The sequence below is a fragment of the Vicia villosa genome, unplaced genomic scaffold (assembly GCF_029867415.1).
Source record: "Vicia villosa cultivar HV-30 ecotype Madison, WI unplaced genomic scaffold, Vvil1.0 ctg.000218F_1_1, whole genome shotgun sequence".
NCBI lineage: Eukaryota > Viridiplantae > Streptophyta > Magnoliopsida > Fabales > Fabaceae > Vicia > Vicia villosa.
Window position 1 is genome coordinate 418,682 of NW_026705082.1, and position 72,089 is coordinate 490,770.

Below are 72,089 nucleotides of genomic sequence, written 5' to 3' on the forward strand. Positions count from 1 at the left end.
GAGGTTCATTAGGTGCAATTGGGGGTTCTTATGGTGCTGGTGGTGGTCACACACACACACTCTCTCTCTCTACTGCATGTGTAGTATCGTGTAATGAATGCCTCGTCCAGCTTACCCACATGTATAAGATGGTGATGATATGGAATGTTAACACCATGATGTCTACACAATCCCATAATCAAACTAAGGAATCCAAGGGCATGTTTCTTTGTAGAATCCAGAATCTCCCAAATTTTGTTAGAGATTACTCCGACAATGCCCACTTGTTTTCTATTCACTATGTACCATATCAAGTTATAGCAGTCTTCAGGATAGCGGATGAGATGTGACTTAATTGTATAATATTATTGACGAGGAAGGACATTTAAATATGTGCTTGAATAGTCAGGTCTGGTCTTTTGAAACGAACGATACGTCCGTTTTGTCCCAACTAATATGTTTTCCTTATTTCACAAGTATCCACGGCTATTTTATCATATTTCCAATTTTGTTTTGCCAATTTCCTAAAATATATCACGTAATTGTCTTCAATATAATGGATGACATCCAAGGGCGGATCTAGGTTGTGGGGGTTTAGGGGCTCATGCCTCCACAAGAATAATAATCATGAATACTAAATCATGTATATTAATTCAATATTTAATTATTATTTTTCTCAATTTCAAAATAAAAATTTGTTGTTGCTAATTTAAAAAATACAATCAGCTACTTATTTATTTTAATTATATTTTACCACATTCTTCTATAGCATTTTAAAAAATGTCTTTTAATATGAGTTTTAAAACCAATGCATTACATTATCTGTTCCATATTTTATAAATATAGTTGAAAGCGTTAGGTGTCAAATATTTTATTAATTATATATTTTTAATAACTATAAGTTTAAAAATATTTTGTTATGAACTTTGTATTAAATGGAAAATTTGATTAACATTGTAGTTAACATTATTAAAAAGATATATTATTGAAGTTTTGTTAAAAAAAATTCTATTAATATAATAAATAATAATAAAATATTCTGCTATCATCCTAAAATTAAGAATATCCAAATATTTTATTTGCAAAAAATTCTATTATCAATCAAGAGAATGAAAGTTTCTTCAACAAAAAGTCGAATGAATTTCAATTTTTAACTTTGTTTATTTTAAAAAATTTGTGATTAATTGAATTACAAATATATAAAAATTTCATATTTTTTTAATACAAAAGAAGATGTTGTGTTTACTTTTTTTAAAACATTGATAATATAATATAACTCATTCACAAAATAAAAATATACATAAAAAACAATTGTAATTTGTAAAAGTTTAAATTATTTTATCAACATTTAATTTTATCTTAAAAAAACTTTTTGCCCCCACCTACAAAATATAAGGGTTTAATATACTTCACCCCCTGCCAATATAGCGAGATTCTGTTTGGCCCCCTTGAATGTTTTTTTTTACCAAACGCACCTTATAAAATCCAAAACATGGATTTACCACTCCTTGTTACCACACTTGCTGACTGGTCAGTCTGATAGTGGACACGGTGGCGCTTTGTTATGGCTGAGTTGGAAATTTTGAAAAGAATTTAGTGATTAGGTTATGTTAGGGTTTTTGACAAATTTGGGAACGAGAAGGAGAAGACGGACGAACGATGGCTGAAGACAGCGGCGAAACGGTGGAATTTGCTGAGGTAAGTGCTCATTTCTTGTTCTTCACCGGTACTGCGTGTTTTCTTTCTTCTTACATTACGTTTTGTTTGCAGTTGAATGTTAGGTTTGATTGTTTGTTTCACCATGGAGGTGAATTTATGAAGCCTCGCGACGGTGAGATGATTTACAGAGGCGGGGTTACGACGCTTATTACTGGGGTACACATTGAAACCTGGACTCAGAGTCACATTCAAAAGGTAGTAAGTGGGTGGGGTTATGGAGTTGGGTCGTTTAGGTTATGGACGAAAATTCCTGAAATAGATCCTAACTTTTTCGAGATTAAGAGTGATTCTGATGCTTATGATTTAGCTGTGTTTGCCTGTTCGATGAGAGTAGATGGGAAATTGTTTGTTGAACACGATGCAGATAAACACAGTAAGAAACCTAGGTGTGTGAATGAAAGGGTAGAGTTAGAGGTAAGTGATGAAGAGCTTGTAGAAGGGATGAATGACAGTGAGGATGAGAGGGCCACAACTCTTGATGATGGTTTTGGAGAGGTTGATGTTACTTTACCAGTTAGTGAGGGGCCTGTTGTAGCTGGTTTGTTGACTTATCATAGTAAGAGTAAAGGTGAGAGTGAAAATAAAGGTGAGGATGATGAATATCTTAGTGAGGATTTACTAAGTTCTGATCCTGATGCCTCAGAGGAAGAAAAAGAGCCTAGGTTTGATAAGTTTAAGAAGGAGGAGCTTAATAAGGATTTCAAATTTAAATGGGGTATGGAGTTCAATAGCTTAGATGATTTTAGAGAGGCCATCCGTGAGTGGACAGTACTAAATGGAAAGGAAATTACCTTTGTAAAAAATGAGAGTTATAGGTGTAGTAATTCTACTTTGAAACTAGACAAGTGGCCACACAAAGTGATGCTTATTCCCAGGAAAAGATTAGACAATGAGGTAGCTATGAGTGGACATTGGTTGCCAACATGGGCTATGGAAGAGAAATTTCAGGTCACTCATGCTTATAACAGACAAGAGTTCATAGTTGACATTGCTAAAAAGAATTGCACATGTAATTTTTGGGATCTAGTAGGTATTCCATGTAGACATGTTGTTGCTGCATTAGGGTTTAGACAGCAGAACCCAGAGGAATTTGTTCATGAGTATTATACTAGAGACATGTATGCCATGTGCTATGGATTTGCTATTAGTCCAATTAATGGCACTGACATGTGGCCTGAGGTTGAAAGTGAAGAACTGTTACCTCCTAATTACAAAAGGGGACCTGGTAGGCCTAGGAAGCTAAGAATAAGGGAAAGTGGAGAAGAAGGAGCAAGAAGAAGGTTACCTGGTGTATCTTATAGATGCACTAGGTGTGACAAGGTGGGACACAATGTGAAGACATGCAAGAGCAAGAGACAAAATCAAAGTGCAATGAAAAGAAAGGTAATGTCACTAGTACTTGGATGTAACTGGTTTTGTATATAATGTAGTTTATTTGATTATAATCTAACTGGTTTTTTAAATGCAGAAGAAAATGAGACAAAATGTAAGTGAAGAAGGTACTAACAATGCTGGAAGCCAGTCTGCTACAAACAATGAAGAAAATGAAGATACCAAGACTGATTCATTGTTTGGAGATATAACTGATGAAATGATTAGCAGCATACCAGACATCCATTCTCAGGCCTCAACAAGTAACAGTATCAAGGGAAAGGGAAAGATGTTTGACAAGCCAATTATAAGGAGAAGGGTAAGTGAGAGGATAAAGGAGAACTGGTTCAAGAAGCCTAAACCATTCACTGGTCCAGGTTCTGACCCTGAGCAGCCTATTTGTATGGACATTGAAAAAGAGGAACCTTCAAAGAATACTCCAAAGAAGGCATCAAAGATTCCTCCAAAGAAGGCACCAAAGGGTACTCCAAAGAAGACTACTCCAAAGAAGGGAACTCCAAAAAAGAATAATTGAATTTACCTTATGTGTTTAATGTTGTTTTTAGACCTTGTTGTTTATTTTGAGTAGCACATGTGTGGTGCACTTATGTAATACTTATGCTTCCTGCTAAGAAAGTTTTAGTAGTGTTTTGAATTATGCCCATGATTTGGTGCACCTATTTTGTAGTGTGTTTTGAATTATGCCCATGATTTGGTGCACTTGTTATGTAATACTTTCTGCTAAGACATACTTATTTTGTAATGTATTTTGAATTATGCCCATGTTTTGGTGCACTTGTTATGTAACAGTTGAGCTTTAGTTCATTTAATCTTGCAACACCTTTTATATTTCACTTTACTTAACAGAAAGGTTACAATGACAATATTCTTTTCATTGAGATAAAATACACTAGAATAATTGGACATAAACATAACTTATTTTATTGGCATAAAATCAACAAGGTTTTACATCCAAATGCTACCCAAATATACAATGTCAAACAAGGAGATGTTAAACTAAGTAATACAATATGCCAATAACCAAAAAATAGAGAATCAATGCTGTCTTCTTCAGCCTCATATTAGCACTTGTCAGACTTGCAATCTTCTTCTTCAACTTCTCAATTTTGTTTGTTAATGTCTCCAACTTCACTGCTAGTATATCACAACTTTTACATTCTGGTAGATTCATCCTATGCCCATTGATATGGTGTCTGATTTCATCATCCCACAAGAGCAATTCACAGCTATTTCCAGACTACAAAACACAATGAAGAATTGTTTAATAATAAACAAATTTCCAGATAACATGAAATACATGAAATTGAACTTTCTACATGAAATTGAACAATTTTCCAGATAACACAGAAGCATACTTACCCCGACATTGTGGCATTTCCAGAACTTTCTATTGCGATTTTGAACCGTGTTGGTCACCCACATCTTCATTGGTCTGTCACAACCACATCTGGGTAAATCTGAAAACGAATTTACACTGCTACCATACGAGTTGCTTTCGGCCATGAATGAAGAAGATGAATCTGGGTGTGACGAAGAGGAAGGAAGGACGATGATGGATCAAGGGCAATGAGAAAGAGAAGGAGAGGAATGATTCACGGTGGAGAAAGAGAGAAAGATGAACCCTAATTTTATGAGGGTGGAGAAATAGGGATCCCAGTCAGCGCCACCGTGTCCACTATCAGACTGACCAGTCAGCAAGTGTGGTAACAAGGAGTGGTAAATCCATGTGTTGGGTTTTATAAGATGCGTTTGGTCAAAAAAACCATTCAAATGGGTCAAACCGAATCTCGCTATATTGGCAGGAGGTGAAGTATATTAAACCCTATTCTAGAACCGCCACTGATGACATCCCTGTTATATGAAACTTTGTCTTTCCCGAATCCAAGAGACTATTTTCAGTGGTGCGTTCTCGGTGGGTTAATTGAATAACATTTGTAAGTAAATAACATGATTATATTAAATTAGTTAATTGAATAAATAAAACTCTAGGCAGCCTGAGAAGTTAGGATATACATGTATATAATAGTTACTATATCTCGATAAGCTTAATGTAGCATGTAAAACCAAGCTAATATATTGTCTCTTACAAGCACTATGTTCCAAAAAATATTTAGTAGTTACAAAACGGCAGATATATATGCAAGTTTGTCGGGTAGATTTTCAAATACATGCATTCGTGTTAGGAGACATGAAGTGTGAGCTGTTAGTATATTTTAAATGCAAGTAAAACAAAACCTTACACATATAACAAAATAAGCAAATGGTTTTTACTAAACTATGGATTTTAATTGAGACAAAAATTTGTTCCTACCTCATCAATTTCAGATAATACAATAAATAGACGATGTCTGTCGCAACATGGATGCCACAATTCTTTTATATATAATCCACTTGTTACCTTTATGATTGCATATATGTACATATACTTTATAAACTGTAATTTTTGTTTACATAAGGTATAATTTTAATTAGGCTAAATAAAATGCAAACGAACAACAATGAATAGTTGATGCATGCTACAAATATCCCTTTCTTATTCGGCGAACAATAACTGGTACAGTATTTATTTGGTTGGAGGGATTTTTGTTGTGTTAAAAAGCTAGAAGCATTAGTACAACTCCTATGTTAAACCTTAATCCCAATTAAGATGTTTTGATAGTAAAAAAATACTAATTGCTCAAGCTTCTATAATCATGATGGAATTTGGGTTACTTAATCATGTAATTAATTCTTATTGACTAATTAATGTCCTTTAAGCCCAACTTTTGATCGAAACCATTTGGTAAACTAGAAAAAGTTTATAAATAAGATTTAGAGAGCCTTATGAAAAAACTAAATCTTTATTTATTTATTTTTTACATTTTAGAATTTTAAGCCATGAATGGCTTAACTTTAATATTATTTTCAAATCTCTACTTTTATCTTTTTGAAAATTTTCTGTAAGTGTGTTAATGTTGTTGGGATACTTAACACACAAGCTAATGAGCATAAAAAGGATAGGTGAAATTAGAGAGTGTTAGAGTGAGGAAAGAGTTTTGTTTTTATAATTGATCCACTCGAGAGTTATTACAGATATGTGTTATAAGACCATGTTGAGAATAATAAGTGTGAGTTGAAAATATTGTGAATAATAAATGTAGGAAAGTCTCAGATTGATTAAAAAAGTGGAGACTAGAAAAAGTATTAGTGAGAAAATTCACCCACCTATCACTTTAAAGTTTTAGGTGAGTATGTGCTTTGTCTCTCATAAAGAAAAGTCCCAACGAAATTAAAATACTCTATCATGTTGACCCCCAATTGATGACCCTACAGATCATACTACTGACTAACTAACTTATAATTAGTAACCACATACATAGTTAGTAGTAATCATATATATTACTAATAGTAACTACATGTAAAACCATTAGTAACCACATTTGAAGTTAGTTATAATTGTCTAATCACCTTATAACTTCTAAAACCGAATTGAACACAATACTCCTCCTAATTCATATTGTCTAATCTTCTCATTCCCATTAATTCATTTAGACCATCAAATCTTGCATGTTCTCTTCAATGTCTTGGTTAGAATATCTTCAAGTTGCAATTCTGTTTTGCAATATTAAATCTCCAATCTTTCTTTGCTGACTTGATCTTTAAGAAAATGGTAATTTATTTCAATGTGTTTACTTATCCCATAGCTCATTGGATGATTGTCCAAATTTATTGTTGATTTGTTATCTACCAACAACTTGATTGTTATAATATTATTGATGTTCAATTCTTCTAATAGGATCTCCATCCATAATTCTTGGCAAGTTACATATAAGGCTGCAACATACTCTGCTTCACAAGATGATAAAGCTATTATCCCTTGTTTCTTTAAGCTCCTTGAGATTGGGGATTCTCCAATCATGAAAAAGTAACCAGGTATACTTTTCATGTCATCTTGATCTCCTCCCCCAATCTGAGTTAGAATAGTCATACGTGTTAGCTTTGCTTCTAGAATTCTTCTGATTTAACAAGAGTACTTCATAGTCTATAGTGCCTTTAATGTATGTGAGGATGTTATTGGTTTCTCCAAGAATTTACTCACTAAGACAATACTTTGGAAAATATAAGCTTAGTGTTGCATATATATCTTAGTGATCCTATGATATACATGTACAAAGTTGAATTTACAAGTTCATCATTTATATCTTTCTTCATCATTGTATTTGTTTTCATGGGAGTAATTGCATGGTTGCAATTGCTCATCTTGAATTTCTTCAATATTTCACCAGCATATTTCTTATGGTGCAAAAAAAATTATGTTTTGTGTTTACAAACTCCATACCTAGAAAATAGGCCGATTTTCGTACATATGACTTTTCAAATTCATTCTTCATTCTGGATTTAAACTTTGCTAATTCAATCTCATTTAAACATGTGACTAATAGAGCACCCACATAGAGAAAGCTAAAGGAACGGGGAATGTGTTTGTTGGGCTGGTTGACAATGCCATTGATGGTGGAGGTGTTAAGAAATTCAGAAAAGGTAAAGGTGGACTGTAGAACAAGTTCGCTTTGAAGTTGTTTCAAAGGGCCAAAAGAAGAAGAATGGTGTAAAAGAGATTAATGAGACTTTATAGAGGTTTTTTTCCAAGTAAATTACCATCGTTACCCTATTCTCAAAAGAAAACATGTGGTGTGCCCCGACCAAGTGTGACTTTTCTTTTCTGAGACGTAATGGTGAAGTGGGAAGTTAAAGATTTTGTGGGCCATATTTTCCTGGGAAAATGGAGTAATGATGACTCCTGTACACAAATGGTGTTAAAGTGACGTTTTGGAAAAAGTGGTCATGATTACAGTGACATCAGCGCACTACCCTGAACAGTGTCAAAAGTTTTTCGATAAAAAGAATCCATTTTTCTCTTTCACCAAAGGCTTGGTCGAAAATGACATTTTTTGGGGGCAATTTGTAAGTTAATACTTTCAACACATTGGGTTTCGATGTGGAATAGTGTGTTCTGAGAAAGAACATGGCCAAGACCTGAAGTCACTTACCTGTAATCCGCTTATGTTTGTACAGTTGGACAATCTCAGTCGAAGTCAAGACTGTTGTCTCATGATTGGGGACTCAGCATTTTCTTGGCGAATGATTTTGAAGGTTGGATAACTTAAAACTTCGACTGCGACAGTTAAGCCGCTTACAAGAGGATAAGATCAAGTAACTACAATTCAAAATTTTCTGAATATCGAAGACATGTGGAAATCAATAATCAGCCCGAAAACCAAGTAAAAGGATACGTGTCGGACATGCATATCGTAATTGTAAAAAAAACAGTTATGCTTTTACTAGTATATATAGATAGTTCCTGTGTAGGGATCAGGGGTCACAAATTACATACAAAACTCTTTAGAACTAAAACTACCAGTGTCAAATAGAGAAACAAGTTTGTGAGAAAACGTATGATCTTATGCACCATTTTTTACTCATTTAATCAAAGCAATTGACATTATTTTCTTTGCATTTACATTACTTCCGTTTTTTTTTACCTTTACTCCATAACAATTTATGTTTCTGACTCAGTCGGTAATTTCACTTATTAGTTTTGTCTTATACTTAACTCATGAACATTCGAAAACAGGTTGAATAATTTACGCACAATTTGTCCTAGGATTTACTAGCCGATCTGCAAGTAACATTTCTAAAGACTAGCGATTGTTTACCAAAAATACCGGTCAACACATGTTGAGCATAAATGAAAATACAAACAAGATCAATTTCAATTTTCCAGCAAATATGTAATACGGTGGGAGAACTGACTTTTTAAATGTTGCGGATAGCAAGAGTCGCCACCGACTTTTATTTTATCCAATTGGAAAGGCTAAAAGAACAGGAAATACCTTTGAAAGATTTTGAGTTCGGGGGGTAGGTTATACAAAGGGAAGGTATTAGCATCCTTTGTATCCATGGTTGTCCATGGGCTCTTAATTGCTTAGCTCACTTTGTTTGAAATGTTTGAAAAGGAGTGTAGTGTGTGTTTAGAAAATATTTTGAATAAGGACTTTAACTTGTAAATAAGTGTAGCCTTTTGGAAATTGTTTTGAAAAGAGGTATGAAAAGTAATTTGAATTTGAATTGATTATGAGCAAGCAGTTAAGCGCTACCTACCCTAAGTTCGTCTTTCTTGTTCTTTAAGTCTTTCGTTTGAAGGGGCTATCCTACCAATTGTTTGGCAGGTAGTCCTTTCACTGGATGTACGGGTCATCGAGGGTCATCGTTTGCCATAAGGCTATTCATACCATAAGAACGGTGGGAAGTCTTAGGAAAGGATGGGAATAGTCATTTTTAGGCAACCAGTAAAGATACCTTAGCATTCGAAGGGACGGTCATCATTTATCGAGGCAACATCGAGGGACAAGATCATTTTTAATCGTAGGCAACTCGAAGGGACTATGATCTTTTATCGGAGGGACTATGATCATTTGAATCGAAGGCAGCAGGCTAAGGTATCCCTACGCTCGAAGGGACTTGACTATTGAATCGAAAGACAGCATAAGAGGAGTTACCCTAAAGGTGAGTGGGTACAACAATCACGTAAATTAGATTCCGATATTTTATCTTTTATTAGGCGAACTAGATTCAATTAATCGTTATCACTCCCTACTTTACTAACCACGCAGTTAATAGCAGTTATAATGTGCGGAAATTAAAGGTAGAAATTAAAGAGTCCTAAGTTATTACAAAAAAAAAAACCTTTGCGACCTATACACCTTCTAGAATTTTAAATGACAGGAAATTAAATAATTGAATAAAAGGCAAAAAAAAGTAAATAAAGGCAAATTAAATAAAAGCAGAAAATAAGAGGGAAAAATTAAACAGAGGGCATTCGATAATCAAAGGAATATGAGATGAGAAGAGAAATTACGCCTTGAAAGAAAATAAGGGTTAGATGTTTTTATAGTGAACAAACCTAAAAATAAAATTAATGGTTAAAATTAACAAACCTAAAATTAAATTAATTAGCCTAAAAATAAATATTAGCCTAAAAAACCTAACCCTAATTCGTGAGAATAAACAACATCTACCTAAGGGAGAAAACCTAGTGGGTAAAAAACCTAATGGGTAAAATAAACCTACAGGGTTGAAATACCTATACCTACAGTTAACGGGCAACACCTACCTAAAGGTTTTCTATGGTTATCTATGGTTTGTGAAGTTTAAAGGTTAAACCTAAAATTAATTATTGTAATTAAATTAAAACCTAAATATTTATCCTAATCCTAATTAATTAAAAAGCTAACCCTAATTAATTTACTTAAGCTAAAACTAAATTAATTATTTAATTTTAAACCTAAATTAAATTAAATTAACTATCTAATTATCCTAAAATTAAATATTAATCATCTAATTATCTAACCTAATTAAATAATAAAAATTAATCTTAATAGTCCTAATTTTAATGGTTAAGTGGTGAATTTGGTTTGAATAAAATAAAATAATAAAAAAAAGAAAAAACAAATTAAATAAATAATAAAAAACTGAAAAGAAAAGAAAAAGGAGAAAGGAAAAACATGGCTGGGGCGTTGGATGTAATGTTCCAAATCCCTGATGGAGCATGGTAGGACACAACTCTTTAGGCATTAGATCGGTTTGGATGGAGATCATACGGCCCAGGCTGGAGGTGCATCGTGGCGGCATGTGAGAGAGTTGCATCGAATCTGCAAGCAAACTGTAACATACAATTAAAAAAAATCATTCGAATCGCGTGGGGTTCGAACCCTTGTCCCAAGAGTCACTAGCGCTTCGCCTGGCCAATTGTTCTATTTTCGTTCGCAGATAAATAATCCAAACACAATTATTGTTAAGAAATCAATCCGTATTAAAAATTTTTAAAAGTAAACTCGCGCCCAATACTGTTCATCTCCCTCATTGGGCATGAGTTTCTTGCCTACGCTTCAGCTTCAGTTTTTCTACGAACTCAATGGTAGCCAAGTCCCTGCAATCCACCATCTCACACAATACAACACATAAATATCAAACCAAAGCGTGGTTCGATTATAAATTATCCTCTAAGTGCAATGGTATAATTAATTTGGGCCAATTTTGTATTTGAGAATTTTATCTTGATGATATGGCTCCTGGCAAAAAACAGCTTGTTGCGAGCTTCTAGAAGGACATGTAATGTTTTGACTCATATCTCTCAAATGGTGCATTTCTTGGTCTTGAGCCCAACATCAAAGTTGTAGATAATTGAATTTCCTGGAGAATGATTTGATTGGGGAATTTTTGATAAAGTATGAGAGAGATATGATCAATCAAAGTTAGGTTGACTTTCTCCTAGAAACCCTAATTTAGCAACTTCAAGTTTTGATGATTTCTGAGCTTTCCTTGGTGAATCATGATCAAACCTTGATCAAATGATGAATGTGACTTCAAAATATTGATGTTGACCAAAAATCAGGAGTTTTGACTGTATGATGACCATGGTTGACCTTTAGGTCAAACTTGTCGACTGTTGACTTTTTGAGCATTTGACTGAGCAATCTTGTGAATCAGAGCTTGAAAATTAGCATGGTGATGCTTTAAAGCATATGAGAGGCCATGGAATCCATCTGAGGTCTTAGAACTTGATTTGACCTTGAGAGAAGCAAAACCCTAATTGTGGGTTGATTGCTTAGGAGAGGATTAAGTGTGCCCACTCCTTAGTGCTTGAGCATTTGAAAGTCAGGTGGATCAAAATATCTGAAAATATTATGGGCAAATTTTGGGGTATGACAAAATGCCTCTGACTTCAAGTTCTTCTCCAGTTTCCTGATCTTCTTCTTTGGATTTTCATACAACTTCTTCCAAAATTCAACAGTTTCCAAGTCCTTCGTCTTCCTCCCATCTTCATTACAGCTTCTTCAACATCTTTTCCTTCTTCCAAGTCTTCACCCCATATGAATAAATTACAAGTTTCATGACTCGGCAACCATAGTCAAACATGCATGTATCGCTAAGAATAAAGCATGACTCTGCAATCATGAAGAAATCAAAAAACATTGGAGATGGAAAAGATATTAACCTGCCAATGTGGACATCTCCAGAAAAGCCTTCATTTGTTAGCTTCATTTTTGCAATGGAAGGACACCATACGATTATGACGCACACAAAATCTCCTTCGACGATTACTCACAGAAGTGGAGTGAAATGAAACATATTTGATAGGCCTTGAAATGGAAGACGGCATTGAAACGCCTGCGTTTTAATTCGAATGCTTGATTTATAGATTTATAAGGAAGAAGAAGAACGATAATAGGGAGGAAGAAGAATGAAATTGGGGAAGAAAAAGAAGAAGAAATTTAGGTTAACGTGTTTTACAGAATAAGACAAAACAAACTCTTTTAAAAAATAATTCTCAATCTAATTCATCTGTCAGCTTAACCACGTATTACAAAATTATCCTATATGTCAGTTTACATCAATTTTCGTTAGGGACATTTAACAAAAGAGACTAAATTTAAAAATAGAAAAACTTTAAAAGATCATTGTTTAAAATTAAAATTCAATTATAAAATATTGGCTTAAATAGTCCCTTGGTCCCTATAAGTTAGCGCGTTTTTGAATTTAGTCCATGTATCTTTTTTTTTTGTCTGAATCCTTATATCTCATTTTCACGTTGGCGTTAGTCCTTGGGGTTAGAATTCTGTTAAAAAAAGCTGACTGGGCTAACGTTGCTGATGTGGAAATGATTTATATTTATTTTTTAGCTTAATACGTTGCACACGTGTATATCTATTAGTTTCCCACCAAATATGTCAAATATTCAAAAATGTACATTTGCTTTTAGTCCCTGTAAATTAGGGTTATGTATGTTGGATGAAATTAGAATCTCTATGTCTGGGTTGGAGGAGACGGGCGAATGAAGATGGAGAAATGCTTGACTTCATGATCAAGTAACACAATCGCTTCAGTTCTTTGCTCTTCGTTATTTGTTCTTCGTTCTATAGGTGAGTTACTGTTGTTCATTATCTGTTGCTGAAACCTGTAAGTCATGGAGTTCACTGTGATTGTTCATTACGGGGGTAGATTTTTCAGGTTAAAGACTAACATAGGCTTTACAGACAACAAGCAACTTGAATCTCACTACCATTTCTGGTAAACAAGGAACACACACCATGAAAGAGTCAACAAAAGCTTGAGCAATTTGGCCTTCTTCCTTTCGCTTTCCAACTTCAATTTCATCTTCTCTTTTTCCTAGCTTCAATTTCTTTAATGATGCAACCTAGTTCCTGAACTACCTCTGAGAAATTGCATCCAATTAATTTTCTGGGTTCAGTTGATGTGTTGCGTTCAAGTTCATCATCCCATATGAATAGCTTGCAACCTAATCCCAAATTTGAACATTTCCAGAATCTTCTTTTAGGGTTTTCGATTGAATTTGAGATGAACATCCTCATTGATTTATTGCAACCACAAATTGGGATTTGAGACTTAGTGTAATTACCTATGCTCGATGTTGCCATTCAAAATTTGAGAAGATGAGGAAATATGTAAGAAGATAGGAGGAAGATGAGAAAATGAGCCCTTTTTGATTTCGTCCTCCTTATAATGGCCACATCACTAGGCTTCCATGTATTAAGCTAAAAAATAAATATAAATCATTTCCACATCAACAATGTTAGCCCAGTCAGCTTTTTTTTAACACAATTCTAACCCCAGGGACTAACGCAACGCGAAAATGAGATATAAGGATTCAGACCAAAAAAAAGATACAGAGACTAAATTCAAAAACACGCTAACTTACATGGACAAAAGAACTATTTAATTAAACCTAAAATATTTATAGGAACCCTTAATATATTCACTCTTAAATTAAAATAAAGTAATCTGAAACACACTATTAAATAACTTTATTTTGAAGGAGGCATACCTTTTTATTTAATTGCTTCTAAATATCTCAAGACTTTAAACATAAAGTAGGAAACGAGTAATAATTGAAATTTGAAACAAAACTATACAGTTGTTTTCTTGACCGTGCGCTTATTTGACCGTAGACCAAATTGAAAAAATCTGTGGATGTAGGGTTAGTACTCAAAGTTGTGTCATTATTATATCAACCAGTTTTGATTTTTGAACACCTCCCCTATATATCACCAATCATAAATAGCTTGTTCTTCTTTTTTAAAGCTTGGCACCAGCTGTGTAGTACACTATATTCTAGATTACAATAAAATCTTACTAGTACTAACCATTGTCATTGGGTTTCACGACAAATATCAACATGCATATATATTCAGGACTACAATTATTGATGGCATTTAGTATCAATAAATATAGTTTTGGTTTACCTAGTTTTGACTTTCAACAGTAGGTTATTAAATCATTTTAAAATTTAATAATACAAAATATTATAAAATTATTAAATATTTTTTAGAATGTAATAATTATTGTATGAAAAAAATTATAAACAGTTTTACAAAATTATTCTTAATTAATGGTATGAGAACTGACCCCCAAACCAGAATAAATCGATGTTGATAAATAAAAATAATAATAATAATAAATATGTAAGAGTATAATAAAAATAAATAACATTAATACTTAGTATTGTAAAATTAATTATAATATTATTAAAAAATTTAAAATAACTTATAACAAAAAAAGAGGGAGTAAAAAATAAAAAACCAACTCATCGAAATATTAAAGTATCAATCAATATAAATAAAAACAAAAAATTCAGAATTTTTTTCTTTATTTTCTTTTTAATTGAACATAAATCTATAAAAATTCTTGATTATCCTCTCAATTAAATATATCTCTTTTTAAAAACTCAAAAAATTAATTTTGAACATTCATCTATTTTTCTCTTTATCTTTAATTCATTGAAAAGCACAAAAATCTCAAGAACATAAAATCTTTAATTTTCAAAGTACAAAATTCCAACACACGAATTTTGGATAAAAGTGTTTACAAAAACAATTAAGTGTACATATTTATGTTCTTTCTTTCATCCAATTTCTAAACTCAAATTAGAAGTATTTTACTTTTGAAAAAGACCCAAATAATTTTTTTTGCTATTTGAATTCCCAAACTCTAGATTTACCATTTTCATTTTCATATTTTATTTCTTTGATTTTTATACCTTTTTGTTAGTAATAAAGGATATGTTAGTTTTAGGTTTTTCTTGAAACACTGTTGGTTCAATGGTTCAACACTGTTGGTTATGATATAGTTTGATTTTTTCTTTACCCACCTCCCTATGGGGTCACCCCCAGCGAAAATCCCAAAATACCCCTGTTTCGGAAATGAACTTCCGAAGCGCTTTTTTTTAAAAAAAAATTCCTTAATTCGGAAGTGCATCTCCGAAAACACCTCATGGGGGGTGTCTTCGGAGATGAACTTCCGAAAACACCTCATGGGGGGTGTCTTCGGAGATGAACTTCCGAAAACACCTTTGTTCAGATTTTGGGGGGTTTCGGAAGTTCATTTCCGAATTATGCAGAAACTGTGTTTTTTTTTTATGTTTTATCTAAAACAGTCTCGCATTTTAATTAAACGTAAACGCCAAATAAAATAAGCAATAGATAAACTGAAAATACTAATATGATAAATAAACAAAAAAAAATACTAATCCGATGAAAATAATATATACAAACCGAAAAAAATAAAAAAAGTGTGCTAAAGATACAATCCGATAACAAAAAATATATAAACCCGACCACTACTGGGTGTGCCTAAACCTCTCGCCCTGAGACCTCCTCTGCCGCGTGTATGTCGCCGCACGGCCCGCATCAGTGACGATCATCTCCATCACGGCGACTGCCTCTGGACCGCCCCGCTCCACGATACCTCGATCCAACGCGTCCTGCCCAATCATCGATATCCGCTGGCAGATCGACATGAGATCAATGGCGTGATCATCCTCGGCCTGCTGGTTCTCCAGGATCTCCTCGTGTGTTGGCCTAGGAGCGCCGGGAATGTCGGGTCTCAGAAGAGGATGTGACACCCGGTAGAACCATGTGACGTATCCCTCCTCACTGTGCCAGTCCTGGGTGACCCGAGTGAGACGGTACTCCAGCGGTACCACATGATCCTCCTAATGCTCCCATATGGCAGTGAGCTGCACTCGGGTCACAGTGTCGGGAGCAGCCTCAAAGGGTGACCTGGGTATCCGCTGCACGAATCCGAACTGACGCATGCACCGCTCAGGGAGATATCGAACCATGATGCCGGTCCCGCAAGCCAACCAGCCAGAATAAAGTGCAATGCCGTCAAAGGGGACAATCTGAGCGTAGTCGATGAACGGCCTCCAGGTGACGTCGTCGTGCAGAGTGCAGTCCAGGTATCCACGGTATGGTCCCACCGCATCGTTCCCCCTCTGGAGATCGTATCTGGCGGCCCTGGGCAAGGCGTCCACGTACGCAGGATCGAGGTGGTAGCCGTGGATGCGGGAGAAGTAGGAGATGATCCAGCTCTGAAACAGAAACAAGATAATGTATTAAAATTAAATACGAAACATATATAAATAAATAAATACGATAATGTATTAAAATAAAACGTACCATAAGCAGTGTGCAGGATCCGACCAACTGCCTCGTCCTCCAGTTGGAGGCCTCATTCAGCTTCTGGTAGAGATATGCCAGAGTAGCTGACCCCCAGTTCCACTGGTGAACGGTATCCAGGTCCATGAAATAGCGGAGGTAGGCCACGTCGACGTACATGGCACTCTTGTCCACAAAGCATGCAGCGCCTACCACATGCATGTACCAGCACCGGAGAGCGCAGCCGCGGTGGTACTCCCTGAATAGGTCGTTACCCTCCTGCTCGGCCTCGGCCGCCGCGTCCAGGTGGAACTCAAAATAGAGGCTCAGTGTGTTGAACCGGACATGACACCCAGAAGTCGAGACGCACTCCAGGTGAGCAACCTCGTGCGGCATGCCCAAATAGTGCATCATCCACTCAATGGCCTCGACCCTCTGGATCCTGGAGTGGTCTAACAGCCATCCCCTGATGGGCAGGTGGAGAAGACACTGGACGTCATGCAAGGTGATCGTCAACTCCCCCACCGGCAAGTGGAAAGAAGACGTCTCCTTGTGCCAGCGCTCCACAAATGCCCCCTGCATGCCGGTGCTGATGGTGGTGTACCCGGTCATGCAGAGCCCGCTAAGCCCTGAACCTCGCACATGGTCGTTAAACCACTGAGCTGCTGGTTTAAACAGACCGAAAATCTTCCTGGAGTGGTTCACCATTTTCAATGGCTCTCTCTCCTGTTAAAAAAAACAAATAAGCGAGAAATAAACGGTAAAATTATAAAAAATGGTGACAAATAAACGGCTAAGTTAAAAAAAAATACCTCTCCCTCCCAGATCCGCCGAGCGACGTGATCCTGGTAGTGAATCACCAGGGAAGTGTCAAAAGGCCCTCCCGGATAGCTATCCATCTCCTGCTCCTCCTGCTCCTCCTCCTCCCCGACTGGAGGGTCAACATCCGGTATCACCTCCTCCTCATCCTCATCCTCATCCTCCTCCTCTCGCTGGCGGGAAGAAGATACCCGAGCCAGCCTACTCCTAGAGCCTGAAGCAGATGAACTCTCCACCAACTCCTGTGGAACGCGCACACGGTGTCCCCGGCCCCGTCCCTGGGTCGACGCCAGCTGCGTCGCCGCCCGCTCGCGTCTAGCAGACGCAGTCTGGGACTCCCTGCCCTGTCTGATGCGTGCTGGCTGGTTGCCTGACATGTTCCTGTAAACAATCGAAATCGATTAATATGCGAGACAAATGAAAAAACAAAAAAAAATGCACTTCTGATACAGTTCGGAAGTTCATTTCCGAAACTGGGATGGAGGTGTTTTCGGAAATGAACTTCCGAAACACCCTTGCGCAGAGCTTTTCTGCAACCTTCAATGGCAGACCCCAAAATCAAAATTCAAACCTATGTATACACATTCTAAACATCCTAAATATCACTATAAACCTAACCTAATACATTTTTTGCTATTTGTAAACACCCTAATATACATTTTAATCATAGATCTTAAAATCAAAATGCTTACCTATTGAATAGATTGGAGGACTTTAGAATGTAATAGAGCAAGTAGATGGAGCCTTTGAGGTAGCTTGGAACTGGTTTGCACAAAAATCTCTTTGGGGTTGAGTTTGAAGAAGATTAGGGTAAATGATTTGGGGGAGGGGGTTGTTTTGCTTAATCTGCAAAACGCGCAGTATTTCGGAAATGAACTTCCGAAATGCTGTTTTCGGAAATGAACTTCTGAAATAAGTTAAATTTTTCAAAAAAAAAAGGCGCTTTCGGAGATGCATCTCCGAAAACACCTTTTTCTTACATTTCGGAAATGCATTTCCAAAGTCAGGGGTAGTTTGGGTTTTTCACCAGAGGTGGACTAGAAGGTAGGGAGGTGGCCAAAGAAATTTTCTATAGTTTTGGGATCATATTTTAAATGTTTTTGGATTCACCTCCATGTTGAAGTTTCTTATGTACATGAGAGTTTTTTTTTTTATTGTTTCAATTTGATTTGGGATGAAATTGAGAAGAACAAAATTGATAAACTGTTTAGGAAAATTTTCTTCTTGTTGTAACTTTTTAGATTTGAAATTTTGGAAAGAAAAAAAAAACGGTGAAGATGAATAATTCTTTTGAATAACACTTGAAAGAAAACTAAATGCTAAACTGTGTAAGAGTGTTTTCGGAATTGTAGTTAATATAGCAGAATTGACTTTGATAAAATTGATTTTAATATACTTGAGTTTAGTATAATTAATTTATATTTGAATATATTTATGTAAATGTGAGTTGAACAATAAATTTTAGTGTAAAAATTATTTAGATTCAATTCTAAAAATAGAAACTACAAATTTTAATTTCAAGTAGAATCAATTCTAGAGACATAATCAATTCAACTTTTGATATATCTGAAAATCATCCCGAATCAGATATATCACACACATTATTATTATTATTATTATTATTATTATTATTATTATTATTATTATTATTATTATTATTATTATTATTATTATTATTATTATTATCATTTTAATAAGATTAATTTATGACAATTGAATTAAATTTGTAAACAGATTCATTTCGCCATTCAAAAAGAATAGCCCCTCATTTTATTGCTAGCTTGCTTTGCATTTATGTGTAGTATATAGCATTACATGTCAATGTCTCTAGTTGACAAAAGTCTACTATTGCTTTACATGCTCCGCGCGTGATTAGTCTATCTTTTCTTTAATTAATCAAAATTTATTAGACAAGGACATACATATTGAACTTTTGAGTGAATTTTATTTTACAATGTTTATTTCATTAAGTAATCACGTTATCCATTACTTTCAGAAAACAAAATGACAATACATCATTTTCTAATTCAAACATTCATTATAGTAGGTTCCAAAAGAGTAAACGGTGTAAATTAACCCAAATAGAAATTGTTGAGATCTTTTCTATTTAAAATCTAGAGATAACCACATTCTAGATATCAAGTCATCTTCGCTAATTCAACTTGAGATTTAAAAATATTATTTAAATTTTTTATTTTTTTAATAAATTTGTGCTCTCAAAAACATATGTTAAAAAATGTATAAAATATTGTTTTAAAATTATAAATCTGTGCTCTCAAAAACATATATGTTAAAAAATGTATAAAATATTGTTTTAAAAATACCATTTTTAAAATTCAAAAACATAAATACAAATAATGATCTTAATGCCAGATAATTAATCTTTTTTTTTAATAGGCAATGGAATTCATTCAAAGGAGCACTAGGGGTGCTCAAACCCGATACAAGAGTTGCGAAAACATATAGCTTAGTTTAGAGAAAAGTTAACAGTGGCGCTATATACCATTCATAATAGCTACAGCAGTTTGAGATGCTTATTCTACCCGAGTTTATCCACTTCCAAGAGACGAGTTTTATGGAAGATAAACAGTCTTCAAAATTCACCACTTCGTCTTCAAAAATTGCAGCATTCCTTGTATGCCAAAGGGTCCTGACAACAGCCAGCCAAATCATGTACATCATCTCCCTAATCTCCTTCCTTCCTACCTTTTTGATGCTGTTAGGGTAGTCCTCAAAATCTTTCTCTGTTATCCAATGAGGGCTGCCCATCCAATTGAAAACAGCATCCCATATACGACGGCTAAAAGAACATTCGAAAAAAAGATGGTACCTTGTTTCAGTGCTGTTTCCGCATAGTTCACATCCTTTCTTCGTTTCTTCTATTTCAATTCCTCTAGTTGTTAATTTGTCCTTTGTTGGAAGTCTGTTTAGGATTAGTCTCCACCCAAAGAAAAGAATGTTGGTCGGAGCTCTCACCTTCCATAAACTTGCAATCGATTCTTTCATGTTCGTTGTGATCCAATTAGAAGTTTCCTTTTTTGCGAATGCTTTGTAACATGAGTTAACGGTGAAGACACTGTCGTTCTCCTGTGTCCAACTGAATGTGTCGTGACCATTTATCTCCGGTTCTATTTCGTTCAGCAACTCTAACAGCTGTTCCGCTAAATGATTATTTTCTTCTCCTTCATTTCTGATGATTTTCTCCATGTTCCAATGCCATTTGTCTTCCTCCCATGCTCCTGCTGCAGCAACGCTCATAGATGTATCAGTTGCGATGGCGTATAGTTCGGGAAAAGCATCATTCAACATCTGGTTTCCCATCCACTTGCTGCTCCAAAAAGGAATGCCTTCACCTTCTTGTAACCTGCATAAAACATTGTTAGTGAAACTGTTTTCAATGGTTGCTCCTTTGTTATCTAGGGTGATGAGATCTTTCCACCAAACTGAATCTGTTCTGCATATATCATTGTCAGTACTGGAGAGCACTTTGATTTGCGGATTAATATATCTTTGCTTCAATATCCCACTCCACAAGGCATGCTTTTCATTTAAAATCCTCCATCTCCATTTTGTCAACAGGGCCCTATTTACAATTTCTATATCTTTGATCGCTAACCCTCCTTCTTCCTTGGTCATGCACACATCCTCCCAGCTGACCCAATGAATACTAGGACAGTTCTCCTTTCCACTCCAAAGAAACCTGCTTTGTATTCCACGTAGCTCTCTAATCACCTTCTTTGGCATTTTGTAAAAGGAAAGAGCATATATCGGGATTGCGTTTAAAACTGAATTTATCAATACAATCCTTCCTCCCGCCGATAGATGCCTTCCTCTCCATGTTGCCAGCTTTTTTCTACACATAGTGATAATATCTTTCCACAGGCTGCTTCTTCGCGGACTAGACCCATTTCATACTTAGTGCATGAAAATTAATAACTTCCATAAATTAGAAAGATATTTTAATTAAAAAAATATATTTACTACAGTTATTATAATAAGCAATGATATTTTAACACCAAAATTTTAATATAAAATTTAGAGAAAAGGGGCTAAGGCACTCACGTTAGTGGGTAAAATATTTTTACCCTATCAATCAATAATAACTATATATTTCTCCATACCACGTTTTTATTTTAAAATTTTTTTAATGACATGATAAACTATTGATTCTTTTTTTATGACAGTGTATAACTATTTTACACTATCAGTACATATTCATTAAACTCTAAATTATGATATTATTTTAAATGTATTTTTAAAATATATATATATATATATATATATATATATATATATATATATATATATATATATATATATATATATAAATTATAAAGATAAAACATAAGTACTAAAATATATAATTTCATATACAGTGTTTAAATGTTTAAATAACACAGAAAAAACGACAAACCGCATCAGAAATTATAAATTAAACTTAAATGTGTGTAGCAACAAATATCTGATTATCCAAAATAATATTAAATGACACGCCGTTTCTAACTGATTAAAAGCAGGTGCAGATACATTGCATTTTTCGTATAGTGTTAAGAAATTTGACAAAATAGTTAATGAGAGGCTGAGAGCATGACTCACTGAACAAGAAAAGATCCCTCGGAACGAAAGAGCATGCAAGATCACAATATTCAAAATAATTATTTTATTTAATTATTTTTTATTTTATTAAAGAAATTTTATTTTACTTTTAACTAGTAAAGGACCCGTGCGCTCGCACGGGTCACGTAAAGTCGGTATAAATATTTAATATATTTAATATGTTTATGGTTAAAGAATTCTAATAAAAGTTATAATAATTAAACAAAAAAAATTCGTAAATAATAATTAGCATATCCATATTAATTTAATGTATAAATTTTTATTTGTTTTCAATATGATATTAAAATTGGATAAAAAAGTTCATAGTATTATAAATAAATAATTATTATAAAAACAATTAAATAAATAAAGTTTTAGATACTGTAGAAATGATGTACTAATGTGAAATAGCGGGTCACGTAAAGTCGGTAGGAATAAACATTAAACAAAAAAAATTACGGTTAACGATTTATATAAAATAATATATTAATTAAGATAAACAATTTATTCGATGATAATTAAAAATTCAATATAAATTTAAATAGGTATTTTTAATTTGTTTTTTGCTATAAATATAAAGTCATGTTTGATGCACTAACATGTTTAATAATCTATGCAACGAAATAATTAAGTATTTGTATTACATTATATAATAAATATAAATCAATCAATTATTTTCCCACCCAATAAAATCATTTGACTTTTAGATTATGGTGTGAAATTAATTATTACTATTAAAAAGATATAATTAAATTTACTTCTGCATGTACAGAAAAAGGCATTTCAACAGTTTCCAAAAACTTGTGCACGTTTACCTACTGAAAGGAAGTCTAACAGGTAATGGGAGTTTGAGTATATATAGTACAAAGGACACAGTTTTTTTCCACTCTTCAAGTACCAAATCCTGAAACCTAATCCGTGAGTTGGAGATTTCACAAAATGGGTAGCTTCTCCCAAGTTGCAAAGGCTTGCAGGTACTCTTCGTTCTTTTTTTTCTGTAATCGAATCTCATTGTTTCGTTTGTTTGTTATGAAATGTCACTTTTGTTCATTATTTTTTCTGATTTTGCAGAACTATGAAATTTTTTGTTGTTCAAGACCCAGTCAAACGATTGGCGATTAAAAGGAGGATGAAGCAAAGATCGAAGATGTTGCGGATGAGTTTGAAGACGAAGAAAGAGCGGATTACCAAGTTGTGCACTGAGTGGGCTTTGCATGTGATGGATGGTGTTGCATGCGCCTGGCAAAGGGGAAGTAAGATTCAGAACATAGCAGGGGTGTGGCAGGATGAGATGCTTGGAATCAGGTGGTCGGGGAAGCATCAGGAATTGAGGGGTGGCTTGAGGTTCGCTGTACTTGAAGACGTGGATTTTTTAACGGATGTTCTGGGAAGTGTTGGACTGGAGATAAACCCCAGAATGATAGAAATATCGAACTCAGTGTATATTGGGAATTTTTTCTTTGAAAATGAAAGGTATAAGAATGTTATTATCCGATTTTCCGAAAAGGCATGCTATTAGGTTATATGAATTCAATTTAAATTTAAGCATTAAGTCTGTGTATGTTGTTTAAATGACAGAGAATGGATGATATGGACAGAGTTGGTGGAGAAGCTGAAAAGAATGGTTAGATATATGTTTTACGTGTTAAATTATTTGTTGCTGTCATTGTATGTTTCTGAAAGTTAACAGAAAAATTATCATTCTGTTGTATTGCAGGGTTAAAGAATATGTGTTGTTGGGTATTGATGGCTATGGTGAATGAAGAAGTGCAAAGTTTTGGAAGAACAGTAGATTGTTTTGGATGATGTTGTTGGGCTTTTTTTTTTTTCTATTTCAGTTGTATGTGGATTAATGTTATGTTTAAGACTTTTTGTGTTTGTTATTCATCAGTTTTCTTTGGATTGAAACAGCTAATGTTATCCTTGCTACTCTATAATTGCAATATAATAGTCATATGCTTTGCAACAATGTGTGAAAATCAAATGGATGAGCATGGTTTAAAATTATCATTTATGTACTCCTGTTAGTATAATTTGGTTATGTTTAATATTTTACTTATTTTTCAACATAAACTTCAAGTTAATAGGAGAATGGGAACTCTGATATATATATTGAAATATGCACATAAGCATATCAGTATGGCTAATAAATCTTGAAACATGTATTATAGTTTAGTTAAGTATGTATACAAATATATATATAACTTCCCAATGTTTTTGAAACATATTAGTAAGTGTTGAAGAATAGTAATAAAAATGTTTTGTATAATATTAAAATTAGTGGGATCAATAAGCAAAGTAATATTAGAAACTATAAATTTCATATTAGATTGTAAAATTAATTTTTATTTAATAGGCGAGTGGAAAAAAAACAACTTGTCAACTTTTCTTAGTAAAAGATATTCTTTTGTGTAATTAATATTTTTAAAAGAATTATATATGGATTATTTATCAACTATTATTTGCATAAACTTTAAATTATGAATAATATATATGTTGATAAACACACATAAGGATGTCAATATGTGTAAAAAATATTGTAACATGAATTATAACTGAGTTAATTATGTATAAGAAAAGATATATAAATTCCTATTGTTTTTTTAATATGTCACAAAGTGTTGAAAAATAATAAAAATAGGTTGTTGAAATTTATTTCCATAGGATTTTAAAATTAGTGGGATGAATAAGCTAAGTAATATTATAAAATATTATTTTATTAAACTATTTAGTAATTAATTTACAATAGATGTGTGAGTTGAAACCAACATCTTGACAATAATCATATATTGAATATTTATCTACAAATATTTACATAAATTTTTAATTATTATAACATTGGTTTGATTTATTAAATGTGATTTTAAAAAATAAATTTTTGAAATAAAGTAGGATTGATAGAAACTATTTTTTGTTCCTAAAAAGTGGATTTTAATAAAAAATATATAATGTTATGTTTTTTAAAACACAGCAAAAATTAGAAAAGAGTAAGTAATAAAAAAAACAAAGGAAATCTAAATAAAACTAACGTGTACTGCATGGAATAGGTAGAGTTTAAAAAAAGTATATGCATGTATGTTTGGATTTAAGAGATAGAGATAAATTAAATGGCTTTCTTTTCGTTAGACTACAAAGTGTTGTTTTCAAATTAATTAGTAAATGTTTTGGTTACACGGGGGATCATAGGTAACAGTCATTATTGATTGAGATAGGGGTCATTTACTGAATAAGTCTAGGGAAAAGAAAAAGGAAACGTGCAAAGTTGAGTTATAACATATTTTGAACTGTTTACATTACACAACTTCTCTCCTTCTCATTCCAGTCTTTATCAAAACACTTACATCACTTCTGGAGATAGCAACAGTCTTCGACGATGAGGTTTGGAAGAAAGCCAGCGTATGGGTGGTTTCCAGATGAGGAAGAAGAAGTTATCAGGTTAGATACATGAATTCCTATTTAATTTATTTGTTTTGGCATAAAGTTCATGTGCGATCTAGTTAGGTTTTAGGGTTTTTTTTATTTCTGATGCATGCTAAAATAGATTTGTTTGATTAAAAGATCATGATGTGAATGGAGTTTACTGTTTAATATTTCCCAGATCAGGTCCTCGAAACGTTGTGGGGGGTCAAGTTGTATTGCAATTTTTGTTTGCCTGATTCTGTTAATATATGAAGCATAGGTGTTTTATTCTGGGCCAATAGTGTGGTGTTATATATATTTTAAAGTTGTTAATCTTTCAAATATTCCCTGTACATGGTATATTTGGGGTGTTAATCCGTATTTGGGATTAATAATGTGCTCATGCAACTATAATTTTTCTTTCAGTGAGGAGGAAGCAATGAACGAAATTCAAAAACTCGTAGGTGAGGTTGAAGATGGCTCAGCTTCACAATCATCTGTCAGGTCGGTGAGAAAGGGTAAAGCAAATTCTAAGAAATCTGTTAGATTTGCAGAAACTTGCAACAATGTCCCTGCAGTTGTTCCAAATGTCAACAATACTGTTGTTCCTATGAGTAGTGTGAAGCTTGAAGAAGTTGATGTCCCCCTTGTCTCTGCGAACGATAATGTACAGACTAACAAAAAAACTGAGAAGTCAAAAACTGTTGTTGATAAAACAGTTGGGAAGAAAGCAGCTGAAGTTGAGAGGAGGAGTAATAGCAAAAATCTTGGAAGGACTGCCAACTTAAGATCTGTTACAGATGGGAGTGAGAGGAGCACAATGAAACTTGCGAAGAAGGGGAAAAATGTTTCAAATGTTAGGATAAGAATGTGGGGAGGAAAGCCAACATACTGCTGGGATATTGCTATAAAGAATTCAAGAGTAAAAAAGGATAATGTCCAGGTAAGCATACTGAAAATCGACCACATATTTTAATACTTTGCAGATCTCAAGTGTTTATTCAATGAAAATTTGTGTTGTTGCAGCATTTCCCTAAGCAGATAGCAATAGACTGCTTGGCAAGTAATCAGAAGGAGGTAACTATTAGAGATTGTGATTTGAAACAACAATTCAAGTGTACTGTGAAGACGGCATACCGCAACGGGGCTCCGAGTCCGGCTGAGAAATACATGACTAAAGGATGGTACGACTATGTGAAGACCAAGGGGTTCAAGAAAGGCGACACACTGACTTGTCAGTTGGCGAGACATGGCACTTTCATTTATGTTGCGATGAAGAAGAAGTGATGGGGCTGTTGAAAGGTGGTGGAAGTACTTTGCTTTTTTTGTCTGTTGTTGAAGTAGTTTCAAAGACCAAAGTCTTTGAATTTTTTGTATCTGGTGGTGACTTTTATAACTTATCTGAACAATGTTTTTTGTTTCCCCTATGGGTTGGTACTTTGCTCTAATGTTGAATGACTTTATCAAGACTACTATTATGGCACATGCTAAATTTTGAATGGTTATATGTTTTGCAAATCCTTGTGTTCTACATACTTCATGGTTGCTCCTTTACATTGGCCATCATGATTGGATCATGTGTGTTAAAATAGTTTATTTACATGAATTATATATGAAATGTTTTTTTAAGAAATTTTGTTTGATAAACAATTTACCATGTTAAAACCAAATTACACTTTATAAAGAATACATATTATACAATCAGCTTATATATATAGCAACTTCAATTTATGTAGGCAAACATATTTATTAAATGTATGGAAGGAAATATAGTGTCATGTATATTTAAAGGTCTGATTTGTAACATCTACTAACTACTAAAAAAATTGCAATAATTAATTTTTTGTTATTAAAACTCGTTTACCAAACATGCTGGATATTTGTACATATAAAAAATGTAGGCCCATCAGTGTTGTCTGGCCCAAAAAATAAGGGTTATCACTATCTATCTATATATAGAATTTTTTGTCATAATGCATCAGAATTGAGGTCCTTATAAAATTTAATTCTGATATGGTGAAGTGGGGAGTTCCATTCGTCCCTTCTCCATCAAGCAGGTAAGTATAATTTGCATGCATGTTGTAATATAATAAATGGATTCCCCTGTTTTCTAAAATCTTTGCTTAATAGCAGTGTTATTCTTTACAATTTGTGTTTCAGTGATCCTGAGAGAGACAGTCTTGAATGGGCTCATAACATTAACAAAGAGTTTGAGCAAGAGCAGGAAAAGATGTTTGAAACACTCATAAAAGATGGGTTTCTTACTGAAGCTGAGTGCATGGCTGATCACACCGGGGAGGTAAAGTGGAAATCTAATATCACAGAAGCGAACATGCGAGGCCAAAATGCTCTGGTAAGTTCAAAACCCAGTTAAATCCACTGCCGTATATAGATCTATATATATCGTGGGTTAATAAGTAGGAAGTTATAATGCAGAATATTCCAATGGAAATATCAAGGACATGTTTTCGTAAAGACCAAAATGCAATAAGGATGGTAGATCTTATTGACGGAAAGGGATATCACTGTCGTATTCTTAAGGCTGGCAGGAATGAGTATGAGAAACGTATTGGAGTTGGTTGGTACGAATTTGCAAAGTCAAAAAATCTTCAAGTTGGAGATTTCATAGAATTCTCCATGATTCCATTTTCAGATCTGATGTTTGCGTTCTTGGGGAAAAAAGTAGCTGATTAGGATGTAAAGATGTTACTTGTAGCTTTAAATTTGTTGTTGATGGTACTTAGATTGTAATCACAGATGGCTCTGTAATGGATTTAAATTATGGTTATCAACGTGAATATTTTTACTATGCTAAGCTTTGAATTGTTGATGTTCTACAATCATTGATATTATGGCAGCTATAATTCATCGTAAGTCTTCAATCCAGTTGTACAGATGAAAATAAATTATCAGTATGCAAAGATGATATCAAATCTTCCATTCATGACAGTTAATAAGTTGTTTAAGTTGTAAGCTAATTTTAGGCAACTGAGCACAAAACATATACCAATAACAACAGGTCCATAAATATTGCAAAAACTTATAGACTACACATTTTCAAACACTTCTTTGAAGACAACATTTGTTGTGGTGGTCAATGGAAGTTTCTCCTTATCATGGATCAAGATTTTAAGGCCTTTTCTGCTCTTTACTCTTGAAACTGCAACATATAACTGGCCATGGCTGAATACGCTCCTCGGTAAATATATGCCAACATGATCCAAAGACTGACCTTGAGATTTATTAATAGTCATAGCATAACAGACTGTTATAGGAAACTGTCTTCGTGTCATCCTGAATGGCCATGGCGTCTGCGTTGGAGTAATGTCCATTCGGGCAATATAAATGATACCGCCGATGTTCTTGCCTGAAATGATTTTAGCTTCGATGACATGATCAGCCAATCTTGTAACGATTAGACGTGTTCCATTGCATAAGCCTTCTGCTTGATCAATATTCCTGAGCAGCATGATTGGAGTATTTACTTTCAATCTGATCCTATGATTAGGAAGTCCCGACGTTCTCAGTCCATTCAGAAACTCAGGAGTTAAAACATCAAAACATTCATTGCCATCACCATCATGCGTGTCGACTGAATCAGAGCTTAGGTATTCTTTTTCATCCCCTGAAAATGCAGTGCCTTTATATTATGATCTCTTAAAGATGGAAGTGAAAAATCGTCGGATAAATTTTCACAAAAAATTAAATATTACCTGGAAGATTGTCTAATACATAGTGATTTATTTCATCTACTGTCTCAATTGTTCCAGCCAATATTGCCCTTGACTGCAGAAAAGCTACATTATTGAATTTAGCTTCAAAATTTGGATAAGTGTTTTCGAATATGGCTCGAAGGGGATCATCGAAATTAGATATCAAAATATCTGCTGGGATATCAATATCAGCATAGCCATCGTTAGGTTCTGCCAGTTTTCCATCTCCAACTTTTAATATCCAATTTGAAAACCGTTCTAACTCGGATGCCGATATGGTCGTCCCAGATTGCTGAAGCCTCATGTTTTTTGTAAGTTTCAGAACCTTACAATGATCCCAAATGTATGATGAATTGATAGTTGCATGAATTATATCTGAACGGCTGCCTCTTGGAATAACCGGTAGAATCTGTCTGAAATCCCCACCAAACACAATTACCTTCCCACCAAATATTTTATCAGATGACCTGGTTCCACCCATGATATCTCTGAGTGTTTTATCCAAAGCTTCAAAACAAAATTTGTGACACATGGGAGCTTCATCCCAAATTATCAATTTAGATAATTTTAGCATGTTACCCCTGTCACTACCCTTGTTAATGTCGCATGTCGAAGATTCAAGTGTGGGGATCGGAATTTTAAATTTCGAATGTGCCGTTCGACCACCGGGGAGCAAAAGGGATGCAATACCTGAAGAGGCAACTGTCAAGCATATTTGTCTTCTTGATCTTATGTAGGAAGCTAATGTTCTCCACATGTATGTTTTCCCTGTACCGCCGTATCCATACAAAAAGAATACCCCTCCGTTCTGGGTATCAACAGCTGTCAAGATTTGTTTGAACACATCTCTTTGTTCATCTGAAATAAAGTCAACACATAATTTAGATGCTTCATATTAGAAATATAAGTTTCTAAGTTATATGAAATTCTTCTGCCTAATTGATGTTAACTACTATTTACACCTGTGAGGTTATTATACAGCGTATTAAACTGTTGAAGTTGTTCAGCAGGATCGTAGTTTCTCTCTTCGTAAATTAAATTATTTCCAAGCTCCTCATTTATGTAACCATGTGGTTTTGGCATTCCAGGAAAATCATTTAAACTCTTTCTACTGCGTTGGAGAAGTTTTTCAATTTCAATCAACGTCAGATTGAGAATTTCTTCATTTGTTAGGCGCAGATCTGTTAAATGAACAAAAATAAATAAATCGCTGGTAAATATTGGAATAACATAGTAATATTATGTGTACTTAATTACTGTGATCATATTTTTGTAATATACCTCTGTTGTTTGCAATCCTTTGCTGAGAATACAGAATTCCATCAGATAACAGATGTTGAGTTTTACTCCATACATGCTTTGGCCTATTAATGCTACTTGACAATAACATGTGAACAAAAAGTAATCTCAAATAATGTCCAGAACCCCAATGAAATGCTTCTGTTATTGCAGCTATGAATTCTCGATCATCCCCAATAAATCCCATAGCAAAACATGCATCACGGAAAGTATCGTACCTAACATTGTTTACTGTCTTTATTTCATCGTAGCTTTTCGGCCCTTTCACATGTGTTAGCATCATCCTTAGATAGTACAACTCCCCGGTAGTTGGAGGAACCCAAATTAGTCTTCCAATTGTGTATCCCTTTTGTCTGGGTTTCCACTCTCTTTTTTTCTTAACGTATACAAACTTTGAAACAAAATTGCTATACGTTAGTTGGCGCGCTTCGTCGTATTTCTTGTTTGCTTCAAACCATGAAGTGAACATCGACTCAGTAACGCTCGGTTTATCAAGGACTTTGGTAATGGGACTGACATCAGTATAAAAAACAGAATTTTGTCCCTCCCCATGAAAGTGAAGTCTTTCTACAGCTGGTTTTCTTCCATGAATGGAAAAACCATAAATTCTCCAAGCAGCTTCACTTGGAGAAACGTACCTACAGTCAATATACTGCTTTATTTCATCGACGGTTTCGTGTTGCGAAACAGATCCATCTTCATTCATGACAATTGCAGCAGTTATTCTGTCGTATCCTTTGTTGATGTATTTAAACAAATATTTGACGGATGTGCTTTGATTGCACCATTCCATATTAATATGAGCTCTGTACTTCAACAATAACTTTGCATTGTAAGGAACAACAAATCTGTTATCAATCTCAATTCCATTCTTAGAAACTGTGTGTCCGTTGTCCCTTCGTCTATACACCGGATATCCATCTTGATCAACGATCGTATCACGTCTGAAATCTTTAGGGAAGTATTTAGAACATTTTCCTTCCTTCATACACGTAGAATTACGAAAAGCATTTCCGCAAGGTCCGTGTATCATGTGAGATTTGACCAAGTTATATAACTCTTCGTCGGTGTCTTTGTTTGGTATTTCTGCTGATATGATACGATCAATGTCAGCGGGTGTTGGGTACTTGCTCGACGGATGAAGGAAAATTAATATGTGCGCATGGGGCAACCCTCTTTTTTGGAACTCAATTGTGTACATATCTACAAATATAAAATGAACATATTAGCCTATAACATTACATTAAAAATGAATAAGGAAGTTAAATTAATCAAACTTACAAATTACTTACACGCAAGAACCTTTCCCATGATACTCTTTTTAGTCAAATCGGACAGTAACGAATCAAATTTCAATTTGAAGATTCTTGTTATGAGATCCGGACGATCAGACGCTTTCAGATTTGTAGAACTTAATACGCGCTGTATTTCTGGCCAATTGGGATTACATGTGAATGTAATAAACAAATCAGGAAATCCAACATAACTACAAATTGCCATGCCATCGAAATATAACTGATCCATAAATCTACGGCTTCCAACATACGACGAAGGTAGGACAACTCTTTTCCCTGTAGCTGCACCACGTGTATGTCCATTTGTCCTAGCATCTGCAAGATGATCATACTTCCCTACTCGTAGTTTTGACTGATTCTTTCTTAACCATCGAAGTCTCTCGGATTCCATCATTGTAAAACCATCTACCAAAAACTGTTGAAATAACCTCCTTGACCTGAGAATTGTCTGTGCCTCGTTTTTTCTTGACTGAATCCTAAAGGCGAACCACTCTCTGATTGTAAGTCTGTTTCTCTTGGTTGCATCCTCCCATGGAACATCGTCAATTTCCGATACCGTGGTCGTTGTTTCTGCATTACGGACCGCTGTAGATCCTTTATTGCGGTGCCGTATGTTTGGTCTGTAACCATCTTCGCCGTAAGGGAAAAGTAAAGGATATTGAAAACCCAAATAAGAAGTGTGATATTCATCTATTCTCTGAAGTTGGCCACATTGTTTTTGCATTATAATATCCCTTTTTTCGGCAGTATCAACATCACCAACAATGAGAGCAGCAACTTCTGAAACTGTTGGTTGATTATATATTCTTCCATCATTTTGACGATCAGAAATGAGACGGAGTTTTAGATCTGCAACATTTCCTTGAGAAAGTATGTCCCTTGCCATCTTGAATGACTGAGCATGAACATTATGTTCATATAACATTGAAGACAACTTTTCAACTATATTAATATCAACTCCGTCCCTTTTTCTGCAAAACATCCAACATATAGAGTTCAGAATGTTGAGAATTGCAACAACAAAATAATATACAGTGTTGAAACAAAGATGTATAAAGTAAAAACCTGAAAATATCAAATCTATTCTGAACTTCATGTTCAGTATCGTATATATATAGTTGGGCAAAACGGGCCTTTTCACCTGGCAAAGGTAACATGCTGCCTATACGATGACATGTTTGACCTTGAATACGATAGTTAGGGGGACCTCTACCATTATTAAATCTGTTATCCATTTTAGCACCCGGAGAAGTAAATGCGAACATCATATTGTAAAGACGAATCTGTTGTTGGAATATTTTTGATTCACTTTCGTTTTGTTCAAACAACAGGCTCTGCAATACGGGTGGAGGTTGTCTCAACAAAGGTATTTGAACCTTTCCTTCTCCACAACACATTGAGAACTTAGGATTAGCAGAATGTCGAGACTTGTTTTTCCTCTCCATATACCACATATTTGCACCACATTGCTGACACTCACATGATGGGTCACCTAAATCGTAGTATTCTCCTAAACAAAAATGTACAGTTGTCAGGTAAAATAACATAATAGATAATGATTTTTTAAATAAAGAAACATATCAATAAAATAAAATACAACCTGATCTTTGAACATCTACTTCTTCAATGTCAGTGTCAAAACCTACTTCATGCTCGTCGTTTGAATAGTTGGAAACTGAACTGCAGGCTACAGCAGCATATAATAATATGAGTTAGAAAATATTATGTTATTATATTTGGTTAAGTGTAAGAACATTCAAAATCGGTTAATAATCCATCACAATAAAGATACTAACCATCTGAAGAATTACCGGAACCTTCATCCCCTTCACTGTCATCTTGGAAAAGTTCGTTGGTGCTGGAATCTGGATTAGGTGTATGGCTTGAAGATGCCGTCGCACCGCTCATAAACTGGTTATCAAATCTCCTTCTGAGGTTAACTCCTAAATTGTTAATGTTCTTTACAGAAACAACTCTTGGGCGTTTTTTTGCTAATGAACTTGGCAATGTATTCAATGTTGATACATTGTGAGTTTTCTGCTGTGTATTTCGATCAGTTATGGTGGAACTTGGAATATTTGGAGAAATAGAAGATAGTGGTAATCTGAAATGCGAAGATATAGTATCAGCAGGGGGTTGAGTTTGACATGCATTTTCTTTGTTCATTGCCGCCAATGCCTTGGCTCTCTTAGCTCGTAGAACACGAATTCTATGATGTCTAGCATCAAATTGCCTTTTTCTTCTGATAACATTCATGAAGTGATCATGCTCATCGCTTTGTTTCTTTTCCATGATTTCTTACTTTGAAGATACAATCATTCTGCAAAATATGGATGAATATGCAGGGAAGCATGAAATATATAGACAAAGACTCCCTCCAAACTATTTGTTTATGGAGGGAAATAGCTGAATATGAAAAGTTTATGTCATCTCCCTATTTTATGCAGTTAAAAATATTGTGACTTAATCATTAAATAAGCAAAAAATGAATGCACCAAGCAACCATAATTGCCTGAAGCGTGCACAAATAAGATGAGAATGTAGTGCAAGCTACTGTTCATATGTCAGGTAGGTATGATGGTTGACATGATGCTGGTGCAGTTTTCAAGAGCGACATTAAAAAATTTGTAAAACACATTTGGTGAGGTTATATTTAAATAATGCATGCAGTATTCAAATCAAGTTGCCAAAATTACATTGCCAAAATTTGTAAAACATTACAACCATAACATTGCCAAAATTATGGTTTAATGAAAAAATACTGTGCAAATCAAAGCGATTCTGATATATAATTTATTATTCAAAAATTAATTTTCACTTGCAGGTAAGAAGAAATATCATGTAGGATGGTTTACCATTAATTTGTTTCCAAATAATATGGATCGTTTGTATAATCGGACAACATATCACGCAATATTAAACACAAACAACAGTTAATATACTTAGCATTGTATAATCGGGCAATATATCATGCAATATTAAACACAAACAACATACCATACACCATTGCTACAGAGAAATTATAAGAAAACCAAAATGATAATTGATATTTGATATCGTATGACAAAATGATAACTGATATTTAATCCATGGATCATAACTCGTGTATCTTGTACCAAAACATTAAAACAACTGTCAAGAAAATATCACAAAATAACAATAATGATGGAAATTAAAGTGGTTCTGGTGGAGTCTTCATGCATCCGATTCAATCTTAACTTTCTTTGCAGGCTTGGTTCCTGAGAGCTGGGTAGTACCATACGCTTGTAATTCGGAATCTTCAGCATCAAGATAAACAGGACTTCCTTTGGATGGAGTATTGGTCACTTGTTTATCAGGATCATTTTCTCCATATGCCGACAACGACTCCTGGAAGAAAACAAATTAACAGTAAGTATAAAGAAAATACTGTAATTAACAGGCTAAAGTTTAGTCAACATTAACATACAATGGATTCATCAACACGATCAACAACTGGGTTTTGGTTTAAAGATTTGCTATCTCCCTGCAAATCAGATATTGAGATGAAGATTAAGATACAAATATTGATAAATAGACATATGTAGATGTGCAAAGAAAAATTTCCATACTTCATCAGTAATATAATCTTTCTCAATTTCCTTTACAAACTCTTCATCATAGGAAAGTTTCCAAACAGATGCTTGGCCAAATGTTGGCTGAACTTTAGCCCTAAACGCCATCTTTTTACCAAGTAGCATGTCAAGATCATCTGGATATATCATTGGGTCGTCGTCACCTTCCTGCACATTAAATTCAATGTAAGTACTTCATTCATATACAAATAAACATTAAAATAGGTAATGAATTAAAATGAACCTCAAGCATTGCTTTATAAATACTATCAGCAGACTTTCCAATAATGTCGGCACAGTCAGAGTCCCAAAACACAAAGCGAAATTTGGAATCACCATCAACCACATATATGTCAACTCGATACCTTTTTACATAAATGCATAGGAAAATAAAATTAGAACACTACAAATATTGAATAATGGCAAATGAATTAATCTGATTAAAGGTTGAAAAATACAACCTCGGTATGGCATGTTCTACATTCTGTCCACATGAACATTTGTATGGATTGTTCACATCAGATGCCTTTAGAGAACATTTAGTACACCCATAATAAAACCAACCGTGTTTTGAGACAAAAAATCTTTGAGTTGTTCCAACAGTAACGCATAACATGTCCTAAGATACAATAAGTTGAATATAAAAAAATGCAACACTCTAACAAAAATCATCTGTATAAAATAATATTGATCTTACTATTTGAAATTTGTTATAACCATGTACCTGTTTCACCTTGCAAAGTTCACTGAGAGAAATACACTTGGCCTTATGAACGAAACTTTCGACTGGGGTGAATTGAGAGGCACCAGACCAAAGAGACATTCCCTTCGAAGACTGCGAAGGCTTTTCAGTCTGCTCATTTGACGGTAACCTGAAACATTGAACCAAAAATGAATGTAAATGATGATAAATTTTAAGGGAGCTTATTATACTTTAAGAATATAACAATTTGTGTATACTTTGATAAATACTCAGTTATCTCTGGAATGTCTTCGTTAATAAGCAACTTAGATCCACTCCAACCATTTGAGACTGAAAAAGACCAAAAATAGAGTATCAAATTTATTGCTCTGCGAATAGTATTTGAAAAATAGGAGATTATTGATACAAACCTTGTGATTCCTTTATCATTGCATGAGTTAGTATTATTACAATAGCACCACTGTTTTTTTCGTCGTGGTAGAAGTCCAAAAATTTTGTTCCGTAGCTCTCCCATAATGTGCAGTTAACAATGACTCCTCTGCAGAAATAAACATAAAAAATATCAATAAGATAATAATGATGGAACACAGTTGTAATATTTGAATTGAGATAATTTACTTCAAGTCTTTAAGACTCAGTGAAACAAATGATTTTTTTCCAGAATTGTTGTATTGAAAATTGTTGATTTCTTGAACCACACCAATGATATCTACAAAACATAGTAAGAGAGAAAGTTAAAATCAACTTCTGTAATAATAAACAACATTGTAGTATGAAGAAATCAAATGACCTAATATATTTACCTTCAAGTCGGTTCATCTCACAATTTCCTCCAAGAATATCATTAAAGTCTTTGAAAAAAAATCTTTTGGGAGGAAGGTTCTGAATTTCAACTTCCTTAACAGTTGTACCACCAATAAACACAAATTTCTTGTCGTGATCACAAAGCTTCCACTGAAAATCGTTTTCATAAACAGTTCCATTGTTGATTATGCAAGACATGTTTTCGCGTATTCTTGCTTTCCATTTTGGTGTGTGGTCAGAACGAATCAAAACTTGTATCCTATCACCCTGACGATGACAAACAACAACAATATCATAACTGAAAAATATAATAACCTAATAAACTTGTTGAGAGAATACGGATCATTACCGATACGTCCATTAGAACCATCTCCAGATGCTCCTTACCCTTGCTGTTGATAACACTCCAAAAATCAACAACTCGAACGGCCAATCTCCATGTTTCTTTTGAATCGTTGAGATCCTTAATCGGGGAAAACTTTCTGCTCATATTCTGTTGAGAAAAGTAGTGGAAGAAACAGAACTCTATCAGTAAGGTTGAATGAAGAAAAAATAATGGAAATGGTGAAGGTGAAGAGAAACCCTACCGCTCCACTGCTGTTTGAAAAATGAGAATAGGGAGATGGAAAAGTTTACACATGCAGTGGTTAGACTTGATACGAAAATATATAGACATAGGGAGAAATGATGAAAAGTTTGTTTATCATAAATATGTATGTTCCACTTGCAGCTAAATTATAGAGTGCAGTACACGTTTTTGCATATTCCAATAAATAACTTTTGCATTAAGTAAAGTGTGGGAATGTAATGATGATTAAATGTAAAATTACGCTCAGGGGTATGCAAAACCATGTTTTATTGTTTGTCATTAGGGTAATTAAGGCAATTTGGTAGTAATTCATTTTTATATATTAAAATAGATGTTGTATTTTTTTAATGAAGTTGAACAATTTGAGCAGCATTTCGTGGCCTCTAAGGATGAATGATACATGGAAGGAAATCACACCTAAGGCAGCAGATAAATCTTATCTTAATCTTAATCTTAATCTACTTAATATAAATGTAAAGATGTCATGATGACAACCCTAGCCACATGTCATCCTTACAACAATCGAAACCACATGTCATCGTGAGAATAAAATCTTAATTATACAAACCTAATAATAATAATAATAATAATAATAATAATAATAATAATAATAATAATAATAATAATAATATTATGATTGATGAGATAGAAATCCAGGCCCAGACTCAAAGGCTACCATTACGGCTGCTGTAGATGAAATTGAGGACAATCTATATTACTACCTAATAATAATAATAATAATAATAATAATAATAATAATAATAATAATAATAATAATAATAATAATAATAATAATAATAATAATAATAATAATAATAATTCATGAGAATCAAACCTTAATTATACAAACATAATAATAATAATAATAATAATAATAATAATAATAATAATAATAATAATAATAATAATATTAATATTAATAAAATATTATGGTTGCTGAGACAGAAATCCAGGCCCAGACTCAAAGGCTACCATTACGGCTGCTGTAGATGAAATTGAGGACAATCTATATTACTTTAGTGATGTGATCTCTGCGGGAATTCCTGATGTTGAAAGGTTAATAACATACAGCCTTCTGACGCTTCAGATTTTTCCAGTACTTCTTCCTTCTCTAAGGATAGATTTCATAGGATTCACAGTACCAACAACTATTATCTTCCTTTGATTCGGATCAATGAAAATAGATTTCACTCCTGATTTCAAAACATTCACACTTCAATAAAATTAAATATTAAAAAAAATACTAAACCATAAAAAAAAAAAATTCAGAATAATAACAAGTTTGAAAAATTAAAGCAAACCTGTGAAAACAAAAGGGAAACTCTCGTGTACTTGAAGAAGAACTAACTTCAGCCCCTATTATGATTGACCAAACACTCAGTGGTTGCCGCCAAGAATACCATCAGATAGAGAGAGGGAATACCATCAGATAGAGAGAGGGTTGAAACAAACGGGGTTGAAACAAACGCTTCTTCCACTTCCGCAATCCGAAACGAGACCCAGTGACGCCGTGAAAGCTGAAGCAGAAGGTTTCTACGGAGTTCTCATGGGCGGCTAGAGAAAACCCTTTTTTATTAATTAATAATAATAAAAATTAACATAAATTTTATTTATTTTAATTTATTTACAATTACAATTATACACATATAAAGTTTTAGTTATTTCAATTTATTACCAATGATAAAATAAAAATAATTATAATTATTAGAAATAATATTTAAATGACAGTTATGTTATATTCATCAATGTCGTTATTATTCATCCATTATAAATTTATAACCTTTTGTGTCACATAAATATAACATTTTTTGTCGAGTGGTGAAGTGGTCACACATCTTCAAATTTTGTCAATCAATGTCATTATAGTCATTTATAAAAACTTTCTATTATGATTTCATGACAATTAAAAAATATTTACTATATTGACATCAATTCTTTTTTATAGATAATATTTAGAGAAAAATAAATTGATTTCTCATAATTATTCAATTAACATATTGCATATATTTATTTTTTCGTAATAAATTAAAGAGTCGTTTTTGTAGGAGCAATCTAAAAAATATATAATTGGAATAAATATTGAACTAATTTTTAAGTTATGTTTTAATATAAAAATAAGTTATAATTATTTGAAATACTCACATTTTTTACTAACTTTTATTTTTATTTTTTAAAGTAATAATACATTTTCAAAATAAAAATTTAGAAGATAAATTACTACTTTTAATAAATCATAATCATTTGTATAAAATAAACGCATTAAATTGATAATTATTTTTATATAAATTGTTTATAAAATCAACACATTAAATTAAGAATGATATTTATAAACCAACGCATTAAATTGACAATAATTTTTTAATATAAAATTAAAGCATTAAATTAGCAATCTTGCTAATTCAATTTAAGGCATTCAATTTGTTTAAGGCATTCAATTTGTTTTTTACCGTAAAAAACAGACTTGCAAATTCAAAACTTATAAACTTTAAAAAATAATAAAATAAATTATTTATAAATTAAAGAGTCGCTTTTGTAGGAGCAATCTAAAAAATATATAATTGGAATAAATATTGAACTAATTTTTAAGTTATGTTTTAATATAAAAATAAGTTATAATTATTTGAAATACTCACATTTTTTACTTATTTTTTTTATTTTTTTAAAGTAATAATACATTTTCAAAATAAAAATTTAGAAGATAAATTACTATTTTTAATAAATCATAATCATTTGTATAAAATAAACGCATTAAATTGATAATTATTTTTATATAAATAGTTTATAAAATCAACACATTAAATTAAGAATGATATTTAAAAACCAATGCATTAAATTGACAATAATTTTTTAAATATAAAATTAAAGCATTAAATTAACAATCTTGCAAATTCAATTTAAGGCATTCAATTTGTTTTTTACCGTAAAAAACAAACTTGCAAATTCAAAACTTATAAACTTTAAAAAATAATAAAATTAATTATTTATATATTTCAGTTACTATTATAATTATTTTCTTATTTCAGTTACTAAACATAAAATTAGTAACAATTATTACTATATTTCATTTCTTTTATAATATAAGCAACTTAAGGGATTTTTTTTGTTAAATAACCATGTATTAAAAAAAATTACGCAAATAATCATGTTTAGGAAAAAATTACGCAAATAACCAGGTTTCAGAAAATCTTGACACCAAGGCGCCATGAGCGCCATGAGAGATGGCGCCACTATTGTACCAGATGAAGGGAGGCGCCATTTGGGATGACTCCTATGTGCAGCTTTTCTGTAATAAGCCATCTCAGATGGCGCCTTGGTGCATTTTTAAATGGACAATTGAACAAATATATACAAGGAGGAGCCATATGAGATGACTCCTCCTCCTAAAAGTTGTAGGGAGGCGCCATTTGACATGGCTTATTGGGACTGAGTGTGCCATGTCAGATGGCGCCTAGGGCTAAAAAAAAGAGAATAAGCCATGTGAGATGGCGCCTTGGTGTTAAGGGTTTCAGAAACCTGGTTATTTGCGTAATTTTTTTCGAAACGTGGTTATTTGCGTTTTTTTTAATACATGGTTATTTAAAAAAAAATTCACAACTTAAAATTCTTTAAAAAAACAAAACAAAATCTCTTTTTTCAATAACAACACATACTACTAATTCTTCACTCTTCATTCACTATAATACCAGATTTGATATGGGTATATACATGCACTACTATTAAATTTAACAACTTTCCATTTTACAACACTTTATTTTATAAATATTTTTATAGTATTAATTATATCATCACATTTTTAATATATTTATATTTTATATTTGTTTTAACTTTTAAACTGTGTTATTTTCCACTCTAAAACAGAAAAACAACTTGGAGTGGCAGAAATAATAATTCTCTTTGATATATTAATATTAAAGAGAATTATATTAATAATGGTATTTTTTTTCAATAGTATGAACTAATAGATAAAGTGGGAGATTTAGACTTCTTCCAAATAAAAGATGAGTGGTATAAGAATAAAAACATTTTTTTTTTAAAAATGTCCAATATTACTATAATACATTTTTAGTATTGAATATATATTTATAAATTGTAAACTATTAAATTATTGTTAATTTTTTATATAGAAAACAAACTCAATATAAAATATCAATAAAAATATATTTATATCTATCTAAATAATAATTATTTATCAATAATAATTTAATTTGAATTCTTCAATAGTATTTAATGTTTTGTAACTCTCACATATATTCCAATTATTATTCTAACTGTAATCGAAAATCATTCATCTAATGATAATAATAATATTTTAGTATTTAATAATATTTTGTAATTCTCAACTATATTGATCCATATATATACATATATTTTATTATCTTATTTTCATCATCTTATCACATACGTATTTGTCTGAATTATTCAAAATGACTACCGATAGTTAGTATTAAAAAGATATTGTCACTTTACTATATTTTGTAATTTTTTACCTGATTAAATTTATGTTTTTTGTTTGTAGATATCTCTTCCATGATAACTCCTGTAGCTCAAATTTGTGGTGACAAAATTAAAATTAATTTGAATGTTAGAGTAATTCATCTTTGGATTATACCGGATCGCATAAATTCAGCAGAGAATGGAAGTCTCCATATGCTCTTATTGGATGAAAAGGTATTATTTCAATTACTCTATATGATCTAAAAAATTCTTTAATTATATATATAGATACTAACATGTTTATTTTCCCTTTTATTTATCAATAGTGTGGAAAAATTCATGCAACAATTCGAAAAAATTTCATGCCACAATTTAAGGATAAAATTTTAGAAGGTTCTGTGTATGTTTTTGAAAAAAAATTGGTTGCTCTGAATGATGTTTCATTCAGAACCACAAACCATAAGTATAAGCTCAATTTTATGGGATCTACAAATTTATTCAAAGTGAATGTCCCGGAGATACCTATTCATCATTTTGAATTTATGTCATTTCTTGATAACCTGTCTTCAACCAAAGAGGATAAATTACTCGGTGAGATTTATTATTGTTTGTGTGATATAATATTTTTATATCTTTAAATTATAACTTATATTAATTTTTTAAAATTTGTTTATTAGATACTATTGGCCATGTCGTAAAGAAAAACAATATCAAAGAAATCGAAAAAAATGGCAGCAAAGTTATGGATATTACAAAAATGGGAAAATATGTCGTTGAAGCAAAGGTCATTTCAGGAAGCAATATTGGTCAAAAAATTTATATTCCAAGGTTATCATTGACTCATTCTGATAAGAGAATCCCTTTCAAATTCCAACGGCGCCAATTTCCTTTAGCTGTTTCATTTGCAATGACTATCAATAAAAGTCAAGGACAGTCACTCAAACATGTTGGAGTATATCTACCACAACCAATTTTCTCTCATGGACAACTATATGTTGCCATATCACGGGTTACTTCAAAAAAAGGTTGAAGATATTGGTGACTAATGATGAATGTGAAGATATAGATACAACATCAAATGTAGTTTACAAAGAAATATTTAATAATATTCTTTAGTTACTTAATTTTTTTTTCTTCTAATTTATACATTCTAAATAATTAATAGTATAATTGCAAATATAATCTATATGGTGTATAAAATAATTTTTATGCAAATAATAAATAAATATCAACTATTATTAAATAATTATTTCTAACATACCCGTGCGAAGCACGGGTCGGTAATCTAGTATATATAAATCCAAGGTTGTCATGATGGCAACCCTAGACATGTTTCATCATGATAACGATTCTTGGTAAAACCCTAATTCTACTAATTACTATTTTGTCCCTATAATAAAAATTATTAATAATAAATATAATAACAATACTAATACCATTAATAATAAGACATAATAATAATAGTTATTATAATAATAATAAAAATAATATATTATCCAACTAACACTATTAAAAACAATATTATTTATAAATTTTTTAATTATTATAACAATATTACAAAAAATTAAATACTATATATATATATATATATATATATATATATATATATATATATATATATATATATATATATATAATAGGGAATAACAAAAAAAATATATAACTACAATTTAAATTTATATTTATCATTTCTAAAAAATAAATATTGTTATACATGAAATTATGTGTTAAGATTCTTTCTGTAAATAATTTTAATAGAGAAAAAATAAAAAATAATCATATATATATATATATATATATATATATATATATATATATATATATATATATATATATATATATATATATATATATATATATATATATATATATATATATATATATATATATATATATATATATATATATATATATATATATATATAACATGGAAGAACTAAGAAAATATGACTACAATTTAAATTTATGTTTATCATTTCTAACAAATAAATACTTTTTTACTCATGAAATTATATGTTAAGATTCTTTATATAAATAAGTTATAATAGAGGAAAAAATAAAAAATAAAAATGTATATACAAAATATACTAAATATAAATTCATTTCAAAAACTCATCAATACCTTTAATTCATGGAAGTTATATGATACAAAGTACAAACATTACTATATTATTAATTTCCTGAACATTATATGATAAATAAGTTATAAAAACATTTAAAATTTAATAAATAAATTTTCATAGTTAAATATTATTTTATAAATTCAATTCATAGCTTATTATAATACAAATTCATTCATTAAAATATTTTGAATTTTAAAATTTATATAGAAAAACCACATATGCCAATTTATTAAATTATTTTTTATTAAAATTATTAGTAAAGATTTTATTAAAACCTACAATTATATTTTTTTAATACTATTAAACTATTAATGTAAAATTTCATTAATTTCAATTATCTACTTCAACATTTTTATAATTTAATAAATTTAGTTTAATAATTTATTATTATTAGTATTATTATAAAAAATTCTTTTCATAATTTATTATAGTAAAAATATATTTATTAAAAAAATTAATTTTATGATTTATTGAGAAAAACACATAAGTCAAATTGTTACATTATTATTTTTTGTAGTAATTTATTAGATTATTACTACAAGATTTTGATAAAATAAATAAATATATTGTGGAACTCATATTCTTAATCCCTAAGCTACATTTTTTTAATAGTCTGTAACTCATATTTTTTCATGATTATGATCACTTATCATTTCTTATTGCATTAATATAAATTTTAATTAATAATTTTATTAGTCATTATTTGTTATTATGATGTCAGTTATCATTTTGTATATGAATATGTGATATTGAAGTATCAATGTGTTCTAAATACAAATCGTTGGTCTCTTCAATTTTATATGATAAAAAATTTAGTATCTCTTAACTTATACTCCTCAATATTAGTTTTTGTGATAGAATAAAGACTCAAATTATTATATTATAAATATTTCAATTCTCTTTTATATTGATACAACTTTTATTTCTCTACTATTGTAACTTTCTATCTAATTATCTTTTATTTGATGATTTGAATCAGGAGAAGATCATAACTTTGTGTTGCATCATTGTTGCATGCTTGGGAGTTCTATGAAATGATTATTCATGTAGGTGCATAAGTAAATGTCTTTAACTCTAATATATACATCTAATGTATACATCGATAAAAATCCTATTGTTTGATATAGTTTTTGTTAGTTTGTTATTTTATGGGTGCAATGTTTCAATTCGACATAGATGTAAGTATTGTAGAATAAGTATAATGATTTCTCAAATTTTTGTGATATTATCATCATATAAAGTGTTTATTGAACAAACAAGTATTATGTTTGGACATAATATTTAGTGTAGAGTATAATATCAAATAAAATTTCATAATCATCTATCACCTAGAGAAATGTTAAATATAAAAAATGTATAATTTATTCTTCAAATATTTCTTTGATGATGTTTTACATAAGCGGTGTAATTAATATTTGTGTATAAATTTTTCGCTATGTATTGGTTCATGGTCTTATACACATTAATAATAGTACATATCAAATGTCTTGAAATGTAATTGATCATTTTAATAATAAAATTAAATAAAAATAGAAATCTACATCTACATAGGTTCATGGTCTTATACACATTAATAATAGTACATATCAAATGTCTTGAAATGTAATTGATCATTTTAATAATAAAATTAAATAAAAATAGAAATCTACATCTACATATACATGTAAAAGAATGTACATATATACGATACTATGATGAATTCCAAGGGACAATTAAACTTAAGTAACAACTCTAAAATATATTTTATTTTTTTAATTAACTATTTTTCATATTTTTAATTATGCTTCTGACAAAAGAATCTCTTTCAAATTTCAACGACGTCAATTTCCTTTTATTCTTTCATTTGCACCACTATCAATAAAAGTAAGGATACTCACTCAAACATGTTAGAGTATATCTACCACAATCAATTTTTTTTCTCATGGACAACTATATCTTGCCATATCAAGGGTTACTTCAAGAAAATGGTTAAAGATATTAGAGACCAATGATGAATGTGAAGATATAGATACAACATCAGATGTAGTCTACAAAGAAGTATTTAATAATATTCTTTTTTTAATTAATATTTATTTCTTTAAATTTATACATTTTAGATTATCATAGTATTTTTTTTAATTTATTGTCTTTCATATCAAAAAATTAATAGTATAATTACAAATATAATTTAAATGAGCTACAACATAATTTTATATGCTTTCACATTAAAATATTAATAATATAATTGCAAACATAATATAAATGGCCTATAAAATAAATTTGTATGTAAATAAAAAATTAAATATTAATTGTTATAAAAAATGTAATTTTATTTCTAATATATCTGTGCGAAGCACGGGTCGGTGATCTAGTTTATAAAAATGTCATTTTTGATGGATCTTTACAAATAAGTTATAGATAGATTGATTATCTCTTGTAACATAGTAAAACATTTGATTAAATTGATTGATCATGAACATCGCACGATAACATCTTTAGTACATACAAATAAAATTTTCAACAAATAAATCTTCTATCTATAGTGTTAGTTATGAATGAACTGATGCCCTAGAGAGAAAAAGGATTCAAATCTTCTGCAAACAACATTCACACATTCAAGTATATTTGTTCATCTGATCCAGATCAAACAGCTCTAATTTAAAGTTGGTAATTTAAAAAAAATCCAAACTGTTTATTTTGAACTGTTCGATCAAAATCAAACGGTCACTATTGTTTTGACAGTGTGACTGTGGGAAAACCTTAACAGCAGGGGATTCAATTTCAGAGAACATGAACTCATGATCCTAGTGTAGATAGGGTTTTGAGAATGCGTGTATTATCACTTAAGTATAAAGACTCTATTTATAAAATTAATTATACAGATTGTAACTTACAGTGCACCGTATTTATCTGATTAGAGTTATTGCATCGTAATGACGCACCATTAAATCACAAATACACTTAGGGTCTGTTGGTAAAAATAGTGGTTGGCTAATAAGGTAGCTGATAGCTTATAGCTTATAGCTGATGGCTGATGAGTGATAGCTTATGGCTCTATTTGATAAGACATGTTTTCGAGCTTATAGCTAATGTCTTATGTCTTATAAGCTCATATGATAATTTAGACATGTTTGATAACAGTATTTTCATCACGAGCTTATAACTTCTTTTACTAGTTTATAGCTTATTTTCCATATGCTATTTCAAATGGCATTTTAGCTTATGTCTTATAGCTTTTTATTTTTTATTTCTTTTTTATCCTTATTATTTTAATTAAAATACATTTTTAACCTTTATAATTTATTTTAATTTAAAATAAAATAATTATATATTAAATCTCTTTTATGTCATTTTACATTTATAAGTTAATTGAACTGCTAATTTTACCAAACACTTCAATGAGCTTATAAGCTATCAGTCTCAACCATCCGCTATAAGCGATAAGTCATCAGTCATCAGTCATCAGTCATCAGTCATCAGTCATCAGTCATAAGCTATCAGTTATCAGCTAGCTTATCAGTTAACCACTATTTTTACCAAAAAGACCCTATAGCATATGACTGATGGTTGAGACTGATAGTTGATAAACTAATTGAAGTGTTTGGTAAAATTAGCGATTTAAGATGTAAAATGACATAAAAAATATTTAATACATAATTATTTTATTTTAAATTAAAATAAATTATAGAGGATAAAATTGAGTTTTTACTAAAATAATAAGGAAGAAAAAATGATAAGTTATAAGCTATAAGCTAAAACGCTATTTGAAATAGTGTCTGAAAAATAAGCTATAAGTTAGAAAAATAAGTTATATGTTCGAGATGAAAAGACCATTACCAAACATGTCTAAATTGTCATATGAGTTTATAAGCTATAAGCTAAAAATTGTATCTTACCAAACAGAGTCTTATTTATTTGTTTAATCTCTCACTTATTTGTTCTTATGTGGGTGACTTTGTAGGTTCTGATAATGCTGACAATAATATTAAATCATCTATATAATATTATGAATCGGGAGCAGTGTCTAACAACACATCAATAATAACCAAGTTACGAAAATTACATGTGAAATGAAAAAAATTGTGATAATGATCACATGCAAATTTCCCCTTATATATTGCACATAAAACATAGTTAATGTCACTCTTGTATAGTCCAATATTATATTCACTCTTGTAATGTCATTCTGTGTTTTGAGCTTTATATGTTGGGTTTTAGTAATTATAAATATGTATCTCTTCAGTGTTTTACAGTGCGACAATCTTAGAGTTTATAGCAAAAGAGTAGAGCAAAGAGTTTAGGGTCGTCTCAAGGGAAAACTTAGAAAGACAAGGATTTTGAAAAACCTTTGGAGTTATGTAAGGGGATTGAGAAATACTTGTCTATACCTTGGGTTTGTGTGCTTACATTATTGAGAGTAGGAGAGGTTGAGAAACACTTGGATAGAAAATGAAGTTTTTTTTGGGCGCCTTCATGGCTGTTCTTGGCAACTGTGAAGCCAAAGGCTATTTTATTGTAACTCATATGTAATCTCTTTTAACTTTTTTACTATAGTGAATTGGAGAGCTGCTCTCTCCCCCAAAGTAGATCTTTTGATCGAACTGGGTAAACAAATCTTCTTCCTTTTTTTTTTACCTTATTCTGTTATATTTTCTACTTATTGATTATTATTACCAAAAGCCATTTATTTTGGTTGCTGTTGTTCTTTGCCTCACATATCAAAGTGTTGATTGAAATTGAACCTTGTCCTTATCACAAGAAGAGTAACTTATGAAACTTGCATACCTATCTAAGTATTATTCTCATGGTGAGTCTATCAAGTTTAAATATTACTTCTGATATTTATACTTATGTGAAGACTTGATATCTCATATCCATGACATTTGAGAAATGGTCACGGCCTACTCACATAATAGTCCCTATGCATTATTCTTTTCCTATATAACAATAAAACTTAACTACATATACTTTTAAAATGACATCCTTATCTTTAATGATGTCTCACATTTAAGTCACACTTAATATTTCATTAAGCGAACTATTTATTTTAGCGATTTTATTACTTTGAAAGCAAACATATAACTAAGGAAAAAATTATTGTAAATAATTAACATGATACAAGTTTTAGATTCAATCATAAAATGATTGGCCTCTAAGACTTACACCACTAATACTTGTATATACTCTAACGCTTAAGGCACTATGATAATGGGTAAGATTAGAGAAGTAATGGAAAGAAATTTTGTCTCTTTAGTAAGTCTTAGGAAACCTATTTATAGGGAACGAACTACCTGAGGATATAATAATACTGTTAGAGCAAGATTTTGTTCTGCACTCTATCTCTAAGTTTTTATGATAACAACACATATATTTTATATGTGAACAATTTTGTTTCTAACAGTTTCATAAGTGTGCTGATTAGAAATGCTTTGTGATTCAGGACTGTTGTTCAAAGAATCATCAAAAATATGCTCGGCACGCCAGAAAGACTATTCTCTTCCACTCTTGAAGAAACATCAGTAGTTTTGAAGAATACTGAATGTTAACCAGAAAGAAGATCTCCTATGTACTTCTCAATAAGCTGCTGCTTCAGAAGTCTCAAGTGTCTTCAGAAGAAATAAGAAGATGTTGCTCCAAGATCAGAAAACAAGTATACATTAGATACAAGCTTTTGCTTCAAAAGATCAGTAGTCAAGATGTGTTCTTCATAATAGTTGTTGCTTCTAACTCTGATGACATAGTCAAGATCAACTAATAAAGATCAGAAATGCGGAATAGTTGTCATGACTCAAAGTTCATATATTAAGACTTATCTTCAGAAAGATTTTGTTTTATATATCTGAAAACATTCTTCTAATTCAGAAAGACTCTAACACTATTGCACAATACCTCATCTGGATTCTTTCACTCTTTCAAGTCAAATACCTTACTAATAAGGACGACCTTACATTATATCTATTGCCTTATGTATGCTTTTTTCTGTTGAGACAATGATTTGAGAAAGGAAAGTTACAACTTCATAAGGTTTACAGGTTTATGAAGTATAGTGATGACTTTGTTCTATGCTTGGGGATTCAGGTTTAAGTCCGTTTTGTTAAATTTAATCCATGGCTTTGCTTTAATCTTGGGGTTTTAGATATGTCTTCATAGGGATCTTTAGGATGATGTCCCCTCTTACACTAGTATGCTCTCTTGAGAACACCACCAATAATTTTCAATATGGATGAAGTTATTCTAGAGGTAGTCTAGTTCCTTCAAATGCGTCCAAATATAATATATTGTGAGCTGTCGAGGTCAATGACGACCCTTTTTAATTCTCATTTGAAGATCCACACTTTCATCATTTTCAAGCCTTCTTTGTGGGAGAATGAGTCATTCGTAGTCCCTTGTCGAGAATGTGAGGTATATGAGGTAGGGTTTAGAGCAGTGTTAATTCGCTAAACAAAGTTTGCATGTGGTTTACCTTCTTCTTAATAAACTAGACTCACATGCCTCTTAAGAAATCCCATGCAATGTAATTGATGGTGTGTCTAGGTTAATGATCATCCTTTTTGTTATATTAGTCTACTCCTTTTCTTAGGGGCCACCTCAACCTTGTATGTTTGTCTTGGTCTTTGGATGAGCCTGCTTCTAGCCATGATCCTTCGAGATATTTCTTCAAATATCCTCGTTATAATAACCTTCATATCTCTATTTTTAACTATAAATAATTATCAACCTCTTAATAAATCGTGTGTTATGGTATTGATGATGTGTCTAAGTTGATGATAGTCATTCTTTTCACATCAGTCTACGTCTTCTCTTTAAGGCGACCTCAACCTTGTTTGTCTATCTCGATCTTTGGATGAGATTGCTTCTCTCTAGGATCATTTGAGATATTTTTAAAAATATCCTCGTTATACCAACCTCTCTATTTCCCTTTTTACTATAAATATTTATCCATGTGGTCTAGTTTTACTTGTTGATAAGTACATAATAAGTTTCTGTCAGGGTCTATCTGGACCATTGGTTTTGTTTGCTCGTCTATCAACTTTATAGGTAAGATCTAATTTAGTATCCCAATCTTCCAAATGTTCAACCTAATTATTGGGAAATCACAAGAAGTGTTTTCAGGCCTATATCTTAACTTATTTTTCAATTATCCCTCTCATTGCCTTTGGGAGCTATTTCATCCATCTCCTTGGTGTCTCTAATGATTTTTACGACATTTTTGTCTTCACCATTATTGTAGCTTTCCATTCATATAATCAATTATTACACAGTGTCGACTGACTTCAACACCATGGTCTCGTTTAAATTCCCAACCTTTAGTCTATTTTGAAATGCTTTCACGAGCATCACTTAATTAGGGTTAAAAAACTCTAATAATACCCTCGTTAAATGGGATTAGGTAGTTCTTTAGGATCTTAGAGTTTCCATTGTGGACATTGAATAAGTTAGTTGATGATTTTTTTATGCTTGCATCCCAAAAAAATGATGCACTAATTTCCACTGACTGAGTATCAAGGTAAGCTTATGTGCCACTAGAGTTCTTCCTACTTTAAATTTCTTGTAAGGAGTTTCACTTAATTGGTTATTACGCTCGTTTAATCTCTAGTGTGTTAATTGACATTTTATTCATGGGGTATCTTTTCCATTGAAAGGTTCAAGGTGGGGCAATTTGAATTCTCAGAGGCGGGAGATACTCTAAGTCGTCGTTAACATACAAATGTTCTCCTATACTTGCATTTGTAGGGTTTTTCCTGGTTTTGCAACTCGTGCACGGTGGCTTGAATTAAGCCAAAGCCTTATATTGTCAGGTGTTTTTATTTGCGTCATCTCTATAGTTGCATCAATTATTTACATGGCCGAGGGACTATTCTAAAGGGGTCCAGTTGACTATGGGCTATGAATAAGAGTATATAATATATGGTTATGAGGGAGTAAGGGGTATGGGATTTCTTCTAGCCATGCATTGTTGTTAGAACTTTTATTTTTCATTAAGAATGAGATCATTTGGATTCATCCAGAGCTCTCTTTTTATAGCAATTCTGAGGTCCCTCTTGTGGCATATGATTGTAGAAAATAGTTAATAATGCCTCCATCATAATGAGTTAGGACATGAATATGGATTGTTAGTGGTCTTACCCCATATGACGAGCAGGGATTTGGAGGCGGCCAAGTTTCCTTTTTTGTTAGGGTGATCATATCGGATATTATCATTTCATCAGATTTGAATCAAGATAGCACAAAGTTGGTTATAGGCCTACAAGAGGATGTCAACTAATTCCTTCTTTTTGTAAAAGGGATCCTTGCATCTAGGATTTAGATGTGCTGATGTGAGGAGCCTTCGATATTGAGATCGAGCCATATATTTTATGTGAGCTTGAATTTAAGGTCTTCAATGTTTATATCAATCTAAATAATAATATATGTTTAAATATATTTAAATAAAACATGTAAAATAATTTGGTTGAATAATAATTTTAATAAAAAATTGTATTTTTATTTATAACTTAAAGATTCTAATTTCAACTAAAATTCATTCTAAAATAAAATCAATTTTACTAGAAATTAAAGAAATGTGTCAAAATCAATTTTATATTGAGATAGAAGTATGAGATAAAAATCTTATATTACTAATAAAAATAAATAATAAATATTTTATAAGTGAGATGATCCATATATCAAATATCTTAAAATTTAACCTGAATATATATTATTTTTCTGAATTATATGTTGCTATTAATTAAAAATGCATGCTCCTTTTAATAAGCCACCATTTTAGATATTTAAAATCAAATCAAATCTAAATGCTTCAAAGTGTAACTAAAGATAGACTTCACAATTTTCCCATATAATATCGTATATCATCAATTACATAATACTCTAATAAAACTATTTTAAATCCATCTATATTATAAAGAAGGCAAATGTGAAGAAGTAAATCTACCTATATTATAAAGAATGGAGATGTAGAGAAGAAGACACAATCATACGACACATGGCCATTCACATAAATGAAACACAAAATCATTAACTAAGTCACACCTTCCAAATTTAATTGGATACAATCACAGGATGTGTATAGAGATCTAAGTTTATGTCTTTGCCAAAGAATAATATGATCCACCCCCACCCCAACCGAACAAAACGCGTCTTCTTTTGGCCTTTTTCTGTTCCTCTCTTTTCTTTCCGCCCCATTTCCACTTGTTTCTTTCTTCCTACTACTCACTCACTCCCCCCTTTTCACCTTTATAAATACAACCAAACCCAACACAACACAAACCAAAACCTCAACCCTTCAAAAACACACTCTTTATTCTTTCCAATGGCCTTGTTAATGTCGCAACAACGTTGTAACATGTTTCTTTTTCTCTTCTTCTTTCTCTTCTCCTCCATTAACCCTTCTCTTCAAACAAACTCACTCTCAGTTTCTTTTCCTCTAACATCACTCTCTCTTCCTACAAACACAGCCTCAAAAATGCTGTACAAATCTCAACTATTCTCATCTTCAAAACGCAACAACAACACCAACAACACGCAAATCAGAGCACCTTCTTATAACTACAAATTCTCCTTCAAATACTCCATGGCTCTCATCGTTAACCTCCCCATTGGTACACCACCGCAGGTTCAGCCAATGGTGCTCGACACAGGTAGCCAACTCTCATGGATTCAGTGTCACAAAAAAGCACCACCAACGGCGTCGTTTGATCCTTCTCTCTCCTCCACTTTCTCTAACCTCCCTTGTACTCACCCTCTATGTAAACCGCGAATTCCCGATTTTACCCTCCCAACTTCATGCGACCAGAATCGCCTCTGCCATTACTCATACTTTTACGCAGACGGCACTTACGCTGAGGGTAATCTCGCCAGAGAAAAATTCACATTCTCTCGTTCCGTTTCTACCCCTCCTCTCATCCTCGGTTGCGCTACAGAATCTACCGATCCCAGGGGTATTTTAGGAATGAACCTCGGACGGTTATCCTTCGCTCACCAATCGAGAATCAGTAAATTCTCCTACTGTGTACCCACTCGTCAAACCCGACCCGGATTTACTCCATCCGGATCCTTCTACATCGGTAACAACCCGAATTCGAAACTATTCAAGTACATCAAAATGTCGATTTTCTCCGAACGTCAACGCATGCCGAACCTCGACCCCTTAGCCTACACCATCCCGTTGCAAGGAATAAGCATCGGCGGGAAGAAACTGAGCATATCACCGGCGGTTTTCCGCGCGGACGCTGGCGGCTCGGGTCAAACCATGATTGACTCCGGATCCGAGTTCACTTATTTAGTTGGGGAGGCTTATGATAAAGTGCGGGCAAGTGTAGTTAGAGCAGTGGGGTCCAGAATGAAGAAAGACTACGTGTACGGCGGAGTGGCTGACATGTGTTTCGATAGTAAAAATGCGGTTGAGATCGGACGGTTGATAGGAGAGATGGTGTTTGAATTCGAAAGAGGCGTGGAGGTTGTGATTCCGAAGGAAAGAGTACTTGCTGACGTGGGTGGTGGGGTCCACTGTGTTGGGATTGGAAGCTCCGATAAATTAGGTGCGGCGAGTAACATTATTGGGAATTTTCATCAGCAAAATCTATGGGTGGAATTTGATTTGGTGAATCGTAGGGTGGGTTTTGGTAGAGCTGAGTGTAGCAGATTGGGGAAGTAGTAATTGTGTACGTGCATGTGTATGGTAGTAGAAAAAAAATATCTAATGTTGTGTGGTCAGTGATCATCGGTTTGATGATGAGATCTAACGGCTGGTGATGGCAACATGAGTCAAAGTATTTATTTATAAGTAATTAACCATGTACACTAATGTGAATGAGTATTATTATGTATATATACGAGGATTAGAGGAAATATATATCGAATTTATTATATTAAATATTATATATGAGCTGATGTTTTTTTATTAAATATATAATGTGAATCACTTTGATATAATTTTTCGATTTTTTTATCTATGTGATGGAGAGGTTAGGCCTTAGGAGTGAGTTTGGAGATGGAATTAGTAAAAAGTGACAACTCAAAAGGGAAAGGAAATGATGAAGGAAAAGAAGTTACGTCACAATCACATTGGTAGAATAGAAGTAGTAGTAGTAATTGGATCCAGCTGGGGCATGGAAATGTGGAGCAGATGTCACTATCAATTCCAGGGTTTTGAGGGATTAGCTCATGTATCGAGAAAGTTGAATCCCAACTCTAACGCTATACAATTACATATCCCATATGACACATGTTGTTTGGATTGGCATGCAGTACAAGACTAGAAGGTTCTTCTTTAGAAGGAAAGGGTGTGCTTGATAGGAGTACTAATTTACAGCTAGACTACAGCTAAAAAATGAGTAAAGCAAATTAGCTTTTATCATTTCAATAAGAGATTGGTGTTACTATTTGAAATCACTTGTGTCTTTCTTGAAAAAAGGAATATTGGATTAATTGGGGAGAATTCAAACGGTAACCTGATTTTGAAAAATTGAACTCAAAGTCAAAAGTAAAAAAGTTAATGATTTTGGGATTAATGGTGTTTTTGTCTATGTAATATGGGACCAATCTAGCTGTAGTCTCTTGTACAAATACAAACCGTTTAAGTTTTTTCTTTTTTTCATTTTTACTTGTATTTTGGAACATTTACCCATCTCTCATAAAAAAACATCAAATAGTACTAATAAGTTATATTATCTTCAATATTTTTGAGAAATTTTCCTTTCTCACATATTGACGGTGAAAATTTTAAAATATTCATATATTTCAAATATGCAATTTCAAAAACGCTTTTTTTTAATGTGACTTCGGATATACATCTTCGAAGTAATTATTTTTAGTTAAAAAAGTGTCTTTGTATATACATCTTCGAAATTACTCAATATTTGGTTTGAGATTTTTCGGATATGCATATCCAAATAATCTAATATTTATTAAAAAAATTAAAATCTAGGTAAATTAATTGTATTAATAGTATAATTAATTATATTAGTCAAAATATATAATTAAATATATACTATTATAATCAAAATATAATAATAATATCAACCTATTATATATTTAAATAAACACATTATTTTTATATAAAATTAATTAAATAAAAAATTTAATATAAACTAAAAATTATAATGTTAATAGGAGAATATTTTTAGCATGATAATTCTTTTATTAATTATAATTCATAATGTTTTAGTCATTTAAAAAATCATTATTTTTATAATTTGGGAAAATAAACTATTATAAAATTAATTTGTTTTAATCTCTTTATTTCTTATTTATAATAATTTGTATTAAGTTATTTTTTATTAATAATAACTAACTTTAATTATATTATAACTATATTATAAATAAATATCTTTTTAAAATAAAATCAAAAGTGTTCTTGTGTGAAAAACTAAGATGATTGAGTTTGTGATTAGTTTTGGGGATTTGGAAGCAGTGGACTAGGCACTTCGATTTCTACCAGGATAACAACTTATATCTTATACATTAAATGAAAAAAGTTTTTCTCCTTTGATGGATTATGGTGTAATACGGTAAACCCTCAAGAAATGTGGTAGTTCATCGATCCAATTGTCTTTGGCTTCTTCCAACCTTCGTTTCAAACCCTTACTACCATTCGATTAGGAGACTCGACCTGTATGTTTGTTTGTGGATGCTCTAATGACACGAAATGTAGTTTGATTAGTATTTTTTTCTATGAATTATGTTCCATTATCTGTGACAACGGCCTCGGGAAATCCGAAATTGGATAATACATTCTTAAAGAATTTTGTGACATTTGCTGCAATGATAATCCACTGCAAAGATAAGATACATGAGTTTCCTCAGTGCTGTAGTGAAGGGGCCGAGGATATCCATTACCCACCGCATAAATGGCCAAAGAGATGTTAATATGTGTAGCTCGGTGGTTGGGGTGTTGAAAACGTCGTCGTGCCTTTGACACTGGTCATATTTTTTTCACGTACTTCTGGGTGGCCTAGACCATGGTTCGCTAGTAGTACCCCGTTCTCAAAACTTTTTTAGCGGGTGCTCTTGCCCCCAGATGTTTGCCAACGATTCCTTCATGCAATTCCAATACGGTGTAACCTGCCTATGCTTTTCCCAAGAACCTCAACAATGGCATGGATAGGCCTCTTTTGTATAAAGTTCCTCCGACCACGGTGTACCCTCCGACCTTCTTTTAATCAGTGTTGCTTCGGAGGGATATGTCATAAGGATTCCAAACTCGATATATTGATGAATCGGGGTCATCCATGAGGGTGGAGCCGTGTTACTCAAAGTTGCCACTGATTTCCCCTTCGTTTTGGCGCTTGATTTTTTCTTCTGATTTCATTAACAAAAAAGTGGTTGATTCAAGGGTTTCTAGTGTTGGCTAACCGAAATAGGACATTGGCTCAAGTGTTTTCCTACTGAGGCACATGATTTATCTTGAACTCTTTGAATTCTTCCAGCTTTCCAACATCTAGCTTGAGGTATATCTGGAGCAAAGGGTCCTTCACCTGGGCTTCTCCTATAATTTGTAAAAGAGCAAATAGGGAGTATGTTTGTATCTTAATGCATTCGACCTCGATTTCTCCCGCGAGTGTGATCCCGACAATGACAACCTCATATTAGGCTTGGTTGTTGGCGGTCAGAAACTCAAACCTTACTGGAACTTCCACTACTAAATCAAAATTGTTCTCTAAGATCACACCTGCACCACTTCCTTTGTTGTTGGACGATCCTTTCATGAAAACTATCCATGTACGATTTGGCTATGGGGGTACAAGAGTCATCTCAGCTAGGAAGTCAGCAAACAACTTAGATTTCAGGGCTTTCCTTGCTTTGAAGGACACTTCAAACTCGAATAACTTAATGGCCTATTTCATCAGACGCCCAATCAAATCTGGTCGATAAAGAACTTGTTTTAGAGATAAATCTGTCCGAATTATTATGGAATGAGCAATGAAGTATCATCCCAGCTTGCACAATGTTGTTACTAACACTAAGGCTGTCTTTTCGATCTTCTGGTGTTGTGTTTCCGCCCCTTCCAAGGCTTTATATATGAAGTACACCGGTCTCTGGTGGGCGTCATATTCTCTAATCAAAATAACGCTTACAAATTTTTTGGAAAAAACTAAGTATATATACAAGACTTACACCGGAGATGGTCGGTAAGTACTAGGGGGTGGTTAAGAATTTTTTCAAATATCTAAACGCTTCTTCGCAATTATTTTCCTCTCAAATACAGTCTTTTACTTCTACAGTCGGTAAAAAGGTAAAGCGTATTGTAGAGACTTTGAAATAAATCTATTCAAAGCAATCAACATTCAATTTAACCTCTAAACCTCATTCTTCTAAGTCAATGAGTTCATTTGAGTCACTTTACATTTATCCAGATTTTCTTGTACCCCTCGCTTGATCAAATAAAAACCTAAGAATTTTCATGCCCTTACCCCGAAAGTACATTGCTCCAGGTTGAGGCGCATATTTTGTTGTTGGATCCTCTCCAACACCCATTAAAGGTGTTGGGCATGAATCTCCTCTTGACCATATTTTATGATCCTTTCATCCATACACATTTTCAGTGTCTCTTCTATCTCTTCTCGAAAGATCTTGTTTATCATTCTCTAGTAGGTTGCACCAACATTCTTTAATCTGAAAGGCATGGTATTGTATTTATTAATCACCTACTTGATCATAAAGGCTGTCTTTATCCGATTAGGTATTTATAGGGGTATTTTATTACACCCCTAGTAGGCTTCCATATATAAGAGTAACTGATACCCCCATTGAATTATCTACCAGTTTGTCTATGTTTGGGAGCAGGTAAGAATCTTTCGGCAGACCCTATTAAGATATGTGTAATCAACGCACATCCTCAATTTTATCTAGGCCTTCTTTAGAAACACCATATTAGACAACCACTATGTATAGTTGGCTTCAAAATTGAACTAGGCTTCCAATAGGCCATTCACCGTGCTAGTAGTGGCTTCAGATTTTTCTAGAGATTGTCTTCTCTGATGTTAGGAGATGTAATGGGCGCTGGCGTCCACATTCAAATGATAACACATTATTCTAGGATCAATGCCATGCATTGCACGTGGAGTTATAGCAAAAAGGTTGCCATTATCCAGGAGGCATTTAATCAGTGTTGCTCTTACTTTTTAAGGAAGTATGGCACCTACTTTAACTAACTTAGTCAGGTCTTCCTAAGTTGTATGGACTAGAAATCACCATCTGGCACTAGTCGAACCTCGTCTTCACGAGCATCTAGGTCGAACGCACCATGATCCCCCGACTCTCCTCTGGTTCTGCTTTTGAGATCGTGGTCGACGCCAAAAGATCCTTCCGCTTCATCCATGCCAGCGGTCACTGAGACCGTCCTTCCTTTCGTGTCGTGATAAGTCACCTTTAAATGAACCTGAGATGCCACTAGATCTAGTCTATCTAAGAAGGATCTCCCTAGGATACCTCTGAAGGAACTCTGACACAATATGATTAAAAAATTGAGAATTACTTTTCTTTCATGATTTCCTTCCCTAACAGTCACTGCCAGATCCACAGCTCCTTAAGGGCGAGTGGTTGAATCGTTGAATACTAATAAATCTCCTTCATCATACGAATTCAGATCTACTTGTTGGATACCTATCAGATCCACCATTTTTTAGAAGAAGACGTAACACGAACTTTCATCATCCTCGAGGAATCCGGTTAAATTTCAATCAACTATGGTGGTCGCATGAATCAGATGAAGATTAACGTATGAAATTCCAATGATCTTATCGCGATCTACAAATCCTAATTTTGATTGATATTTCCTTTTCCGAATGTCTGCATTAGTTGCGAGTATAAAGCGGTTCAAAGAAGGATATGTGCTAGATGACGTGATCTCGTAAAATTCTTCAATCGATGATACCTAGTGAAAAGTTGATTCAAGGAATGTATTAAATATTTTAGACATAACTACTGGTGTTACCGTCTCTGCTTCTCATGTTGCGTTTAGAGATCTTATACCATATCAAGATTAACCCGAAGATGAAAATTAAAGGGAATCATATATCGTTTCCCACAGACGGCGCCATTGTTACGTTCGGGAACTAGAATGGATGTCGTTGGAGAACTGACGATCTTGAATGGTGGCTTCGATCTCCTTTTAGGTGGCGCGAGTATGGATTTGCATGGTTAGCACTCCAATGCACAAGTCAATTCAAGATTCAAGATGAATATAATAAAAAATGAAGATCAGATATTGTACCTTGCTCTTACCGTGTGAACTGATTTTATATTTTGGGTCAAGTGAAATGAGTTTAACAAGGATTGGACCTTGGTCTTTTAGGCCTTTAGTCGGTCCAAAACATATCTATTATATAAATTTTGAGGTTTTCTTATCCCACCCTATATAGTGGAAAACCACCCTACGAAAATTTGAAATTGTCCCTCAGATTGTAGAAATGCATTTCCTGACGCACCAGAATCACACAAAAACATGTTCAAACTGAATCTCACCTATATTTTCCCTAAAATTTAGTCCGAAAATGTAATTTCGAATTCGTCATAAATCCACCATATACATTCTTAACAAAAATCCTCCTATTTTGGCAAAAAATAATTCGAAAATATACTTCTGGAATTTTTCCGAATGTACATTTCCATAATTTTTCTCTTCTTCATTTTCAAATAGTTTAAAATATAAGTTACCCTCTTTACCAAATAAACATACTCTCTCTGGTCATTATTATAAGCAAATATTTTCTTTTTAGGTTCATTGAATAATGAATATATATGGTCTTTTATGTAGACCAAATACATTCATTATTCAATAAATCTAAAAAGAGAATATCTGCTTTTATAATTGAGGCCGAATGGAGTATAAATTAATAAGTCTAATCATTGTCTTCTTCTAAGCACAAATTTTAAGAAAGAGATCATTAATTAATTTAAATATAATAAAAATTTCACAATAACTCACTTGCTTATAATCTAAACTACTTCTTATAATTTTAATGATAGTTGGGTTCTAAAAAGTGAAGAAGAGAAGTTACCCAAAAACACTTTCGAAATTTTTTCAAAAATATATTTTCATTTTTTTTTTTTATAAAACGAAGGTGTGAGTAATTTTTGCATGAATTTTATATATTCGAAGTGTGTCCAGAGATACATCTCTTAAATTAATATGTATTTTGAATTTTTTTTACAAGGCGTGGTAGTAAAATATAGGTTACATTAAGAAATACCCTAAATTTAAAGATATTATAAGATACTAAGATAATCTAAATTATAATTAATGATATTAAAAATTTGCATAATCTTTTTTATTCTAACCATTGATGAATTGTGTTTAGGGGTCGTTAAACATCCATTGGATTTCAATAGCTATAATATGTATTTATGTTACTCTTTCATAAATAACCTTCAAAATGTACTATGAAAGATGAGGAAAAATTTGACAATTTTAAGAAAACTTAGAGTGACAAATGTAAAAATTTTTATGATTGTGGTATGGAAATTTTGGGAAATTTTTAGAGGTATTTAAGGAAGTTGAGAAATTTATAGAGAGGCATTGAATTTGAGTGATTTATATATAGAGTGATGAAAAGATTGAAAAACACTTAGATAAAAAAATGGTTTATTCTTAAAAATTCGTGACTATATTTTTATAATTAATTTGTAATCATTTATAACTCTCTTTTAAAATAAGTTGTTTGATCAAACTGGATAAAAAAAAATTATAGGGTTTCTTATATTTTATCTTCTTATGTTTTGTTATAGATTTATTTTCAATTTTGATAGATTATTATGTTACTTTAAATACTTTATTTTGGTTGTTATTATTATTATGATTATTATTATTTTATCTTAACTCATCACAAATTTTAGTGCATTCAAACTCTAAATAATTGTATCAAAGTGTTATGAATTAATCTATTCATTTTTCCAATGAAATTCATATTACTCCAAAACCTAAAGTTTTTTTTTTAAATAGATAATTAAATATAATGTTTTTTTAATCAATATACAAGAAATTTATTGTACCAAAGATATGGAATAAATATAGTATTTATTTATGGATATGAAAGTAGGTGGTTTTGGAGTTTATAGACTTATGAGAATGGTCCCCTGTGTTTGAATTTCTTTACTGCTTTGTGCTTCCTACGCAATGCTTCTTTACTACAACCCAGCTTAGGTTGATGAATTTTCAGTTTCTGGTAATGCATTAGGTTTTGTATCATCCTATTGCTTTAGACTTTTTAGTTGGTTGGGCAAGAGCCAAACAAGTCAAGGAGATAAAGGGACCATTTTTTTTTCTTCTTTTTTGGTATTAATCAACAAGTCATGGGTTCATGCACGAATATCATCAATTCACCATAGATATTTTTGATATTCTCATATAAGACTAGGATGTATATTTATTGCAATAACTTCTTTTTTTTTCAAAAGCAATAAAAAGACAATCTTATTCTCAGTGATAAGACCACAAAATCATGAGTTTCATACATTAAGAGGGGGGATTTTAAATGATAAATTCATGTACTCATTTCCTTTATTTTGAATGAATTATGCATATCTTCTTTGAAATCAATTTTCTAGAACATGATTTAAATTGCTATCAAGAATAATTTCTACTTATATTTATGTGAAAATGAAAATGCACTCTAACAATCAATTGTTTTAGGTCTCTGAGTTAGTTGTAAATGATGTATCCACTATATGACTATTTTCTAACAATCAATTTTTTAGGTCTCTAGTTAGTTTTAAATGATGTATGACTATTTTTTAACCTTAAAAAAATTGGTTAAAATCAAAGTGGCAAAGGTTCAAATATCGGAGAATATAATACCGTGTAAAATATTTGATGACATTCAATCCTTATATATTTTTTATAATATTTTACATTAGTTTTAAAAACTTTTACATCTAATAGGGTATGTTTTGGAGTCTTTTAATTATATTTCAAAGAAATATGCAAAAGCTTGATTTATGTTGATATCACTCTTGTGGTTCTATGTGCATAACGGGATTTGATGATGACAAATGGGATCAAAGAAAAATGTCATAAACATCATCAAATGATGAAGAAAGATTGAATTAAATAAAAAACAGGAAATTTTTTATGTTTGACTTGTATGAATCAAATGCTAAAGAACAACGTCAAGAAACATACATATTTACTAGATGTTCGCTATTTGTATTTTGATTATGTTACTCTCAGAGTACTAAAATCATATATAGAATTGCTAAACACCTTTTTTAATCGTTAACTATTTTTAAAAACTCATGAAAATCACTTTAGATTGGATAAAAGCATTTTAAATTAAATCATAATTGATTAGGATGTTATAATCTATTATATAGTGAAACTTGGTCCATAGTATGTTATGGCCCTTGTGTAATCGATTATGAGGAGAAATTCTCTCGATAATCGATTATGGAGACCTAATAATCGATTATGCTTTTGATCTCGCAAATTTTTCCTTATTTTCTAAGTCATTATTGATTATGGTCATAACCTAATTAATTATGGAAAGGATCCGGGGCTTCCAAAGTTTCCTCATCTATTTAAATGTTTTACTATAAAATGAGGTATTGTATTTATTTGATAGCACATGATATTTCAGAAAAAACGCTTTTTCCTCTACCCTTACCTTGCTCCCAATTTTCATACTCATAAAATTTCTTAATTGGTAATCGTGAATTTCGTATGTGTTTTTATATTTTAATTGTATTTTAGATATTATTGATTTATGGCTTTTATAGTTTATCGTAGTAGATTTATCTCTCGGCTATCCCTCATTCACTCTTTAGTTAAAATATAGTACAATGTTTTTTTAACAATTGATCAAAAGTCAACAATGTATGACTTAAAATGTATGACTTAAGTCACAAGTTAGAATTCTCTTATCATGGTTAAAAAGTAAATTTGAATTTTGGTGTAAAAATAACATGATTTGAATCAAGGATATGTGTGTTTTGAATCACGATTCTTTGATGTGAATCATAGTTAAGCTGATTCGAATTAATTATTTAAAATGATTAGAATTCAATTTTTTTGTGTAATTTGAATCTTATAATTCCTTGATTCAAATTATGCATGTTAATTCTCATTTTATCATTTTGATTCAAATCACTCTTTTATTCGATTCAAATCATATGATTGGGTCCTGACTCAAATTATGTGGTTAATTTTTCATCTTTTTATTCCCTAACTCAGGCACCTATTTAATTCTTTTGCCTTTCTCTCTTTATAAGTATTTAATTTATAACTTTCACAATCCTTGAGAAAAACTTATTGTGTGTTCTTTTATTCACAAACACTTTCTCTCTAGATTCAAACCTATCTTAAAACTTTCAAACTCAAGTGCAATATAAGCACGTCATATCCTAACTAGTCACTTCAAACTGCGTGTCAAAAAGGAGCAACAAAACCTTTCAATGATGGGAAGTCATTTAATGCACTTGTCCCTACTACTTTTGCAACTGACCATAAGCGTTTCCACTTCTGACTCAAAGCGAACAACATCCTTAAAGTCGACCACGACTGCTAAGACTTCCTCGACTAATAATTATCCAGCAAGTTTTGGAGGCAACTATTCTGGATTGGTCACGGGCCCTAAGACCCAAATCATTGCCAATCCACTTTAAATGATCTAAGGTATAAAAACAATCTCACACGAAATTCAAGGTGCTTTTTCGGATCTCCACTTTTAATATAATAATCTTGAATTATAAACTGACTTAGGTATTGATGTGCTAACCTTGCAAGTCCACCCTCACACCACGGTGTTGCAGATCAACAACACTGGTTCAGGATTCCTCTTCATCAACATCTGCTTAATTTTAATTCCATAAGATAACATTTTCTTTATCAACATTATTATTTTGTACATTTAATCATTTAATTAACATTGTAATTAACTTAATCAGTATGCTAATTAATTAACAATATGTTTAATTTTCAAAAAAAATTGACAAATTTGAGAATAAAATAAAATATTAAAAAGGATAGTTATACATATAATTAGAGGAGAGTAAATGTGTACATAATTAATAATCTATATTTGATATTTTTATGTAAATTAATCAATTTTCATTTTTTTTACCACAATTATTATGCATGTACTTGTATGCAACATGTGCATCACTAGTAATACTAGTATGATTTGTTATATTTCTTCTCACTCAATTATTTTAGGAGATTTCAAGACCTCCCCGCAAACATTGGATAGATGTGTTTCCCCATAAAATTCGTTACATTGCCCAAAATTCAACCATCTCTTCTTCTATAATCTCCACTTTCTCTTACTCTAACTATTACATCTAATTAAAATTAGCAAATTCATACTTGAACAAGGTTTGAAGAAGAAGAAGAATAGAAGGTGACAAACTCATAGAACAAACACTCCACGTCTTTTTTCATATCCTTCTATTACACTCTTCTTTCTATTAAATTCACCATTTTTTTTTTTGCAGAATTAAATTTAAACAAACATTGGACGAAAGTGGTGATATAAACAACTTTTCATTGTGATAACCTCTAGCTCAATCTGTTCGGGGACTCAATGTATATCGTTTTTTTGTTGTTGTTTGCTTGTATTTGAACCTTTGAACCATTAATGTTAATTTAGATGTTATGAGAAGACAATGCTGTGTTTTGAATATTTGCAGGTCGCCGGAAAAAAAGACTTTATTAAGAAATGACAGGTACAGATAGCCGACGAGAGAAGCTAGCCGGTTTGACACTTAATGACATATTAGCCAATCAAAAAAGACCCGGTTCAATAACGCCAGCCGAACCATCTCCTAAAAGCCGAACCCTCTTTGACATCATCAAAGAAGATCAAACCAACAAAAAAGATCGAAGGTATCTCAAACACTCTATAGCACTGACGCCTCTGGAAAAAAAGTCTGTGTTAGACACTGACACCAACACTTGTGATTTCGTCTAACTAACGTATTTTCAACCATGCAACATGAAACTCAAAATATGTTGTAGAAAAATAATACTAATACTTCATTTTTATTGATTTTTAAGATCTTGGAAAGCCTTTAAAGACAAGCTTCGGCTGAAGCGCGCAGGCTCGGCTTGGACATCATCAATTCACATTCCAACATCAGACATTCCCATCCAAAATCCAAACAGCAGAACCTTTTCCCAGCTCGGCCGTCACGACTCTGTCCGAATCCAAACTCACCACGACTCAGACATGACGACAACTCACCAAGTGGACGACCTCGTTCCGCCAGATGAATCCAACGCTCCAGTTTCCAGACCACAATTCACTCGCAAGAGTTCAACTCGTTTCACGCCAGATTCCCCTGAGAATCCCATCAGCGGAGGAGGACATCTCCGACCGCAACTTTCACGTAAGAATTCCGTCAACATGCCATCGTCGGAGCCTTTTCGGAAAGGACGTGTGGTGACTTTTCGAGACAGCTTCGACGATGACGAGGATGATGATGATGATGAAACTAAGAAGACAGGGAGAGCATTATCTGCTAGAGAGGCTGTGGCTGCTCAGGAAGCGGCAGAAGCTGCTTCGGAGGAACAAGAGGAGGGGGGGACAGGACATCCGATGATGTCGTTGATGGATTTGTTAGAGGAGACTGATAGAGAAATGGGGTTGGAAGGGGCGAGGTATGTATTAAGTGATGATGAAGATTACTATGATGATGAAGAAGATGAAGATGATGAAAATGGCGGAAGTGCTTTGGAACAAAGCTGTTGTATTTGCATGGTGAAGCATAAGGGTTCTGCTATGGCTGCTTGTGGTCATAGTTTTTGTAGGATGTGTTCCAGGGAGCTTATGGTTGCTAAGGGAAATTGTCCACTTTGTAATAATTTCATTACAGAGATTCTTGATATTTTTTAATGTTGTTATGGTTTTCATTTTTTGGTTTAAGAAGTTGTAAGAGTGTTGATGGTGACCACATTCTTACCTTTTGCTTGTTATGTTGTCCTGAAATTTTGGGTTCATTCAATAGGTGTCAACTGAATTTTCCTGATATTGCATGAGATGTTTCTTTCTTAATCTAAATTTATTCTAATAAAAATGAACTACATTATATCCATCACGATCTTCATCAAAATAAATGCAGTTGTGCGCTATACATAGGAGGTTATGTTCCATTTTACAGATATCACATGATCATGTCCAAAAGGGGTCTTTGACAAGCTATCACGTGTATCATCTGATTTATTTCATTTTTGAAGTCAACTAGTATACTTTTATTCTTTATATTATTTGTACTTTAATGCAAAACTTAATATCCTTTAAAATGTTAAAAATATTTAGACCTAGATAGAAAGTGTAAACTAAAGATAAAAAGATGTAATAACTCAAAATGTCTATTCTGTTGGAAATGATTTTGACTGTCATGGACTTTAATATTACAATCAATCCGCACCACTGTAGTTAGAAATATAACGCACTAAAACTAACAACAGGCAAAATTCCAGATGATGGTGGTCAGGAACATTCTCATAGGAATTACATTTCTTTAACCTGAAGGTGGTCGCATTCCATGGTGATTGGGAGGTGGTGGTGGCGGCATTGAGGACTGAGGATATCCCATAGGATGTCCACCCTGTTGCTGAGGTGGTGGTGGTGGTCTCCAAACAGGCTGTTGCTGGCCTGCCATTACTGAGGGTGGTGGAAGAGGCCTTGGAGGTCCCTGAATACCTTGCTGAGGTGGTGGCGGTGGCATCTGCATTGCATGTGGTGGTCTGAAATGCTGCATTGGAGGAGGCATTCCATGTTGCATCATTGGTTGGCCTTGCTGCTGTTGATGCCATACTTGTTGTCCAGGTGGGGGCATCTGCATAGGCTGAAAGGCTGCGGCTTGAGGAGGTGGTGGGTGGATGACAGGAATAGGAGGTGGGGCAACGCCATTAGCGAAGGGGCGGGGTGGCATTGGAGCAGGAATGGTACCGTTAGCTTGAGGAGCATTGGGAAGTGTTGGTGGCCCACTGGCAAATAAAGTATGAGGCCTGCTCTTTTGTGCAGTTGGATTACTTGCAGCCAAAACTCTTTCTGCATCATACAAGAAATATGAGAAGATAGCCAAGATAGTAGTGAAAACATAAGACTTGAACTGATCCTAAAAATAGAGTTGCAAGAAACGGGCTCACCTGCGGGAGTACCGTGCCTTTCACCTTTAGTGTCTTTCTTATAAGCGTATGACACTGTAATTTGTCGATTGCAAAGATACTGTCCATTCATTGCCTATCAAATAGAGAAACAATTCATTATCATTTGAATTGAAGACAAGAAATATATGAAAGTTGCCATTGATCAAATGAAGCCATTGGAATCATGAAACCCTCATTGAAGTCAAATATAAAACTTTATGGGTGTGGAAATAATTTAAAATTTATAATTTATGAGGTAATGATTGGATACAAGGCTGTAACCCATGTATCCATATATTTGTTTGTTACCAAGTGTTATATACTCTTACAAGTCAGCTTCAATTTATAATCCATGCATGCTGTATAACAATGAGTATAACAAAAGAACGAAAGGTTGACCTCAACATTTCTACATATGATTCAAAAACCAAGTCATACCTCAATAGCTGAATCAGATGCCTCAAATGAATCATAGCTTATGAAGCCAAAGCCTCGGGAATTTCCTGTGTCGGGATCTCTCATGATCTGAAGAGTAGGAACATAAACACAATTAAAATTGAAAGTAGAATCATCCAATATATAAATATTCCATCCCTCAGATAACACACTTAGCCAAAACTCATTTGTGGACCTACCTCAGGTGTTTAAAGGGCAAGATGATTATAGATGTGATATATCTGAGATGATTATTTTGTGATAATGCAATTAATCAGGGTATATAATGCCTAAAAAATGTGCAGAAGTGCAATTAATCAGGGGCAACAGCCATCATCAACAACTCTTCCCCACAGCAAACTCCAATTCAATACAAACATGTACACATTTATTGGTAGCCTTAAAAATTGTGGTTTTCTAACTTCAGTATGCTCTCACCTGAGTGTTGGCATATGAGAATGAACAAAAGAAATTATTCCTTTTTCAAGAAGACAAGATGTATGTATCCTTAAACCCATAACTGAGATATTTGTAGCAACTGGATTTTATTAATAAGGGATAATTACAAACTAACAAACAGCGCGAGGCAGGCTAGCACCATAAGCATCCTCCCTAATAACTACCGGCAATTTAGATGAGAATAAATAATAATAATAATCATAATAAATAATTCCAATCGTAAGCCCCACTGTGCCCTATGTTAACAGTTGGTCTATGTGAACGGGAACAATTGATTATTTTGTTTCTTATGGTGGTGGCTAAACCTCACTCCCTTTAGTTTTGGCATGGCCTCCCCATATTGTTTGTGTGTGCGCACGCACCCAAACAGCTAATGAATGAAGCTGTTATCACCTCAATCTGACATTAAGAAGTTTTAAGTTCAAGAGGTGTCATGATACAAATCCCACCAGGGACAATTTGTAAATATGAGCATTAGAATTATTTGATAGATCTGCCTGTTAAGTTTCCAACAAAAGAATTATTGTAGTAGAACTTCTTATACATGAGTTTGCTTAAGAATACTAATTTTTTAAATTGACAACTATATGTTAGTGCTAATATGTATATTTAAGAAATATAATCTTGTGAAACTGCAATCAAGTGACTGTATTATGTCAGAAATATCATGATTGAAAATTTTAACCTTAAAAAATATTATACTATAAAGGAGGTAGTATCTAAGATGATATATTTATGTAATTTAGATTTTCACTATTTTAATGTGTTCATCCATACAGCATAGCACTAGATATTAGACTAGTTGTATATGAATTGTTATCTCCAAAATATATGATTGTTAACTCCCCTATGTTAGGATTTAAGTCATATCATTCTTTACTCTGATTTAAGCAGCTACAACCTATCATGAAATTCTGTATGTCAGAAAATGAAAAAAGGAGAATTCATTTTTAAAGGATTTGTTCAAAATACAGTAACGCCCATAAATGGTATAGTTAAGAATGTTGCCAACCAAAGAAATCCCCATTAGGATGGGCTAGAGCAATCTCCAAGAACATGGCGGATGCAAGTCCAGTAGAATAATGACAGAAAATTGATATATACTTAAAAGTCCCAACTTTACCTATACAGTGTAAATTGAGTAATAAGCTTGTTTTTTTTCAGTTTCTTACCAAAAGGCATTTAATTACAGATGACCATAAATCTCAAGGGAATCCAAGAAGGAAAATTCAATTTAAGCATAATAAGAGACTGATTGCCGAAGCTGATTAACTGGATTAACTGAAGATAGGTAGTTCACAATGGTATGTGGAATCCTTGTTATATGGGGTCACTAAAGAGTAAAAACTAAAAACAATCATTCAAGCAAGGAGCAATTTTGAAGCCGAGTCCAGGGTAATAGAACATCAAGTCTTTGAATCATTTTAAATTGAGACTCCTATAAGATCAGACTTCCTATAGCGAAAAATCTATGATATAAAGCTATACATTGAGAGAAAATCAGCGATAAACCCTGTTCTTAAACCTGTCCAGTGACTTAATGAAGCATAATCAAAATATAGGAGTTTTATCAAACATGAAATTTATTCATGTGTATAAGAACATCTACATTCCAAAAGGAAATCAGAAGGTGGATATACTCTTGAAAACCTTATCAAAACCTGGGTTTGGATTCATGGAAGGGCAAGCCAAGAATGATTAATATTGACTACCAGTTTGAGGGAAGTATTGGAGAGAAATCAGTGATAAGAATTAGCTTGGTAAACTTTGTAATTTGATTTGATTGTACTTTACAAATTGTAATAATGCATCCTGATAGCTTACCTAACGTAGGTCAGGAATAATTTCTTCATTCTTTCATTTTTTTCATTTTTTTTCCTCCTAGGGTAGTTTCAGTCAGCCTATATCATGTAAATTCTGTATTCTCAGAAAACCAATAAGGTCTTCTTGCTAAATTCGCTTCATGCACAAGATATTGATGCCTATAGTGTGAAATAAAGAATTTGGCAATGTATGAAAAGCATTAGCCACTGCTGCTAGCAGGATACTTTTACTTAAATGACACAACCATTACACTATCAAGTGTAATGAAATAAATTAGAAGAGTAAAAAACCTTTGGATTAGTAACAATAACTCCAAATGCACTGAAAGTATCATACAAGAGCTTCTCATCTACATCCTGCAACAGAATCATTATAAGTCTTGTTACATCTCAATGCCTAGCACAGATGAAAAATTCAAAGAAAAACCTGCATATTTGGTGACTTACAGGATCCAGATTGCCAATGAAAAGGTTTGCCCCGACATCCAAGCTCTTTTTATCTTGGGATGCCTAAAAGCAAAAAAAATAGTAAATCAGTACTCTATAATCAAGTAGCATAGACACTAATACCTCCTTCACAAAATAACAAGGGCAACAGTATAAGATAGGTATACGGCAGAACTTGAACAGAGTAGAACAAATTTCACACAACCATATTGTAAGCATGAGAAATTAATTATTTTGTGAAGAATGAAATATTCAATTGTGAAAACGACATCTTGAATGACATACAATAAGAATTATGAAAATAAAAGATGAATATCAGCATATTGCTCGGTAGTTAGAACTTTGTACTCATAAAAATCATGAGCAATAACAATGATTCCATCCTCTGAGGAATGAGGATGTCTATTTTTAGTACAAGCATAGCGGCACAAAAAGATAACCCAGTCTAAAAATCTCTAAGATTAACTCCCCAGATACACAAACTCCCACTCCCTCCAAAGAGCAATAGTAATAATCGAGATTCTTGGCCATCGTGAATCAATTTAATACAAACTTTGTATATCCTTATTTATCTTTGTCAGAGTTGATAGAAAGAGAGAAATGAAAAGTAGGGTTCTCATTCTGAATGTATTGAATCTAAATATCTAATTGATTAAGCATCAAATTCTAAGCAAACTACCAACTTCTAACCGATGACAAATACCGTGTGCACACATGTAATAGAATTACTAAGTTATATCTCTATCAATACAATACATAAGTATAGAATAGAATGAAATAAAATAACTCATTCCATTCAAATCGGAACCAAACACATGAACATTGATATAATAAGCCTCCCTACGTTAGCCGATTTCATCATACTTAAATACCCCAACACACACAAAGAAGTAAAGACGGTGTCGTTATAA

General features: G+C 32.5%; 6 protein-coding genes and 1 long non-coding RNA gene across 7 annotated transcripts in view; 3 read left to right on the forward strand and 4 right to left on the reverse strand.

Annotated features, from left to right (window-relative positions):
- Positions 1–3,971: 3,971 nt before the first annotated feature.
- Positions 3,972–5,011, reverse strand: LOC131625488 (uncharacterized). Its single transcript, XM_058896343.1, has 2 exons — positions 4,450–5,011; positions 3,972–4,327 (listed from the first exon to the last, which is right to left on the reverse strand). The coding sequence occupies exons 1-2, from the start codon at positions 4,591–4,593 to the stop codon at positions 4,082–4,084; spliced, it is 390 nt and encodes a 129-aa protein (XP_058752326.1). The 5' UTR covers positions 4,594–5,011; the 3' UTR covers positions 3,972–4,081.
- Positions 5,012–23,382: 18,371 nt separating this feature from the next.
- Positions 23,383–23,846, forward strand: LOC131625507 (uncharacterized). The gene is made up of 3 exons (XR_009290875.1): positions 23,383–23,471; positions 23,577–23,622; positions 23,716–23,846. It is a non-coding gene; the product is annotated as an uncharacterized LOC131625507 (long non-coding RNA).
- A 4,598-nt stretch (positions 23,847–28,444) lies between these two features.
- LOC131625469 (uncharacterized) lies at positions 28,445–33,996 on the reverse strand. The gene is made up of 9 exons (XM_058896330.1): positions 33,501–33,996; positions 33,305–33,391; positions 32,770–33,214; positions 32,288–32,675; positions 31,702–32,230; positions 30,392–31,612; positions 30,073–30,291; positions 29,111–29,968; positions 28,445–29,022 (listed from the first exon to the last, which is right to left on the reverse strand). The coding sequence occupies exons 1-9, from the start codon at positions 33,994–33,996 to the stop codon at positions 28,445–28,447; spliced, it is 4,821 nt and encodes a 1,606-aa protein (XP_058752313.1).
- An 831-nt stretch (positions 33,997–34,827) lies between these two features.
- On the reverse strand, positions 34,828–37,556 carry LOC131625489 (replication protein A 70 kDa DNA-binding subunit C-like). Its single transcript, XM_058896344.1, has 11 exons — positions 37,154–37,556; positions 36,804–37,071; positions 36,619–36,709; positions 36,411–36,538; positions 36,258–36,330; positions 36,022–36,169; positions 35,759–35,916; positions 35,542–35,662; positions 35,295–35,465; positions 35,153–35,209; positions 34,828–35,073 (listed from the first exon to the last, which is right to left on the reverse strand). The coding sequence occupies exons 1-11, from the start codon at positions 37,292–37,294 to the stop codon at positions 34,900–34,902; spliced, it is 1,530 nt and encodes a 509-aa protein (XP_058752327.1). The 5' UTR covers positions 37,295–37,556; the 3' UTR covers positions 34,828–34,899.
- Positions 37,557–53,004: 15,448 nt separating this feature from the next.
- LOC131625520 (aspartic proteinase PCS1-like) lies at positions 53,005–54,802 on the forward strand. Its single transcript, XM_058896372.1, has one exon. The coding sequence runs from the start codon at positions 53,012–53,014 to the stop codon at positions 54,581–54,583; it is 1,572 nt and encodes a 523-aa protein (XP_058752355.1). The 5' UTR covers positions 53,005–53,011; the 3' UTR covers positions 54,584–54,802.
- A 10,309-nt stretch (positions 54,803–65,111) lies between these two features.
- LOC131625522 (uncharacterized) lies at positions 65,112–66,942 on the forward strand. Its single transcript, XM_058896374.1, has 4 exons — positions 65,112–65,261; positions 65,356–65,446; positions 65,551–65,746; positions 65,918–66,942. The coding sequence occupies exons 3-4, from the start codon at positions 65,580–65,582 to the stop codon at positions 66,753–66,755; spliced, it is 1,005 nt and encodes a 334-aa protein (XP_058752357.1). The 5' UTR covers positions 65,112–65,261; positions 65,356–65,446; positions 65,551–65,579; the 3' UTR covers positions 66,756–66,942.
- Positions 66,943–67,234: 292 nt separating this feature from the next.
- Positions 67,235–72,089, reverse strand: part of LOC131625521 (uncharacterized) — a 5,530-nt gene continuing 675 nt past the window's right edge. The window contains exons 5-9 of the mRNA XM_058896373.1: positions 71,179–71,241; positions 71,023–71,088; positions 68,453–68,539; positions 68,015–68,108; positions 67,235–67,916 (exon numbers count right to left, since the gene is read on the reverse strand). Coding sequence (XP_058752356.1) covers positions 67,384–67,916; positions 68,015–68,108; positions 68,453–68,539; positions 71,023–71,088; positions 71,179–71,241 — 843 coding nt within the window. The 3' untranslated portion in view covers positions 67,235–67,383. The remainder of the gene's footprint in view (positions 67,917–68,014; positions 68,109–68,452; positions 68,540–71,022; positions 71,089–71,178; positions 71,242–72,089) is intronic.

Bases quoted from the DNA above. Each gene is read 5' to 3' on its own strand.
- LOC131625488 (XM_058896343.1), bottom strand. From the start codon at position 4,593: ATGGCCGAAAGCAACTCGTATGGTAGCAGTGTAAATTCGTTTTCAGAT. The intron at 4,328-4,449 runs GTAAGTATGCTT...TGTGTTTTGTAG, and splicing joins GGAAATGCCACAATGTCGGG to TCTGGAAATAGCTGTGAATT.
- LOC131625469 (XM_058896330.1), bottom strand. From the start codon at position 33,996: ATGGAAAAGAAACAAAGCGATGAGCATGATCACTTCATGAATGTTATC. The intron at 32,231-32,287 runs GTCCGTAATGCA...GTTCCATGGGAG, and splicing joins GCAATAAAGGATCTACAGCG to GATGCAACCAAGAGAAACAG. The intron at 30,292-30,391 runs GTATATTACAAA...TTCATTTAACAG, and splicing joins AAGGATTGCAAACAACAGAG to ATCTGCGCCTAACAAATGAA.
- LOC131625489 (XM_058896344.1), bottom strand. From the start codon at position 37,294: ATGAGCAGAAAGTTTTCCCCGATTAAGGATCTCAACGATTCAAAAGAA. The intron at 36,170-36,257 runs GTATACACAAAT...TCAATGTTTCAG, and splicing joins ATAACTGAGTATTTATCAAA to GTTACCGTCAAATGAGCAGA. The intron at 35,210-35,294 runs GTATGGAAATTT...TCTGATTTGCAG, and splicing joins AAGATTATATTACTGATGAA to GGAGATAGCAAATCTTTAAA.
- LOC131625520 (XM_058896372.1), top strand. From the start codon at position 53,012: ATGTCTTTGCCAAAGAATAATATGATCCACCCCCACCCCAACCGAACA.
- LOC131625522 (XM_058896374.1), top strand. From the start codon at position 65,580: ATGACAGGTACAGATAGCCGACGAGAGAAGCTAGCCGGTTTGACACTT. The intron at 65,747-65,917 runs GTATCTCAAACA...TTGATTTTTAAG, and splicing joins ACCAACAAAAAAGATCGAAG to ATCTTGGAAAGCCTTTAAAG.